The sequence below is a fragment of the Triticum aestivum genome, chromosome 1A, assembly GCF_018294505.1.
Source record: "Triticum aestivum cultivar Chinese Spring chromosome 1A, IWGSC CS RefSeq v2.1, whole genome shotgun sequence".
Lineage (NCBI taxonomy): Eukaryota > Viridiplantae > Streptophyta > Magnoliopsida > Poales > Poaceae > Triticum > Triticum aestivum.
Window position 1 is genome coordinate 408,178,311 of NC_057794.1, and position 67,132 is coordinate 408,245,442.

Genomic DNA, 67,132 nt, shown 5'->3' on the forward strand with positions numbered 1-67,132 from the left:
TCTCCCTGAGTATGCACCGTTGCGAAAGTTCTTCGTGCTGAGACACCACGTGATGATCGGGTGGCTCTACGTTCAAATACAACGGGTGCAAAACAGTTGCACACGCGGAATACTCAGGTTAAACTTAACGAGCCTAGCATATAACAGATATGGCCTCGGAACACAGAGACTGAAAGGTCGAGCGTGAATCATATAGTAGATATGATCAACATAGTGATGTTCACCATTGAAACAACTCCATCTCACGTGATGATCGGACATGGTTTAGTTGATATGGATCACGTGATCACTTAGAAGATTAGAGGGATGTCTGTCTAAGTGGGAGTTATTAAGTAATATGATTAATTCAACTTTAATTTATCATGAACTTAGTCCTGGTAGTATTAGCATATCTATGTTGTAGATCAATAGCTCGCGATGTTGCTCCCAGTTTATTGTGTTCCAAGAGAAAAATTATGTTGAAAAATGTTAGTAGCAATGATGCGGATTGGATCCATGATCTAAGGATTATCCTCATTGCTGCACAGAAGAATTATGTCTTTGATGCACCGCTAGGTGACAGACCTATTGTAGGAGTAGATGCAGACGTTATGAATGTTTGGCTAGCTCAATATGATGACTACTTGATAGTTTAGTGCACCATGCTTAACGGCTTAGAATCGGGACTTCAAAGACGTTTTGAATGTCATGGACCATGTGAGATGTTCCAGGAGTTGAAGTTAATATTTCAAGCAGATACCCGAGTTGAGAGATATGAAGTCTCCAACAAGTTCTATAGCTAAAAGATGGAGGAGAATAGCTCAAGCAGTGAGCATGTACTCAGATTGTCTGGGTACTACAATCACTTGAATCAAGTGGGAATTAATCTTCCAGACAAGATAGTGATTGATAGAATTCTCTAGTCACCATCACCAAGTTAGTAGAACTTCGTGATGAACTATGATATGCAAGGGATAACGGAAACAATTCCCAAGCTCTTCGTAATGCTGAAATCAACGAAGGTAGAAATCAAGAAAAATATCAAGTGTTGATGGTAGACAAGACCACTAGTTTCAAGAAAAGGGCAAAGGGAAGAAGGGGAACTTCAATAAGAACGGCAAGCAAGTTGTTGCTCAAGTGAAGAAGCCCAAGTATGGTCCTAAGCCTGAGATTAAGTGCTTCTACTGCAAAGGGACTGGTCACTGGAAGCGGAACTGCCCCAAGTATTTGGCGGATAAGAAGGATGGCAAAGTGAACAAAGGTATATTTGATATACAGGTTATTGATGTGTATTTTACTAGTGTTCGTAGCAACCCCTCGGTATTTGATACTGGTTCAGTTGCTAAGAGTAGTAACTTGAAACGGGAGTTGCAGAATGAACAGAGACTAGTTAAGGGTGAAGTGACGATGTGTGTTGGAAGTGGTTCCAAGATTGATATGATCATCATCGCACACTCCCTATACTTTCGGGATTAGTGTTGAACCTAAATAAGTGTTATTTGGTGTTTGCGTTGAGCATGAATATGATTTGATCATGTTTATTGCAATACGGTTATTCATTTAAGTAAGAGAATAAATTGTTGTTCTGTTTACATGAATAAAACCTTATATGGTTACACACCCAATGAAAATGGTTCGTTGGATCTCGATCGTAGTGATACACATATTCATAATATTGAAACCAAAAGATGCAAAATTAATAATGATAGTGCAACTTATTTGTGGCACTGCCGTTTAGGTCATATTGGTGTAAAGCGCATGAAGAAACTCCATGCTGATGGACTTTTGGAATCACTTGATTATGAATCACTTGATGCTTGCGAACCATGCCTCATGGGCAAGATGACTAAGACTCCGTTCTCCGGAACAATGGAGCGAGCAACTGACTTATTGGAAACAATACATACTGATGTATGTGGTCCGATGAGTGTTAAGGCTCACGGCAAGTATCGTTATTTTCTGACCTTCACAGATGATTTGAGCAGATATGGGTATATCTACTTAACGAAACACAAGTCTGAAACAGTTGAAAAGTTCAAAGAATTTCAGAGTGAAGTGGAGAATCATCGTAAAAAAATTAAAAGTTTCTACGATATGATCGCAGAAGTAAAATATTTGAGTTACGAGTTTGGCCTTCAGTTAAAACAATGTGAAATAGTTTCACTACTCACGCCACCTGGAACACCACAGTGTAATGGTGTGTCCGAACATCGTAACCGTACTTTATTAGATATGGTGCGATCTATGATGTCTCTTACCAATTTACCACTATCATTTTGGGGTTATGCATTAGAGACAGCTACATTCACGTTAAATAGGGCACCGTCTAAATCCATTGAGACGACACCGTATGAACTATGGTTTGGCAAGAAACCTAAGCTGTCGTTTCTTAAAGTTTGAGGTTGCAATGCTTATGTGAAAAAGTTTCAACCTGATAAGCTCAAACCCAAATCGGAGAAGTGCGTCTTCATAGGATACCCAAAAGAAAATGTTGGGTACACCTTCTATCACAGATCCGAAGGCAAGATATTCGTTGCTGAGAATGGATCCTTTCTAGAGAAGGAGTTTCTCTCGAAAGAAGTGAGTGGGAGGAAAGTAGAACTTGATGAGGTAACTGTACCTGCTCCCTTATTGGAAAGTAGTTCATCACAGAAATCTGTTCCTGTGACTACTACACCAATTAGTGAGGAAGCTAATGATGATGATCATGTAACTTCAGATCAAGTTACTACCGAACCTCGTAGGTAAACCAGAGTGAGATCCGCACCAGAGTGGTACGGTAATCCTATTCTGGAGGTCATGTTACTTGACCATGACGAACCTACGAACTATGAGGAAGCGATGATGAGCCCAGATTCCGCGAAATGGCTTGAGGCCATGAAATCTGAGATGGGATCCATGTATGAGAACAAAGTGTGGACTTTGGTTGACTTGCCCGTTGATTGGCAAGCAATTGAGATTAAATGGATCTTCAAGAGGAAGACGGACGCTGATAGTAGTGTTACTATCTACAAAGCTAGAATTGTCGCAAAAGGTTTTCGACAAGTTCAAGGTGTTGACTACGATGAGAGTTTCTCACTTGTATCTATGCTTAAGTCTATCCGAATCATGTTAGCAATTGCCACATTTTATGAAATCTGGCAAATGGATAAACAAAACTACATTCCTTAATGGATTTATTAAAGAAGAGTTGTATATGATGCAACAAGAAAGTTTTGTCAATCCTAAAGGTGCTAACAAAATATGCAAGCTCCAGCGATCCATCTATGGACTGGTGCAAGCATCTCGGAGTTGGAATATACGCTTTGATAAGTTGATCAAAGCATATAGTTTTATACAGACTTGTGGTGAAGCCTGTATTTACAAGAAAGTGAGTGGGAGCACTACAGCATTTCTGATAAGTATATGTGAATGACATATTGTTGATCGGAGATAATGTAGAATTATTCTGCAAAGCATAAAGGAGTGTTTGAAAGGAGTTTTTCAAAGAAAGACCTCGGTGAAGCTGCTTACATATTGAGCATCAAGATCTATAGAGATAGATCAAGACGCTTGATAAGTTTTTCAATGAGTACATACCTTGACAAGATTTTGAAGTAGTTCAAAATGGAATAGTCAAAGAAAGAGTTCTTGCATGTGTTACAAGGTGTGAAACTGAGTAAGACTCAAAGCCCGACCACAGCAGAAGATAGAAAGAGAATGAAAGTCATTCCCTATGCCTTGGCCATAGGTTCTATAAAATATGCCATGCTGTGTACCAGATCTATTGTATACCCTACACTGTTTTTGGCAAGGGGTACAATAGTGATCTAGGAGTAGATCACTGGACAACGGTCAAAATTATCCTTAGTGGAATAAGGATATGTTTCTCGATTATGGAGGTGACAAAAAGGTTCATCGTAAAGGGTTACGTCGATGCAAATTTTGACACTGATCCAGATGACTCTAAATCTCAATCTGGATACATATTGAAAGTGGGAGCAATTAGCTAGAGTAGCTCCGTGCAGAGCATTGTTGACATAGAAATTTGCAAAATACTTACGGATCTGAATGTGGCAGACCCGTTGACTAAACTTCTCTCACAAGCAAAACATGATCACACCTTAGTACTCTTTGGGTGTTAATCACATAGCGATGTGAACTAGATTATTGACTCTAGTAAACCCTTTGGGTGTTGGTCACATGTCGATGTGAACTATGGGTGTTAATCACATGGTGATGTGAACTATTGGTATTAAATCACATGGCGATGTGAACTAGATTATTGACTCTAGTGCAAGTGGGAGACTGAAGGAAATATGCCCTAGAGGCAATAATAAAGTTATTATTTATTTCCTTATATCATGATAAATGTTTATTATTCATGCTAGAATTGTATTAACCGGAAACATAATACATGTGTGAATACATAGACAAACAGTAGTGTCACTAGTATGCCTCTACTTGACTAGCTCGTTGATCAAAGATGGTTATGTTTCCTAACCATAGACATGAGTTGTCATTTGATTAACGGGATCACATCATTAGGAGAATGATGTGATTGACTTGACCCATTCCGTTAGCTTAGCACTTGATCGTTTAGTTTGTTGCTATTGCTTTCTTCATGACTTATACATGTTCCTATGACTATGAGATTATGCAACTCCCGTTTACCGGAGGAACACTTTGTGTGCTACCAAACGTCACAACGTAACTGGGTGATTATAAAGGTGCTCTACAGGTGTCTCCGAAGGTACTTGTTGGGTTGGCGTATTTCGAGATTAGGATTTGTCACTCCGATTGTCGGAGAGGTATCTCTGGGCCCTCTCGGTAATGCACATCACTCAAGCCTTGCAAGCATTGCAACTAATAAGTTAGTTGCGGGATGATGTATTACGGAACAAGTAAAGAGACTTGCCGGTAACGAGATTGAACTAGGTATTGAGATACCGACGATCGAATCTCGGGCAAGTAACATACCGATGACAAAGGGAACAACGTATGTTGTTATGCGGTCTGACCGATAAAGATCTTCGTAGAATATGTAGGAGCCAATATGAGCATCCAGGTTCCGCTATTGGTTATTGACCGGAGACGTGTCTCGGTCATGTCTACATAGTTCTTGAACTCGTAGGGTCCGCACGCTTAAAAGTTCGGTGACGATCGTAATTAGGGTTTTTGTGTTTTTATGTACCGAAGGTTGTTCGGTGTCCCGGATGTGATCACGGACATGACGAGGAGTCTCGAAATGGTCGAGACATAAAGATTGATATATTGGAAGCCTATATTTGGATATTAGAAACGTTCCGGGTGAAATCGGGATTTTACCGGAGTACCGGGGGCTTACCGGAACACCCCTCCCCCCCGGGGGGTTATTGGGCCTATATGGGCCCTAAGGGAGAAGAGGAGGGCCGGCCAGGGTAGGCCGCGCGCCCCCTCCCCCTAGTCCGAATAGGACAAGGAAGGGGGGCAGCGCCCCCCTTTCCTCTTTCTCCCTTCCCCCTTCCTTTTCCAACAAGGCAAGAGGGGGAGTCCTACTCCCGGTGGGAGTAGGACTCCTCCAAGCGCACCCCTTGGGCCGGCCGCACGTCTCCCTCTCCCTCCTTTATATACGGGGGCAAGGGGGCACCCCATGACACACAAGTTGATCTTCGTGATCGTTCCTTAGCCGTGTGCGGTGCCCCCTTCCACCATATTCCACCTCGGTCATATCGTAGCAGTGCTTAGGCGAAGCCCTGCGTCGGTAGAACATCATCACCGTCATCACGCCATCGTGCTGACGAAACTCTCCCTCAACACTTTGCTGGATCGGAGCTCGAGGGACGTCACCGAGTTGAACGTGTGCAGAACTCGGAGGTGCCGTACGTTCGGTACTTGGATCGGTCGGATCGGGAAGACGTACGACTACTTCCTCTATGTTGTGTCAACGCTTCCGTTGCCGGTCTACGAGGGTACGTAGACAACACTCTCCCCTATCGTTGCTATGCATCACCATGATCTTGCGTGTGCGTAGGAATTTTTTTGAAATTACTATGTTCCCCAACATCAAGATCGTATCACCTCAAGAACACGAGAGAGAGAGAGATAGAGATCAAACACATAGCTACTGGTACATACCCTCGGCCCCGAGGGAGAACTACTCCCTCCTCATCATGGAGAGCGCCGGGATGATGAAGATGGCCACCGAAGAGGGATTTCCCCCTCCTGCAAGGTGCCGGAACGGGTCTAGATTGGTTTTCGGTGGCTACGGAGGCTTCTGGCGGCGGAACTCCTGATCTATTGTGCTCCTCGAAGTTTTTAGGGTATATGGGTATATATAGGAGGAAGAAGTATGTCGGTGGATCTCCGGGCTGTCCATGAGGCAGGGGGGCGCGCCCAGGGGGTGGGCGCGCCCCCACCCTCATGGGCAGCCTGGGCCTCTCCTGGTCCATCTCCGATACTCCGTGGGCTTCTTCTGGTCCAAAAATAAGTTCCATGAAGTTTCGGGTCAATTGGACTCCGTTTGGTTTTCCTTTTCTGCGATACTCTAAAACAAGGAAAAACAGAAACTGGCACTGGGCTCTAGGTTAATAGGTTAGTCCCAAAAATCATATAAAATAGCATATAAATGCATATAAAACATCCAAGGTTGATAATATAATAGCATGGAACAATCAAAAATTATAGATACATTGGAGACGTATCAGCATCCCCAAGCTTAATTCCTGCTCGTCCTCGAGTAGGTAAATGGTAAAAACAGAATTTTTGATGTGGAATGCTACCTAACATATTTATCCATGTAATTATTTATTGTGGCAAGAATATTCAGATCCATAAGATTCAAGACAAAAGTTAAATATTGACATGAAAATAATAATACTTCAAGCATACTAACAAAGCAATCATGTTTTCTCAAAATAACATGGCCAACGAAAGTTATCCCTACAGAATCATATAGTCTGGCTAAGCTCCATCTTCACCACACAAAATATTTAAATCATGCACAACCCCGATGACAAGCCAAGAAATTGTTTCATACTTTTGATGTTCTCAAACTTTTTCAATCTTCACGCAATACATGAGCGTGAGTCATGGACATAGCACTATAGGTGGAAGAGAATGGTGGTTGTGCAGAAGACAAAAAGGGAGAAGATAGTCTCACACCAACTAGGCGTGTCAACGATCTATGGAGATGCCCATCAATAGATATCAATGTGAGTGAGTAGGGATTGCCATGCAACGGATGCACTAGAGATATAAGTGTATGAAAGCTCAAAAAGAAACTAAGTGGGTGTGCATCCAACTCACTTGCTCATGAAGACCTAGGGCATTTTGAGGAAGCCCATCATTGGGATATACAAGCCAAGTTCTATAATGAAAGATTCCCACTAGTATATGAAAGTGACCACATAGGAGACTTTCCATCATGAACATTATGGTGCTACTTTGAAGCACAAGTGTGGTAAAAGGATAGTAGCATTGTCCCTTCTCTCTTTTTCTCTCATTTTTTTATTTTTTTTTATCTGGGCCTTTTCTCTTCTTCTTTTTATGGCCTCGTTTTTTTAGTCCGGAGTCTCATCCCGACTTGTGGGGTAATCATAGTATCCATCATCCTTTCCTCATTGGGACAATGCTCTAATAATGATGATCATCACACTTTTTTTTACTTACAATTCAAGAATTACAACTCGATACTTAGAACAAAATATGACTCTATATGAATGCCTCCGGCGGTGTACCGGGATGTGCAATGACTCAAGAGTGACATGTATGGAAGAATTATGAACGGTGGCTTTGCCACAAATACGATGTCAACTACATGATCATGCAAAGCAATATGACAATGATGAAGCGTGTCATAATAACGGAACGGTGGAAAGTTGCATGGCAATATATCTCGGAATGGCTATGGAAATGCCATAATAGGTAGGTATGGTGGTTGTTTTGAGAAATATATATGGTGGGTTTATGCTACCAGCGAAAGTTGTGCGGTACTAGAGAGGCTAGCAATGGTGGAAGGGTGAGAGTGTGTATAATCCATGGACTCAACATTAGTCATAAAGAACTCACATACTTATTGCAAAAATCTATTAGTTATCAAAACAAAGTACTACGCGCATGCTCCTAGGGGGATAGATTTGTAGGAAAAGACCATCACTCATCCCCGACCGCCACTCATAAGGAAGACAATTAATAAATAAATCATGCTCCGACTTCATCACATAACGGTTCACCATACGTGCATGCTACGGGAATCACAAACTTTAACACAAGTATCTCTCAAATTCACAACTACTCACTAGCATGACTCTAATATTACCATCCTCATATCTCAAAACAATCATCAATTATCAAACTTCTCATAGTATTCAATGCACTTTATATGAAAGTTTTTATTATATCCCTCTTGGATGCCCATCATATTAGGACTAGTTTCGTAACCAAAGCAAACTACCATGCTGTTCTAAAGACTCTCAAAATGATATAAGTGAAGCATGAGAGTTCATTAATTTTTATAAAATAAAACCACCACCATGCTCTAAAAAGATATAAGTGAAGCACTAGAGCAACAACAAACTACTCCGAAAGATATAAGTGAAGATCAATGAGTAGTCGAATAATTATGCAACTATATGAAGACTCTCTAACATTTAAGAATTTAAGATCTTGGTATTTTATTCAAGCAGCAAGAAAAAACTAAATAAAATGACTCTCCAAGCAAAACACATATCATGTGGTAAATAAAAATATAGCTCCAAGTAAAGTTACCGATGAACGAAGACGAAAGAGGGGATGCCTTCCGGGGCATCCCCAAGCTTAGGATTTTGGTTGTCCTTGAATATTACCTTGGGGTGCCTTGGGCATCCCCAATCTTAGGCTCTTTCCACTCCTTATTCCATAGTCCATCAAAACTTGACCCAAAACTTGAAAACTTCACAACACAAAACTCAAAATAGAAAATCTCGTGAGCTCCGTTAGCGAAAGAAAACAAAACACCACTTCAAGGTAATGCAATGAACTCATTATTTATTTATATTGGTGTTAAACCTACTGTATTCCAACTTCTCTATGGTTTATAAACTCTTTTACTAGCCATAGATTCATCAAAATAAGTAAACAACACATGAGAAACAGAATCTGTCAAAAACAGAACAGTCTGTAGTAATATGGATCTAACGCAAACTTATGTAACCCAAAAAATTCTAAACTAAATTTCTGGACGTGAGGAATTTATCTATTAATCATATGCAAAAAGAATTAACTAAATATCACTCTCCAATAAAAAATGGCAGCAAATCTCGTGAGCGCTAAAGTTTCTGTTTTTTACAGCAAGATCAACAAGACTTTCGCCCAGTCTTCCCAACGGTTCTACTTGGCATAAACACTAATTAAAACATAAAAAACACAATCATAACAGAGGATAGATGATTAATTTATTAATAAACAGGAACAAAAAGCAAGGAGCTAAAATAAAATTGGGTTGCCTCCCAACAAGTGCTATCGTTTAACGCCCCTAGCTAGGCATGATGATTTCAATGATGCTCACATAAAAGATAAGAATTGAAACATAAAGAGAGCATCATGAAGAATATGACTAGCACATTTAAGTATAACTCACTTCCTATGCATAGTGATTTTGTGGGCAAACAACTTGTGGGAACAAGAATCAACTTGCATAGGAAGGTAAAACAAGGATAACTTCAAGATTTTCAACACATAGAGAGGAAACTTGATATTATTGAAACTCCTACAAGCATATATTCCTCCCTCATAATAATTTTCAGTAGCATCATGAATGAATTCAAAAATATAACTATCACATAAAGCATTCTTTTCATGATCTACAAGTATAGAATTTTTATTACTCTCCACATAAGCAAATTTCTTCTCATGAATAGTAGTGGGAGCAAACTCAACAAAATAACTATCATGTGAGGCATAATCCAATTGAAAGTTAAAATCGTGATGACAAGTTTCATGGATATCATTAATATTTATAGCATACAAGTCATCACAATAATCATGATAAATAGGGGGCATGCTCTCATCATAATAAATTTGCTCATCAAAACTTGGGGGACAAAAAATATCATCTTCATCAAACATAGCATCCCCAAGCTTGTGGCTTTGCATATCATTAGCACCATAGATATCCAAGGAATTCATACTAACAACATTGCAATCATGCTCATCATACAAAGATTTAGTGCCAAACATTTTATAGACTTCTTCCTCTAGCATTTGAGCACAATTTTCCTTTCCATCATTCTCATGAAAGATATTAAAAAGATGAAGCGTATGAGGCAAACTTAATTCTGTATTTTTTTTGTAGTTTTCTTTTATAAACTAAACTAGTGCTAAAACAAGAAACAAAAATATTTGATTGCAAGATCTAAAGATATACCTTCAAGCGCTAACCTCCCCGGCAACGGCGCCAGAAAAGAGCTTGATGTCTACTACACAACCTTCTTCTTGTAGACGTTGTTGGGCCTCCAAGTGCAGAGGTTTGTAGGACAGTAGCAAATTTCCCTCAAGTGGATGACCTAAGGTTTATCAATCTGTAGGAGGCATAGGATGAAGATGGCTCTCTCAAGCAACCCTGCAACCAAATAACAAAGAGTCTCTTGTGTCCCCAACACACCCAATACAATGGTAAATTGTATAGGTGCACTAGTTCGGCGAAGAGATGGTGATACAAGTGGTATATGGATGGTAGATAAAGGTTTTTGTAATCTGAAAATACAAAAACAGCAAGGTAACTAATGATAAAAGTGAGCACAAACGGTATTGCAATGCGTTGAAACAAGGCCTAGGGTTCATACTTTCACTAGTGCAAATTCTCTCAACAATAATAACATAACTGGATCATATAATTATCCCTCAACATGCAACAAAGAGTCACTCCAAAGTCACTAATAGCGGAGAACAAACGAAGAGATTATGGTAGGGTACAAAACCACCTCAAATTTATTCTTTCTGATCGATCAATTCAAGAGTCCGTAGTAAAATAACACGGAGCTATTCTTTCCGTTCAATCTATCATAGAGTTCGTACTAGAATAACACCTTAAGACACAAATCAACCAAAACCCTAATGTCACCTAGATACTCCAATGTTACCTCAAGTATCCGTGGGTATGATTATACGATATGCATCACACAATCTCAGATTCATCTATTCAAACCAACACAAAGTACTTCAAAGAGTTCCCCAAAGTTTCTACCGGAGAGTCAAGACGAAAACATGTGCCAACCCCTATGCATAGGTTCATGGGCGGAACCCGCAAGTTGATCACCAAAACATACATCAAGTGGATCAATAGAATACCCCATTGTCACCACGGGTATCCCACGCAAGACATACATCAAGTGTTCTCAAATCCTTAAAGACTCAATCCGATAAGATAACTTCAAAGGGAAAACTCAATCCATTACAAGAGAGTAGAGGGGGAGAAACATCATAAGATCCAACTATAATAGCAAAGCTCGCGATACATCAAGATCATATCACCTCAAGAACACGAGAGAGAGAGAGAGAGATCAAACACATAGCTACTAGTACATACCCTCAGCCCCGAGGGAGAACTACTCTCTCCTCGTCATGGAGAGCGTCGGGATGATGAAGATGGCCACCGGAGAGGGATTTCCCCCTCCGGCAGGGTGCCGGAACGGGTCTAGATTGGTTTTTGATGGTTACGGAGGCTTCTGGCGGCGGAACTCCCGATCTATTGTGCTCCTCAAAGTGTTTAGGGTATATGGGTATATATAGGAGGAAGAAGTACGTCGGTGGATCTCCGGGCTTTCCACGAGGCAAGGGGCGCGCCCCCCACCCTCGTGGGCAGCCCGGGACTCTCCTGGTCCATCTTCGATACTCTATGGGCTTCTTCTAGTCCAAAAATAAGTTCCATGAAGTTTCAGGTCAATTGGACTCCGTTTGATTTTCCTTTTCTGTGATACTCAAAAACAAGGAAAAACAGAAACTGGCACTAGGCACTAGGTTAATAGGTTAGTCCCAAAAATCATATAAAATAGCATATAAATGCATATAAAACATCCAAGGTTGATAATATAATAGCATGGAACAATCAAACATTATAGATATGTTGGAGATGTATCACAAATCCTAATCTTGAAATACGCCAACTCAACAAGTACCTTCGGAGACAACTGTAGAGCACCTTTATAAACACCCAGTTACATTGTGACGTTTGGTAGCACACAAAGTGTTCCTTCGGTAAACGGGAGTTGCATAATCTCATAGTCATAGGAACATGTATAAGTCATAAAGAAAGCAATAGCAACATACTAAACGATCAAGTGCTAAGCTAACGGAATGGGTCAAGTCAATCACATCATTCTCCTAATGATGTGATCCCGTTAATCAAATGACAACTCATGTCTATGGCTAGGAAACATAACCATATTTGATCAACGAGCTAGTCAAGTAGAGGCATACTAGTGACACTCTATTTGTCTATGTATTCACACATGTATTATGTTTCCGGTTAATACAATTATGGCATGAATAATAAACATTTATCATGATATAAGGAAATAAATAATAACTTTATTATTTCCTCTAGGGCATATTTCCTTCAGTGTCCCACTTGCACTAGAGTGAATAATCTAGATTACACAGTAATGATTCTAACACCCATGGAGCCTTGGTGTTGATCATGTTTTGCTCGTGGAAGAGACTTAGTCAATGGGTCTGCAACATTCAGATCCGTATGTATCTTGCAAATCTCTATGTCTCCCACCTGGACTTGATCCCGGATGGAGTTGAAGCGTCTCTTGATGTGCTTGGTTCTCTTGTGAAATCTGGATTCCTTTGCCAATGCAATTGCACCAGTATTGTCACAAAAGATTTTCATTGGACCCGATGCACTAGGTATGACACCTAGATCGGATATGAACTCCTTCATTTGCTGCTTCCGAAGCAGCAATGTACTCCGCTTCACATGTAGATCCCGCCACGACGCTCTGTTTAGAACTGCTCCAACTAACAGCTCCACCGTTTAATATAAACACGTATCCGGTTTGCGATTTAGAATCGTCCGGATCAGTTCAAAGCTTGCATCAACGTAACCATTTACGATGAGCTCTTTGTCACCTCCATAAACGAGAAACATATCCTTAGTCCTCTTCAGGTACTTCAGGATGTTCTTGACCGCTGTCCAGTGATCCACTCCTGGATTACTTTGGTACCTCCCTACTAAACTAATAGCAAGGCACACATCAGGTCTGATACACAACATTGCATACATGATAAAGCCTATGGCTGAAGCATAGGGAACATCTTTCATTTTCTCTCTATCTTCTACAGTGGTTGGGCATTGAGTCTTACTCAACTTCACACCTTGTAATACAGGCAAGAACCCTTTCTTTGCCTAATCCATTTTGAACTTCTTCAAAACTTTGTCAAGGTATGTGCTTTGTGAAAGTCCAATTAAGCGTCTTGATCTATCTCTATAGATCTTGATGACCAATATGTAAGCAGCTTCACCGAGGTCCTTCATTGAAAAACTCTTATTCAAGTATCCTTTTATGCTATCCAAAAATTCTATATCATTTCCAATCAACAATATGTCATCCACATATAATATTAGAAATGCTACAGAGCTCCCACTCACTTTCTTGTAAATACAGGCTTCTCCAAAAGTCTGTATAAAACCATATGCTTTGATCATGCTATCAAAGCGTTTATTCCAACTCTGATAAGCTTGCACCATTCCATAAATGGATCACTGGAGCTTGCACACTTTGCTAGTACCTTTTGGATCGATAAAACCTTCAGGTTGCATCATATACAACTCTTCTTCCAGAAATCCATTCAGGAAAGCAGTCTTTACATCCATTTGCCAAATTTCATAATCATAAAATGCGGCAATAGCTAACATGATTCGGACGAACTTAAGCATCGCTACGGGTGAGAAGGTCTCATCGTAGTCAACTCCTTGAACTTGTCGAAAACCTTTTGCAACAAGTCGAGCTTTGTAGATAGTAACATTACCATCAGCGTCTGTCTTCTTCTTGAAGATCCATTTATTCTCGATGGCTTGCTGATCATCGGGCAAGTCAACCAAAGTCCACACTTTGTTCTCATACATGGATCCCATCTCAGATTTCATGGCCTCAAGCCATTTTGCGGAATCTGGGCTCATCATCACTTCCTCATAGTTCATAGGTTCGTTATGGTCTAGCAACATGACCTCCAGAACAGGATTACCGTACCACTCTGGTGTGGATCTTACTCTGGTTGACCTACGAGGTTCGGTAGTAACTTGATCTGAAGTTTCATGATCATTATCATTAGCTTCCTCACTAATTGGTGTAGGTGTCATAGGAACCGGTTTCTGTGATGAACTACTTTCCAATAAGGGAGCAGATACAGTTACCTCATCAAGTTCTACTTTCCTCCCACTCACTTCTTTCGAGAGAAACTCCTTCTCTAGAAAGGATCCATTCTTAGCAACGAATGTCTTGCCTTCGGATCTGTGATAGAAGGTGTACCCAAGAGTTTCCTTTGGGTATCCTATGAAGACACATTTCTCCGATTTGGGTTCAAGCTTATTAGGTTGAAGCTTTTTCACATAAGCATCGCAGCCCCAAACTTTAAGAAATGACAACTTTGGTTTCTTGCCAAACCATAGTTCATAAGGTGTTGTCTCAACAGATTTTGATGGTGCCCTATTTAACGTGAATGCAGCCGTCTCAAAAGCATAACCCCAAAACGATAGCGGTAAATCAGTAAGAGACATCATAGATCGCACCATATCTAGTAAAGTACGATTACAACGTTCGGACACACCATTACACTATGGTGTTCCAGGTGGCGTGAGTTGCGAAACTATTCCGCATTGTTTCAAATGTAGACCAAACTCGTAACTCAAATATTCTCCTCCACGATCAGATCATAGAAACTTTATTTTCTTTTTACGATGATTTTCCACTTCACTCTGAAATTCTTTGAACTTTTCAAATGTTTCAGACTTATATTTCATTAAGTAGATACCCATATGTGCTCAAATCATCTGTGAAGGTGAGAAAATAACGATACCCATCGTGAGCCTCAATATTCATTGGACCACATACATCAGTATGTATGATCTCCAAAAAATCTATTGCTCGCTCCATTGTTCCCATAAGGCATGGTTCGCAAGTACCAAGTGATTCCAAAATTCCATCAGTATGGAGTTTCTTCATGCGCTTTACACCAATATGACCCAAACGGCAGTGCCACAAAAAAGTTGCACTATCATTATCAACTCTGCATCTTTTGGCTTCAACATTATGAATATGTGTATCACTAATATCGAGATTCAACAAAAATAGACCACTCTTCAAGGGTGCATGACCATAAAAGATATTACTCATATAAATAGAACAACCATTATTCTCAGATTTAAATGAATAACCATCTCGCATCAAACAAGATCCAGATATAATGTTCATGCTTAATGTTGGCACCAAATAACAATTATTTAGGTCTAAAACTAATCCTGAAGGTAGATGTGTAGGTAGCGTGCAGACGGCAATCACATCGACTTTGGAACCATTTCCCACGTGCATCGTCACCTCGTCCTTAGCCAGTCTTCGCTTAATCCGTGGTCCCTGTTTCGAGTTGCAAATATTAGCAACAGAACCAGTATCAAATATCCAGGTGCTACTGCGAGCTCTGGTAAGGTACACATCAATAACATGTATATCACATATACCTTTGTTCACCTTGCCATCCTTCTTATCCGCCAAATACTTGGGGCAGTTCCGCTTCTAGTGACCAGTTGTCACAGCCCTAGAATTTCACTGCAAATAGTTGCACAAGCATCCATGCATCATGTCCAAATTTCATTGAAAGTTGAAATGGGGATTGTTGAAACCCTAGCACCAAATGAATTCAACTAGGGTAAATAAAAATATTTTCAATGAACCCAAATGCCCTTTAGAAATGTTCATGATTTTTGTTAAAGGTGAAAACCTCTGCCAAAAATGATGCAAATATCTCTAGGCCATTCTGGATTTTTGAATTAAATCTTATTGTATTTGACTTTGGACATTTAAATACTATAAATAATTTAAATGTTCAAATAATGTTGGGACTATTTTTGGGCCACTGAAATAATTCAGCAAGTGTCCAGGAATATTTTCAGGATTCATAGAAGTGATTTGGTGTTGTTACTAAATAAAAAACAAATTTGCAAAATAGAAAACAGAACAAAGTAGAAATTAAAAGAGAGAGAGAGAGAGGACTTACCTGGCTTACCTGCAGCCCAGCTGTGCGGCCCAACACTGTAGCCAGCCCAGCCCAACTCCTCCCCTGTCTTCAACCTCGTGCCAGTAGGCACGAGGGCGTGTGCCCGCGGCACGCACGCACGCGCCCGGCCACCTCCTGCTTTCCCGGGGCGCCCTGAGCCTTCCGTCGCGCCACGCCACCCCCCCAGACCCGTATGGATCAATCTCTCCCTCCCTCGCTCTCCCCCTCTCCCGTTCCCCACCATGGCCGAAGCCTCCATGGACGCACCGCTACAGTTCGCCGCTGCCATCGACCTCCCCACGCCCATCCAGCTATGCCACAAGCTCCGCCTCGACCCCCGCGTCCTCTGCACCAATCCAGGCGCCGCCAGGAGCTCCGTGACGACGACCCCGAGCTCTTCTTCCTCCCTCGGACGCTGAGATCGCCGGCGACCTCCTGCCATCGCCAAGCCTTCCCCGAGCTCTTCGAGTCCACCGCTGCACTCGCCGTGAGCTCCTCTTCCTTCTCCCCCTAGCCGCGTCGCCCAAGCTGCCCCCTAACCCCGTTGGCCATCACGGCCGAGAGCTCGGCTCCGCCGGCCATGTTGTTGTCGTGGCTTTAGCCACTGGAGCTTCCACCTGAGTACACCACCGTGCTCAGAATGGCCTCATGTGCTTGTAAACACCAATACCTCCCCCTCCCGTGCACCGTAGCATTGCCCGCGTCAAGTCCACAGCTCCGGCCGCCGCATATCTGCTCGTCGGTGTCGTTTCCGGCCTCCCCGCGTCCAGCCACTTGCACCAACGGATACGACGCATGTCCAGCTGCACCTAGCGCATCTCCGCCGGCCGTTTGGTCGTCGGAGCAGAGAACCCGAAGCCTCCGCCGTCCCTGGCCTTGCTGGCGACATGCCGCGGGTCAACTCCGGCGGGGTTGACCTCGTTTGACCGAGGTTTGACCTCTTTGAGTCATTGACATGTCGGCTAACCCTCTGTTAATTAGTTTAGTTTTGGGTTAATTGAAGTGGTTTAGCCACTATGAGTTTGACACGCGGGACCCACTGGTCAGTTTGACCTGGGCTGCTCCTTTGACCTGCTGACGTCAGCATGCTATCATGCTGACGCAGTAAATCATTTTCTGGATTAAAAATAATCCAGGAAATTTCAGGAAATAGTTAAAACTTCCAAAATTCATAGAAATTAATCTATAGCTCCAAATGAAATAATTTATATATGAAAAATTATCAGAAAAATCCAAAGAATCTGTTTATGGCATTTTCATGCATGTTTGAACAAGTTAACCTTACTGAATAGGACAATTCATGATTATGGAATAAATGGTAATTAGTTTTGGAGTTGGAATTTGCTATAGGTTTGAATTCCACTTCAATGAATATGACTAACTGTTGCACTAGGTCAATTCAGTACTTTAATATGACATATCATTCATATGAATGTGCATTGCATTGATTGTGGTTCCTTTTGTGTTTGTCGGTGGTTGTTCCCTCTTAGTAGACGATGTTTCCGACGACGTGATCGATGACACCGATGAAGAGCTATACTATCTTCAGAAGTACCAGGCAAGCAAAACCCCCTTGTTCATTCCGATACAATCCCACTCTCTTGCTCCTGCTCTCTTTTACTGCATTAGGACAATAACGATTCAATTGTTACATGCTGCGGTAGTTGAACCCCTTTCCTTTGCATCACCTATCATTGCCACAGTAACTAGATGAAACCCACTAGCATGAGTAGGAGTTGTTTGAGCCCTGGTGTGCCTACTCATTCATGCTTGTTTGTCATGCCTGCTATTGCTTAGAGTTGAGTTAGGTCTGATTCATCGGGAATGAATTGGAATGGTGATGAACATGTCCTACTATGTGTGAGCTAAGTGTGTGAACACGATTTGGTAAAGGTAGCGGTGAGAGGCCATGTAGGAGTACATGGTGGGTTGTCTCATTGCAGCCGTCCTCAAGAACTGAGTTCTGTGTTTGTGATCCATGAACAGTTACTACCACACATTGGGTTCCGGTAACTCGACCCCTCTCGACTTATTAATCAACTCGATCTCTGTCCAGGAGTTGCAACTAGTTTCTGGTGTTTGTAGGTAGTGTTAGTAGTCTACCAAGTGGCACCCGGTACAGGTGGGCTTGGGACAGACTAGGCACAGTGGCACGGTGTACCAAGTGGCACCCGGATGGTGGGCTTGGGAACCCTGCACACATCGTTTGGGGCCCTGAGCGACACCCCGGCTGGATCTCCTTGCGGATGGAACCCGAATAGGCGATAAACCTGGACGAGAGACTTGTGTGATTAGTCAGGTCATGGCCGACTCCCTCGCCCGGCTTCCGCTTGAAGGTTGCCGAGGTACATGACGTGTACAGGGCGATAAGTGGCGAGAGCGTGTGTGAAGAATTACAACCCTGCAGGGTTATCATTATCTATTCGAATAGCCGAATTCCTCGGATATGGAAACTTGGACCCCTTGCATAGTTCATAGACAAGTGAAAGTGAATACTCTAAAATGCGCAAGATAAGCGTGAGTGCTATGGATGGCCTTCTCGTAGGGAGACGGGAGCGGATCCATAGTGGAGTATTGATATGGTGAATGGACTCGTGTGCGCCACCTCAAAAGAGTTACTTGCAGTCGTAGTTCAGGATAGCCACCGAGTCAAAGCTGGCTTGCTGCAGTTAAACTCCACCACCCCTTTATTGATTCTGATGCATATGTAGTTAGTTCTGATGTAAGTCTTGCTGGGTACATTCATACTCACGTTTGCTTAATTTATGTTTTTGCAGAGAGACTTCAGTCTCGCTAGTAGTTCCACGCGGACTTTGACGTTTAGCTTGTTACCTCAGCTACGATCTTGTACCCTTGGGAGGGTCTTGTAGATAGTCAGGCTTCTGAGCCTTCTTCATTTGTAGTTGTCTGTACTCAGACAAGTTAAGCTTCTGCATCTGCTTGTTGCTTGTATGCTCTGTATGTTGGGTCATGAGACCCATGTTTGTAATTCTTGGCTCCTCGGAGCCTAATGAATAAATACTCTGAGTCATAGAGTCTTGTTGTGATGCCATGTTGTATTGCACATATTGAGCATATTGTGTGTATGATTGATATGCTTGGTATGTGTGGGATCCGACAACCTAGTTGTTTATCCTTGGTAGCCTCTCTTATGGGGAAATGTAGTCTTGTGCTTCCATGAGCCATAGTAGTCCGCTACAGCCCAGTTCACCGGAGTCCTGCTAGCCCAGCACTACTGCTCCGGAACACTTAACTGGCCGGCATGTGATTCACTTCGTTCCTGTGTCTGTCCCTTCGGGGAAATGTCACGCGGTGACATTCGGAGTCCTGCCTAGCCTGCTACAGCCCGGTTTACCGGAGTCCTGTTAGCCCAGTGCTACAGCCCGGATTCGCACGCTGCTGACCGACATGCTCGATGTTGATTCATGTATGCCTGTCCCCGTAAGTTAGTGCCACTTTGGGTTCACGACTAGTCATGTCGACCCGGGTTCTCTGTCATATGGATGCTAGCGACACTATCATATACGTGAGCCAAAAGGCGCAAACGGTCCCGGCCATGGTAAGGCAACACCCGTGGGGATACCGTGCGTGAGGCCGCAAAGTGATATGAGGTGTTACAGGCTAGATCGTTGTGACTTAGAATCGGGGTCCTGACACCAGTATGTTTGCAGTAGAAGCACTCAGTCTCAGGCTTAGGTCCAGACTTGGGTTTCTTCTCCTGAGCAGCAACTTGTTTGTTGTTCTTCTTGAAGTTCCCCTTCTTCTTCCCTTTACCCTTTTTCTTGAAACTGGTGGTCTTGTTGACCATCAACACTTGATGCTCCTTCTCGATTTCTACCTCTGCTGCCTTTGGCATTGCAAAGAGCTCGGGAATTCTCTTATTCATCCCTTGCATATTATAGTTCATCACGAAGCTCTTGTAGCTTGGTGGCAGTGATTGAAGAACTCTATGAATGACACTATCAACAGGAAGATTAACTCCCAGTTGAGTCAAGTGATTATGATACCCAGACATTTTGAGTATATGTTCACTGACAGAACTATTCTCCTCCATCTTACAACTATAGAACTTATTGGAGACTTCATATCTCTCAATCCGGGCATTTGCTTGAAATATTAACTTCAACTCCTGGAACATCTCATATGCTCCATGATGTTCAAAACATCATTGAAGTCCCGGTTCTAAGCCGTAAAGCATGGCACACTGAACTATCGAGTAGTCATCAGCTTTACTCTGCCAGACGTTCTTAACGTCATCAGCAGCATCTGCAGCAGGCCTGGCACCCAGCGGTGCTTCCAGGACGTAATTCCTTGATAACCCACAAGTATAGGGATCGCAATAGCTTTCGAGGGTAGAGTATTCAACCCAAATTTATTAATTCGACACAAGGGGAGCCAAAGAATATTCTCAAGTATTAGCAGCTGAGTTGTCAATTCAACCACACCTGGAAACTTAGTATCTGTAGCAGACTATTTAGTAGCAAAGTAATATGATAGTGATGGTAACGGTAACAAAAGAGTAACGAAAGCAAAGTAATGTTCTTGGTATTTTGTAGTGATTGTATCAATAGCAACGAGAAAGTAAATAAGCGTAAACCAGTATATGGAAAGCTTGTAGGCATTGGATCAGTGATGGATAATTATGCCGAATGTGGTTCATCATGTAACAGTCATAACATAGGGTGACACAGAACTAGCTCCAATTCGTCAATGTAATGTAGGCGTGTATTCCGAATATAGTCATACGTGCTTATGGAAAAGAACTTGCATGACATCTTTTGTCCTACCCTCCCGTGGCAGCGGGGTCCAAATGGAAACTAAGGGATATTAAGGCCTCCTTTTAATAGAGAACCGGAACAAAATGTTAGCACATAGTGAAGACATGAACTCCTCAAACTACGGTCATCACCGGTAAGTATCCCGATTATTGTCACTTCGGGGTTAACGGATCATAACACATAATAGGTGACTATAGACTTGCAAGATAGGATCAAGAAATCTCATATATTGATGAAAACATAATAGGTTCAGATCTGAAATCATGGCACTCAGGCCCTAGTGACAAGCATTAAGCATAGCAAAGTCATAGCAACATCAATCTCAGAACATAGTGGATACTAGGGATCAAACCCTAACAAAACTAACTCGATTACATGATAAATCTCATCCAACCCATCACCATCCAGCAAGCCTACGATGGAATTACTCACGCACGGCGGTGAGCATCATGAAATTGGTGATGGGGGATGGTTGATGATGACGACGGTGACGAATCCCCCTCTCCGGAGCCCCGAACGGACTCCAGATCAGCCCTCCCAAGAGGTTTTAGGGCTTGGCGGTGGCTCCGTATCGTAAAACACGATGATTTCTTCTCTCTGATTTTTTTCTCCTCGAAACTCAATATATGGAGGTGGAGTTGGAGTCGGAGAGGCAACAGGGGGCCGACGAGGTAGGGGCACGCCCTAGGGGGGCTGGCGCGCCCCCCTCCCTCGTGGAGAGACGGTGGGCCCCCTGGCCTTCATATTTGGCAGGTATTTTTCTTATTTTCTGAAAAGTGTCTCTGTGAAGTTTCAGGTCATTTCAAGATCGTTTGCTCCTGCACATAAATAACACCATGGTAATTCTGCTGAAAACAGCGTTAGTCCGGGTTAGTTCGATTCAAATCATGCAAGTTAGAGTCCAAAACAAGGGCAAAAGTGTTTGGAAGAGTAGATACGTTGGAGACATATCAACTCCCCCAAGCTTAAACCTTTGCTTGTCCTCAAGCAATTTAGTTGACAAACTAAAAGTGATTAAAAAAACTTTTACAAACTCTGTTTGCTCTTCTTGTTGTAAATATGTAAAGCCATCATTCAAGTTTTCAGCAAAGATTATAACTAACCACATTTGCAATAACGCATAGGTCTCAAGTTTACTCATATCAATAGCATAATCAACTAGCGAGCCATAATAATAAAACTCGGATGACAACACTTTCTCAAAACAATCATAATATGATATAACAGGATGGTACCTCGCTAGCCCTTTCTGAGACCGCAAACATAAATGTAGAGCACCTTTAGAGACCAAGGACTGACTAGACATTGTAATTCATGGTAAAAGAGATCCAGTCAAGTCATACTCAATGTAAACTAACATTAATGAATGCAAATGACAGCAGTACTCTCCAACTGGTGCTTTTTAATAAGAGGATGATGACTCAGCATAAAAGTAAATAGATAGGCCCTTCGCAGAGGGAAGCAGGGATTTGTAGAGGTGCCAGAGCTCGGTTTTGAAACAGAGTTGAATAATATTTTGAGCGGTATACTTTCATTGTCAACATAACAACCAAGAGATGGTGATATCTTCCATGCTACACACATTATAGGCGGTTCCCAAACAGAATGGTAAAGTTTATACTCCCCCTTCCACCAACAAGCATCAATCCATGGCTTTCTCGAAACAATGAGTGCCTCCAACTAACAAGAGTCCCAGGGGGAGTTTTGTTTGCAATTATTTTGATTTAGTTTGCATAAAGCATGGAACTGGGCATCCCCGTGACCAGCCATTTATCTCGTGAGTGAGGAGCGGAGTCCACTCCTCTTGAGAATAACCCGCCTAACATGGAAGATACAGATAGCCCTAGTTGATACATGAGCTATTCGAGCATACAAAACAGGATATTTATTTGAAGGTTTAGAGTTTGGCACATACAAATTTACTTGGAACGGCAGGTAGATACCATATATAGGAAGGTATAGTGGACTCATGTGGAATAACTTTGGGGTTTAAGGAGTTTGGATGCACAAGCAGTATTCCCGCTTAGTACAGGTGAAGGCTAGCAAAAGACTGGGAAGCGACCAACTAGAGAGCGACAACAGTCATGTACATGCATTAAAATTAATAAACATTGGATGCAAGCATGAGTAGGATATAATCCACCATGAACATAAATATCGTGAAGGCTATGTTGATTTGTTTCAACTACATGCATGAACATGTGCCAAGTCAAGTCACTTAAATCATTCAGAGGAGGATACCACCCTATCATACCACATCATAACCATTTTAATAGCATGTTGGCACGCAAGGTAAACCATTATAACTCATAGCTAATCAAGCATGGCATAAGAAACTATGATCTCTAGTTGTCATTGCAAACATGTTTATTCATAATAGGCTGAATCAGGAACGATGAACTAATCATATTTACAAAAACAAAAGAGGCCGAGTTCATACCAGCTTTTCTCACCTCAGCCAGTCCATCATATATCATCATAATTGCCTTTCACTTGCACGACCGAATAGTGTGAATAGTAATAATAGTGCACGTGCATTGGACTAAGCTGGAATCTGCAGGCATTCAATAAACAGGAGAAGACAAGGCAATATGGGCTCTTTTATCAGATCAACAATAATGCATATAAGAGCCACTTCAACAATTTAATCATGGTCTTCTCCTATCGACCCCCAAAGAAAAGAAATAAAACTATTTACACGGGAAAGCTCCCAACAAGCAAAAGAAGAACAGGAAATATTTTTGAGTTTTCTTTTTAATTACTACTACAAGCATGGAAAGTAAATTAATTAAAATCTACAACTAATTTTTTGGGGATTTTTTTCTTAAGGTTTATTAAACACACAAGAAGAAAGCATAAAAGGAAATAAACTAGCATGGATGATACAATGAAAAAGTATAAACACCGACATCTAACAATGAGTGTGTGAACATAAATGTAATGTCGGTGAGAAATACGTACTCCCCCAAGCTTAGGCTTTTGGCCTAAGTTGGTTTATGGCCACAGCTGGCCTGACTGATATCCATAATAATAGTTGGGGTCGTACTGCGATGAGGAAGAAGAAGGCTTCGATTGCCACTGGCTGGCAATCATCTCCGGATCCCACTGATAGTTAGACTGTCGTGAAGGATCAAATTGTGGTTCCGGTTCTGGCTCCTCGGCTGGTGCAGGGTTCCGGTAGGCGTGGATAGCCGTCAACGGAACAAGGTACGTGCCTACAGTCAAATCAAACAAAGAAGGAGCAGGCAAGGTAATAGTCTCAGGATGATGTTTATTAAAGAACAATTGATATTTAAGCTCTCCTGCCCTATTCTTAATAATAAAATCATGTGCCACCATACTTTTATAATCTAGATAAACACGAGGCAACACTTTTTCTTCCTTCTCAGCATGCCTAATAGGTATGTTAAAATGTGCAGCTAGGCGTGTAGCATAGATGCCTCCAAAGATGGGGCCCTTTGTACGGTTCAGACTTAACCGTTTAGCAATAATAGCGCCCATACTAAAAGTGTTATCACTGTATAAACTGTGGAGCAGAATAATTATATCAGGGATACTAAGGTTTCCATAGTTTCTGCGACCAATTAAGCAACGACTAGCAAATGATGCAAAGTAACGTAAGATAGGAAAATGTATGCTAGTGATTCGTGCATCGAAAACCTTCCTAGTTACCCCTACAGTGATAGTATCAATAAATCCCTCCACATCATCATGATGTGGTTCTTCTGTCTTGCCCCCAAAAGGGACTAACAAATCTGACAGAAATCATAAAGTGATATCTCCTTATGCTCATCATATAAATGAAACTCCACCGAAGGTGGTGAGTTCCTAGAATGAAAATGAAAGTTTTGCACAAAGGTATTTGTGAGTAAGAGATACTGATCGCATTGGTCGTGGAGTAAAGCGGTGAGGCCTGCATTTTGAGCCAATTCATGAAAATCTTCATAAATCCCAGCTGCTCTAAAGAGATTCTCGGAAGGCCATTCACACGCCCGAACCTCCGCAGTGCGCGGCAAATTATACTTAGGCTTCGGTGCCTTTTCCTTCGAGCTTTGGCTCGATGAGCCCCTCAATAATCTCCTCATCATTTTTTGAAAAATTCTGAAATTTTTAGTAACTTCAAAATAAAAGTAAACCAAACTCAATAATATTGATAGCAACCACTCCTACAAGTTCCTAGGGCCTATATCATGCATCAAAACTACTTTTGACCATATAAATTTGACATGCAAGCTCAAGAACAGGGTCACCTAAGCAGCAAAAATTTGCAATGAATAAAGCACTAGAACAAAAACTAATTGGACCAATGGAGGAGTCACATACCAAGGAACAATCTCCCCAAGCAGTTTTGTGAGAGGTGCTTTGAGCAAGGAGATCGAAAATGGCAGCAAAGAGGGCTGGAACTCGTGCTTGAGTTGGTTTTTCGTGTTTGTGGGAGGAAGAAGAAGAGGATGGGTGCAGGAATAAGTGGAGGAGGGCCACCGTGGGCCCACGAGGCAGGGGGGCACGCCCTAGGGGGTGGGCGCGCCCTCCACCCTCGTGGCAAGGTGGTTGGCCCCCCTGGTGTGTTCTTTGTTCCATAAATCCTCAAATATTCTAGAAAAAATCATATTTAATTTTCAGGGCATTTGGAGAACTTTTATTTTCGAGGTATTTTTATATTGCACGGATAATCAGATAACAGACAGAAAATTATTTATTTTTACTTTATTTCAACTAAATAACAGAAAGTATAGAGAGGGTACAGAAGGTTGTGCTTCTAGTTTCATCCATCTCATGCTCATCAAAAGGAATCCACTAACAAGGTTGATCAAGTCTTGTTAACAAACTCATTCCGATTAACATGAAACCGGAGAAATTTCGAATAACACTAGGTTACCTCAACGGGGATATGCACATCCCCAATAATAAGTATATCATATTTCTTCTTGACAGTAGGAAGAGGAAATTCAAAACCTCCAAATATAATCGATGGAATTTTTCCGATAGAATTGATACTATGAACTTGAGGTTGTTTCCTCGGAAAGTGTACCGTATGCTCATTACCATTAACATGAAAAGTGACATTGCCTTTGTTGCAATCAATAACAGCCCCTGCAGTATTAAGAAAAGGTCTTCCAAGAATAATAGACATACTATCGTCCTCGGGAATATCAAGAATAACAAAGTCCGTTAAAATAGTAACGTTTGCAACCACAACAGGCACATCCTCACAAATACCGACAGGTATAGCAGTTGATTTATCAGCCATTTGCAAAGATATTTCAGTAGGTGTCAACTTATTCAAATCAAGTCTACGATATAAAGAGAGAGGCATAACACTAACACCGGCTCCAAGATCACATAAAGCAGTTTTAACATAGTTTCTTTTAATGGAGCATGGTATAGTAGGTACTCCTGGATCTCCAAGTTTCTTTGGTATTCCACCCTTAAAAGTATAATTAGCAAGCATGGTGGAAATTTCAGCTTCTGGTATCTTTCTTTTATTTGTAACAATATCTTTCATGTACTTAGCATAAGGATTCATTTTGAGCATATCAGTCAATCGCATACGCAAAAAGATAGGTCTAATCATTTCAGCAAAGCGCTCAAAATCCTCATCATCCTTTTTCTTGGATGGTTTGGGAGGAAAAGGCATGGGTTTCTGAACCCAAGGTTCTCTTTCTTTACCATGTTTCCTAGCAACAAAGTCTTTCTTATCATAACGTTGATTCTTTGATTGTGGGTTATCAAGATCAACAGCAGGTTCAATTTCTACATCATTATCATTACTAGGTTGAGCATTATTATGAACATCATCATTAACATTTTCATTAGGTTCATGTTCATTGCCAGATTGTGTTTCAGCATCAGACATAGAGATATCATTTGGATTATCAGGTGGTTCAGCAATAGGTTCACTAGAAGTTTGCACAGTTCTATCATTTTTCTTTTTCTTCTTTTTAGAAGAACTAGGTGCATCAATATTATTTCTCTGAGAATCTTGCTCAATTCTCTTAGGGTGGCCTTCAGGATATAAAGGTTCCTGACTCATTCTACCAGTTCTAGTAGCCACTTTAACAGCATAATTATTTTTCTTACTATTCATCTCATTGAGCAATTCCTTTTGAGCTTTAAGTACTTGTTCTACTTGAGTGGTAACCATAGAAGCATGTTTGCTAACAAGTTTAAGTTCACCTCTAATATTAGCCATATAATCACCCAAGTATTTAATCATATCAGCATCTTGTTTTAATTGTCTACCGAAATAAGCATTGAAGTCTTCCTGCTTAAACATAAAATTATCAAACTCACCCAAGCATTGACTAGCAATTTTAGTAGGAGGGATTTCAGCTTTATCATATCTATAGAGAGAATTTACCTTTACTACCTGTGTCGGGTTATCGGGGTCTGGAGGTTCTTTAATAAATAAAGGATCAAGATCATATGTTTCTTCAATAGGCGGTAAATTAAGACCATGTATTTCTTCAATAGGAGGTAAATTCTTAACATCTTCTGCTTTAATACCTTTTTCTTTCATAGATTTCTTTGCCTCTTGCATATCTTCGGGACTGAGAAATAGGACACCTCTCTTCTTTGGAGTTGGTTTAGGAATAGGATCATTAATTGGAGCAGGAGCTGGCTCAGGAGGTGCCCAATTATTTTCATTTGTCAACATATTATTCAATAAGATTTCAGCTTCATCCGGTGTTCTTTCCCTGAAAAGAGAACCAGCACAACTATCCAGGTAATCTCTGGAAGCATCGGTTAGTCCATTGTAAAAGATATCAAGTATTTCATTTTTCTTAAGAGGATGATCAGGCAAAGCATTAAGTAACTTGAGAAGCCTCCCCCAAGCTTGTGGGAGACTCTCTTCTTTAATTTGCACAAAGTTGTATATTTCCTTTAAAGCAGCTTGTTTCTTATGAGCAGGGAAATATTTAGCAGAGAAGTAGTAAATCATATCCTGGGGACTACGCACACAACCAGGATCAAGAGAATTAAACCATATCTTAGCATCACCCTTTAATGAGAACGGAAATATTTTAAGGATATAAAAGTAGCGAGATCTCTCATCATTAGTGAACAGGGTGGCTATATCATTTAATTTAGTAAGATGTGCCACAACAGTTTCAGATTCATAGCCATGAAAAGGATCAGATTCAACCAAAGTAATTATATCAGGATCAACAGAGAATTCATAATCCTTATCAGTAACACAGATAGGTGAAGTAGCAAAAGCAGGGTCAGGTCTCATCCTAGCATTTAGAGATTGCTTATTCCATTTAGCTAATAACCTTTTGAGTTCATATCTATCTTTGCAAGCTAAAATAGCTAAAGAAGCTTCTTGATCAAATAAATAACCCTCAGGAATAACAAGTGATTCTTCATCATCACTTTCATCATCATAATCAGATTCAATATTTTCAATCTCTCTAGCCCTAGCAAGTCGTTCCTCGAGAAAATCACCAAGTGGCACAGTAGTATCAAGCATAGAAGTAGTTTCATCATAAGTATCATGTATAGCAGAAGTAGCATCATCAATAACATGCGACATATCAGAACGAATAGCAGAAGCAGGTTTAGGTGTCGCAAGCTTACTCATAACAGAAGGTGAATCAAGTGCAGAGCTAGATGGCAGTTCCTTACCTCCCCTCGTAGTTGAGGGATAAATTGTTGTCTTAGCGTCTTTCAAATTCTTCATAGTGTCCAGCAGATATAAATCCCAAGTGACTCAAAGAATAGAGCTATGCTCCCCGGCAACGGCGCCAGAAATTAGTCTTGATAACCCACAAGTATAGGGGATCGCAACAGCTTTCGAGGGTAGAGTATTCAACCCAAATTTATTGATTCGACACAAGGGGAGCCAAAGAATATTCTCAAGTATTAGCAGCTGAGTTGTCAATTCAACCACACCTGGAAACTTAGTATCTGCAGCAAAGTGTTTAGTAGCAAAGTAATATGATAGTGATGGTAACGGTAACAAAAGAGTAACGAAAGCAAAGTAATGTTTTTGGTATTTTGTAGTGATTGTAACAATAGCAACGGGAAAGTAAATAAGCGTAAACCAGTATATGGAAAGCTCGTAGGCATCGGATCAGTGATGGATAATTATGCCGGATGTGGTTCATCATGTAACAGTCATAACATAGGGTGACACAGAACTAGCTCCAATTCGTCAATGTAATGTAGGCATGTATTCCGAATATAGTCATACGTGCTTATGGAAAAGAACTTGCATGACATCTTTTGTCCTACCCTCCCGTGGCAGCGGGGTCCTAATGGAAACTAAGGGATATTAAGGCCTCCTTTTAATAGAGAACCGGAACAAAGCATTAGCACATAGTGAATACATGAACTCCTCAAACTACGGTCATCACCGGTAAGTATCCCGATTATTGTCACTTCGGGGTTAACGGTTCATAACACATAATAGGTGACTATAGACTTGCAAGATAGGATCAAGAACTCTCATATATTGATGAAAACATCATAGGTTCAGATCTGAAATCATGGCACTTGGGCCCTAGTGACAAGCATTAAGCAGAGCAAAGTCATAGCAACATCAATCTCAGAACATAGTGGATACTAGGGGTCAAACCCTAACAAAACTAACTCGATTACATGATAAATCTCATCCAACCCATCACCATCCAGCAAGCCTATGATGGAATTACTCACGCACGGCGGTGAGCATCATGAAATTGGTGATGGGGGATGGTTGATGATGACGACGGTGATGAATCCCCCTCTCTGGAGCCCCGAACGGACTCCAGATCAGCCCTCCTGAGAGGTTTTAGGGCTTGGCGGTGGCTCCGTATCGTAAAACGTGATGATTTCTTCTCTCTGATTTTTTCTCCCCGAAACTCAATATATGGAGGTGGAGTTGGAGTCGGAGAGGCAACAGGGGGCCCACGAGGTAGGGGGGCGCGCCCCCCACCCTCGTGGGGAGACGGTGGGCCCCCTGGCCTTCATATTTGGCAGGTATTTTTCTTATTTTCTGAAAAGTGTCTCCGTGAAGTTTCAGGTCATTCCGAGAATGTTTGCTCCTGCACATAAATAACACCATGGTAATTCTGCTGAAAACAACATCAGTCCGGGTTAGTTCCATTCAAATCATGCAAGTTAGAGTCCAAAACAAGGGCAAAAGTGTTTGGAAAAGTAGATACGTTGGAGACATATCATTCCTCTGTGCAGCAATGAGGATAATCCTCAAGTTACGGACCCAATCCGTGTAATTGCTACCATCATCTTTCAACTTTGCTTACTCAAGGAACGCATTAAAATTCAACGGAACAACAACACGGGTCATCTATCTACAATCAACATAGACAAGCAAAATACTATCAGGTACTAAGTTCATGATAAATTTAGGTTCAATTAATCATATTACTTAAGAACTCCCACTTAGATAGACATCCCTCTAATCATCTAAGTGATCACGTGATCCAAATCAACTAAACCATGTCCGATCATCACGTGAGATGGAGTAGTTTTCAATGGTGAACATCACTATGTTGATCATATCTACTATATGATTCACACTCGACCTTTCGGTCTCAGTGTTCCGAGGCCATATCTGTTATATGCTAGGCTCGTCAAGTTTAACACTACTGGAATCAGCTACTTTGCCATCTGCCAGTTCTTTGCCGTCCGCTAGCGGACGGCAAAGAAGCTCTTTGCCATCAGCTTCCAAAAAGCGGACGGCAAAGAACTGGCTGATGGCAAAGACCAAGTTTGCCATCAGCCAGTTCTTTGCCGTCTGCTAGCGGACGGCAAAGATTCTTTGCCGTCGGCTAGCGGATGGCAAAGAGGGAGGGGCCCCACTGACGAGCTGCAAAAAAAACCTAACGGGTCCCCTCTTTGTCGTCCGCTAGCGGACGGCAAAGGGTGGCGGACGGCAAAGAGGGAGGGCCCCACGTAACGTTAACGGGGCCGCGCCCCATCCCCCCTCTCTCTCTCTTTCTCTCCCACCTCTCGCCAGCCCCGTCGCACCACCCCGCCGCCGCCGCCCCAGCGCCCCCCGCCCTGTCGCCCCACCACCCCACCGCCGCCCCGGCGCCCCCCCGCCCCGCCGCCCCCGCTGCCCTGCCGTCTGGGCGCCGCCATGCCCCGGTGCCCTGGAACCTCCGCGCCCCGCCACCCCGGCCGGGCCCGGCGCCGCCGCCCCAGGCCGCCCCGCCCCCCTCCTCCGCCGCCCCAGGCCGCCCCGCCCCGCTCCTCCGCCGCCCCAGGCCGCACCGCCCCCCTCCTCCAACCTGCAGGTGAGTCTCTTCTTCCTTTTTTTTCCTTTTTTCTGTTTTTTAGTTTTAGGTTTATGTTTAGTTTTAGGTTTATAGGTTTAGTTTTAGGTTTAGATTTAGTTTTTTTCTTTTTCTGTTTTTTTAGTTTTAGGTTTAGGTTTAGTTTAGTTTTAGGAAAGAAGAAAAAGAGAAAAAGAGGAGATCAGGAGAAGAAGAAGAAGAGGAGGAGGAGGAGAAGAAAAAAGAAGAAGAGGAAGAAGAAGAAGAAGAAAGAGGAGAGGAGGAGAAGAAGAAGAGGAAAAAGGAAAGGAGGAGGAGGAAGAAGAAGAAGAAGAAGAAGAAGAAGAAGGAAAAAAGGAAGAAAAGGAAAAGGAGGAAGAAGAAGAAAAGGAAAAAAACCCGACCCGACACGGTACCCGGCACCCCGACACGACATCCCGACCCCGAGACCCCGACCCCGACCCCGAGACCCCGACCCCGACCCCGACACCCCGACCCCGACCCCGACACCCCGACCCCACAAGCCTGACCCGACACCCCGACCCCGACCCCGACACCCCGACCCCGACCCGACACGGTACCCAAACCCCGACCCGGCACCCCGACACGACACCCCGACCCCGAGACCTCGACCCCGACCCCGAGACCCCGACCCTGACACCCCGACCCCGACCCCGACCCCGACCCCGACCCCGACACCCCGACCCCGACACCCCGACCCCGACCCCGACACCCCGACCCCCCAAGCCTGACCCGACACCCCGACCCCTCGAGCCTGACCCGACACCCCAACCCCGAGCCTGACCCGACACCCTGACCCCGACACCACACCCCGACCCCGAAACAACACCCCGACACCGACACGGCACTACCCCGACATCGACACGACACCCCGACCCCCCGACCCCGAAACAGCATCCCGACCCCGACACGGCACCCCGACACCGACAGGACACCCCGACCACCGACACCTCCTGAAAAGGTGTTCTTTGGCCTTCCAGAGGCCGACGGGGTCATATATTTGTGAATTATTAGTTAGGTCATATATTTTTTGATTTTGTTATGAAAAACATCATATATAATTGTGTTGATCGTGTAGTTTTAAATGTGCAGTTGTTTCATCGCTGCGAGGTTTGGTGTTCGACGACCTCGCCGTGCGTTTGACTAGCTCTGCCCCTTCGTTCGTGGCTGAGCACAAATGACAAGTCCTCCTCCCCCATTAATTATTTGATCTATTCCGATGAAACTTGATAGCTAGCTATATATGTGTCTTGAATCATCAGTATGCGTAACCAATATGTGTCTCCCGTTCGAAAGCGTCATAGTTATAAATATGCATGCATTTGCATATTTATAACCTTGATTCTTTCGAATTGTCCAACGCTATCCATGGACAGCCCGAGTATGTGTAGATTGGGTTCGTTTTCCCATATGCTTTGCTCCGGATCCGACGCATATATTTCGTCAGTGCCTCCCCTGTTGTTCTCCGGGTACACATCCTCTCTGTTTATTGCAAAGACGTGTATCAGGAGAACAGCGGGGAGGTGCTGCCGAAATTTTGCGTTGGATCCGGAGCATAGCATGGGAAAATGAACCCAATCTACACATACACAGGTGGGATTAGGACCTATCATTACCTATTAGAGTGTAGGTTGCATGGACGTAATAAAATTGACAAAGTAGATCAACTGATGAATATATACATGGTGAATTACATATATAATTGTTGTGTGTCCAGTAGCTCTGAAAGTCAAGATGAGTGACCGTGCTTGGATGTATACCGGTCACACTGGTCAGAACAAATGGAGCACTGAATGGTTCACAAAAACTAAGGGGTTTGTGCAAGCCGCATTTGCAAATGGCCAAAAGAAAACCTGGTGCCCCTGTTTCCGGTGCGGCAATTGGGAAAAGAAGACAGAGGCTGAAATGGGCAAACACATGCAGAAGAGTGGTTTTACGCCCGATTATACGGTGTGGACATTTCATGGTGAGTCTGCCCAATGTGACCGAGCTGAGGTGGATCGTCGTCGCACCGACGAGCATGGTACCGGGATGGAAAACATGGTGCAAGGCTATGATGATGCTCGGGATTCGGACGAGGAGATGGAGGAATCTGCAAAGGCCTTCAATGAAATGTTGGAGTCTTCGAAACATCCGCTCCACGAGCACACTGAGCTTTGTCAGTTGGATGCCATCTCACAAGTAATGGCTCTGAAGGCTCAGTTCAACTTGGGCAGAGAATGCTATGACGCAATTATGACAGTATTTGGACGCTTTCTACCCAAAGCACTCTCCCGGAGATCAAGGCGCGCCAGTCGAGCTCCGCTCCTGAGATAAGGCCTCGTGAACGGCCAGTGCAACTCGCCATCAAGGTTAGTGATACGTACTCAGTTATCTTTCTCCATTACATTGTGTGCGCTTCCATCAATGATTACAAATGGTCATGTGAGTGGTGTTGCAGGCTGCTATATAGAGTGAGAGAGATAGAACGGAGAAACTTCTGGCGGAGGCGGCGGAGAGGCAGCGGGAGTTGGAGGAGAGGACGACAAAGATGATGGAGGAGGAGAGGGCACGGAATGGCATGCAGGCAAGGGCCATGTACGAGCTCCTTGTGGTAAGTTTCTTCTGCAGATTAGCCAAAACATTCATGTAGTGTTTGTCTCATTACTAACTAGTATGACTGAGTCGTCAAAACCAAATGTGCAGTCTGTGTGCGAGAAGACAGGTCAGACCGCTCCGATGATGCCAGTGATTGCTCTTGGGACCACGGTGATTTTTATTTGAATGGACATTACTTGCTAGTCTTAACATTTGAGTGTCATCATGCTAACAAGACATTGGAAATGATCTTTGGTGCAGCGTAACTCCAGACAAGCATCGCACGATCCTTCTCCAGCTACCGACACGAGCCACCCCGCTCCTACACCTCCTGGATCTTGGTAAGTTTATCTAGTGTTTTGCTTAACACATGCATAAAGACCTAGACTTAGCTTTATTTCCTCCAATGCTTACCATAATGACCTAGACTTAGCTTCTTCTCCTCCAAAATGACTTAATAAGCTTACTGACCTCCAAAACCATCCATTTTACCTAAGTTAGCTCTAAAACGATCTGTACTTAGCTTACTTATGTCAAAAATTGCATAATTAGCTTAGTTAGCTCATAGACTATCCATTTTACCTAAGTTAGCTCTAAAATGACCCATTTTACCTAGGTTAGCTTATAAATGATCCAGTTCATCCAAGTTAGCTCAAAAATGACCCATTTTACCTAGATTAGCTCCTAAATGATCCATTTTACCTACGTTAGCTTTAAAATGACCCATTTCACCTAGGTTAACTCCAAAATGACCCATCTTACCTAGGTTATCTCATAAACGATCCATTTCAACTAATTTAGCTCATAAACGATCCATTTCACCAAGTTAGCTAAAAAACGATCCATTTCACCTAAATTAGCTCTTAAATGATCCATTTCACCTAAGTTAGCTCAAAAAGATCCATTTCAACTAAATTAGCTCATAAATGATCCATTTCACCTAAGTTAGCTCAAAAACGATCCATTTCAACTAAGTTAGCTCATAAATGATCCATTTCACCTAAGTTAGCTAAAAAACGATCCATTTCACCTTAGTTACCTCAAACACGATCCATTTGACCTTAGTTAGCTCATAAACGACCCATTTCAACTAAGTTAGCTCATAAATGATCCATTTCACCTTAGCTAGCTCATAAACGACCCATTTCAACTTAGTTAGCTCATATATGATCCATTTCACGTAAGTTAGCTCATAAATGATATACTCTTCTTGTTCTAGTCTTCTTCTTGTTCTACTCTTCTTGTTCTAGTCTTCTTCTTGTTCTACTCTTCTTCTTGTTCTACTCTTCTTGTTCTAACTTTCTTATTTTTCATTTTGCAGATTTCATTCACTTGACGAAAGCTTGCATAGATGGAGTGCTCCTTATCCCTTTCTCTGTTTCTTTTGTATCGTTGAACTATGCATGTATCGTTGGATGAAACTGTTGTAATATATATGGTTGGATGCCTCTATGTTGAACTTGTTATGTATGATGGAACTATGCATGTAATATATATGGTTGGATGATGAAGTTATGTGTTGGATATCTTATATGTTTGCTCTGTAATGGCCTTTTGAAATATATCTATATATGTCATATATATTTGTGATGAAAATTGTTGGATTTAATAAAAAACAGATAAAAGAGCCAATATGCAGGCTCTTTGCCGTCTGCCACCGACGGCAACGGGCTCTTTGCCGTCTGCCGCGGACGGCAAAGAAGACACGTGGCATCTAGCTGTGCTTCCTGGGAGCTGACCCATTTGGTCAGTTTGCCTACAGTGGCAGACGGCAAAGACTTTGCCATCAGTGGCGGACGGCAAAGAACCTGCACTTTGCCATCAGTGGCAGACGGCACAGAACCTGCCATGTAGTGATGTGTAGATGACATCATACGGCGGACGGCAAAGACACTAGAAATTTTGCCGTCAGCGGCGGACGGCAAAGGCCTGCCGTTAGCCACTTAACGGACTGACAGCGCAATTATTGCCGTCCGCTCTCTTTGCCGTCCGCCGCAGACGGCAAAGAGCCTTTGCCGTCAGCCGCCAGGAAGCAGACGGCAAAGTAGTTGTTTACCGTAGCCTACTTTGCCGGAGCCTTTTGCCGTCCGCGGTTGACGGCAAAGGCCTTTGCCGTCCGCCGTTCATGCCTTTGCCGTCCGCCGTGGCAGACGACAAAGTAGCTGATTCCTGTAGTGTAACCCGAGTATTCTGCGTGTGCAAAACTGGCTTGCACCCGTTGTAGATGAACGTAGAGCTTATCACACCCGATCATCACGTGGTGTCTCGGCACGACGAACTTTGGCAACGTTGCATACTTAGGGAGAACACTTTTATCTTGAAATTTAGTGAGAGATCATCTTATAATAATACCGTCAATCAAAGCAAAATAAGATGCATAAAAGATAAACATCACATGCAATCAATATAAGTGATATGATATGGCCATCATCATCTTGTGCTTGTGATCTACATCTCTGAAGCACCGTCATGATCACCATTGTCACCGGCACGACACATTGATCTCCATCATAGCATCATTGTCGTCTCGCCAACTATTGCTTCTACGACTATCGCTACCGCTTAGTGATAAATTAAAGCAATTACAGGGTGATTGCTTTGCATACAATAAAGCGACAACCATACGGCTCCTGCTAGTTGCCGATAACTCGGTTACAAAACATGATCATCTCATACAATATAGCATCATGCCTTGACCATATCACATCACAACATGCCCTGCAAAAACAAGTTAGACGTCCTCTACTTTGTTGTTGCAAGTTTTACGTGGCCGCTACTGGCTTAGCAAGAACCGTTCTTACCTACGCATCAAAAACACAACGATAGTTCGTCAAGTTAGTGTTGTTTTAACCTTCTCAAGGACCGGGCGTAGCCACACTCGGTTCAACTAAAGTTGGAGAAACTGACACTCGCCAGCCACCTATGTGCAAAGCATGTCGGTAGAACTAGTCTCGCGTAAGCGTACGCGTAATGTCGGTCCGGGCCGCTTCATCCAACAATACTGCCGAACCAAAGTGTGACATGCTGGTAAGCAGTATGACTTGTATCGCCCACAACTCACTTGTGTTCTACTCGCGCATATAACATCTACGCATAAAACCTGGCTCGGATGCCACTGTTGGGGAACGTAGTAATTTCAAAAAAATTCCTACACACACACAGGATCATGGTGATGCAAAGCAACGAGAGGGGAGAGTGTGTCCATGTACCCTCGTAGACCGAAAGCGGAAGCGTTAGCACAACGCGGTTGATGTAGTCGTACGTCTTCACGATCCAACCGATCCAAGTACCGAACGTACGGCACCTCCGAGTTCAGCACACGTTCAGCTCGATGACGTCCCACGAATTTCGATCCAGCAGAGCTTCACGAGAGAGTTCCATCAGCACGACAGCGTGATGACGGTGATGATGTTGCTACCGACACAGGGCTTCGCCTAAGCACCGCTACGATATAACCAAGGTGGAATATGGTGGAGGGGGGCACCGCACACGGCTGGAATAGATCAACAGATCAACTTGTGTGTTCTAGGGTGCCCCCTGCCCCCGTATATAAAGGAGCAAGGTGGGAGGCGGCCGGCCAGGAGGAGGGCGCGCCAAGGGGAGAGTCCTACTCCCACCGGGAGTAGGACTCCTCCTTTTCCTTGTTGGAGTAGGAGAGGGAAGGAAGGGAGAAAGGGGGAGAAGGAAAGGGGGGGCACTGCCCCCTCCTTGTCCAATTCAAACTAGAGGGGGAGGGGGCGCGCAGCTGCCCTGGGCCGCCCCTCCTCTTCTCCCACTAAGGCCCATGAGGCCCAATTAACTCCCCGGGGGATTCCACTAACCCCCCACCCCCACCCCCCGGTACTCCGGTTTTTATCCGAAACCACTTGGAACACTTCCGGTGTCCGAATATAGTCATCCAATATATCGATCTTTACGTCTCGACCATTTCGAGACTCCTCGTCATGTCTGTGATCATATCCGGGACTCTGAACTACCTTCGGTACATCAAAACACAAAAACTCATAATACCTATCGTCACCAAACTTTAAGCGTGCGGACCCTACGGGTTCGAGAACTATGTAGACATGACCGAGACATGTCTTCGGTCAATAACAATAGCGGAACCTGGATGCTCATATTGGCTCCTACATATTCTACGAAGATATTTATCGGTCAAACCGCATAACAACATACGTTGTTCCCTTTGTCATCAGTATGTTACTTGCCCGAGATTCGATCGTCGGTATCTCTATACCTAGTTCAATCTTGTTACCGGCAAGTCTCTTTACTCGTTCCGTAATGCATCATCCCGCAACTAACTCATTAGTCACATTGCTTGCAAGGCTTATAGTGATGTGCATTATCGAGAGGGCCCAGAGATACCTCTCCGACAATCGGAGTGACAAATCCTAATCTCGAAATACGCCAACTCAACAAGTACCTTCGGAGACACCTGTAGAGCACCTTTATAATCACCCAGTTACGTTGTGACGTTTGGTAGCACACATAGTATTCCTCCGTTAAATGGAAGTTGCATAATCTCATAGTCATAGGAACATGTATAAGTAATGAAGAAAGCAATAGCAACATACTAAACGATCAAGTGCTAAGCTAACAGAATGGGTCAAGTCAAACTCATGTCTATGGCTAGGAAACATAAGCATCTCTGATCAACGAGCTAGTCAAGTAGAGGCATACTAATGACACTCTGTTTGTCTATGTATTCACACATGTATTATGTTTCCGGTTAATACAATTCTAGCATGAATAATAAACATTTATCATGATATAAGGAAATAAATAATAACTTTATTATTGCCTCTAGGGCATATTTCCTTAACGTCCCTCATACTCTTGATCCAGTTGAGGCAGAGGGTGAGTTCTGTCAGCACACGGCGTGTTGATGGTGATGATGAAGTTATCTACGCAGGGCTTCGCCTAAGCACAACGACGATATGACCGAGGTGGAAAACTGTGGTGGGGGGCACCACACACGGCTAAAGATCAACTTGTGTGCCTATGGCGTGCCCCCCTCGCCCGTATATAAAGGAGGGGAGGAGGAGGCCGGCCGGCCACAAGTGGCGCGCTAAGGGGGGAGGAATCCTACTCCTAGTAGGAGTAGGTTTCCCCCTTTCCTAGTCCAAGAAGGAGAAGAAAGGAAAGAGGAGAGAAGAGAAGGAAGGAGGGGGCGCGCACCCCTTCCCTTGTCCAATTCAGACTGGGCAAGGGGGGGGGGGTGCGCCACCTCTGGCAGGCCCTCTCTCTTCTCCATTAAGGCCCATTGTAGCCCATTAATCCTCCGGGGGGTTCCGGTAACCTCCCGGTACTCCGGAAAATACCCGATACACTTCGGAACCATTCCGGTCTCCGAATATAACCTTCCAATATATCAATCTTTATATCTCGACCATTTAGAGACTCCTCGTCATGTCCGTGATCTCATCCGGGACTCCGAACAATCTTCGGTACATCAAATCACATAACTCATAATACATATCGTCATCGAACGTTAAGCGTGCGGACCCTACGGGTTCGAGAACTATGTAGACATGACCGAGACACATCTCCGGTTAATAACCAATAGCGGAAGCTGGATGCTCATATTGGTTCCTACATATTCTACAAAGATCTTTATCGGTCAAACCGCACAACAACATACGTTGTTCCCTTTGTCATCGGTATGTTACTTGCCCGAGATTCGATCGTCGGTATCATCATACCTAGTTCAATCTCGTCACCGGCAAGTCTATTTACTCGTTCCGTAATGCATCATCCCGTGACTAACTCATTAGTCACATTGCTTGCAAGGCTCATAGTGATGTGCATTACCGAGAGGGTCTAGAGATACCTCTCCGATACACGAAGTGAAAAATCCTAATCTCGATCTATGCCAACTCAACAAACACCATCAGAGACACCTGTAGAGCATCTTTATAATCACCCAGTTACGTTGTGACGTTTGATAGCATACAAGGTGTTCCCCCGGTATTCGGGAGTTGCATAATTTCATAGTCATAGGAACATGTATAAGTCATGAAGAAAGCAATAGCAATAAACTAAACGATCATAGTGCTAAGCTAACGGATGGGTCTAGTCAATCACATAATTCTCTAATGATGTGATCTCGTTCATCAAATGACAACACATGTCCATGGCTAGGAAACTTAACCATCTTTGATTAACGAGCTAGTCAAGTAGAGGCATACTAGTGACACTCGGTTTGTCTATATATTCACGCATGTACTAAGTTTCCGGTTAATACAATTCTAGCATGAATAATAAACATTTATCATGATATAAGGAAATATAAATAACAACTTTATTATTGCCTCTAGGGCATATTTCCTTCACCATGGTCAGTTCGACCATGGTCAGAATTGAACGCGACAGAGATCATTGGCTTCTCGCAGGGATGCGATGCTTGGAGACTCACCCGGGTGATCGAGAATGAGATATTAGCATTGTTCTGGCCCTGTTTCTTAGGTCGGTATTTTTGTTTTAACTCGTCTAACTCCCATGTTGTCGTGATCACTTGATCGTAGCAATCTCATTCTCTCCGCTTCTCACATGAAAGGTAGAAGATTTCTGGATCTCTCTCTCTCAAAAATTTAGCCTCCATGCCTTTAAATGAGTCGACCTGAACCTGCAAGTTATCTGAAAATTTTGGGTGTGTTTGAGTTCAAACCGACACACCCACTAGCTCCTCAATAGCGAGGTGAAGATATGAAGATGAGAGCATTATGATTGGACTCACCAGTGTCTTAGGATAAAATCATGTTTAGTATCATATCTTTGTGAAAACTGACTGGCATAAGAATAAGAATGATTGGAAGTACAATACAAAATAGTCGTAAATCTCTAATAATTGACTAGCGTGCGTGAAATACATAGTGTATGGTTTGCTTGCTTGAGAGTTAAGTAAAAAAATGCAATATTTTATTTTTTACAGGGTAATTGCAATATTTAATTTAGTTTTGAGAAAACGGCAGCCCATCATTTTGTTTGAATGGCCTGAGCTGAGGCAGAACTTTGTTAGGGCCTTAGGGGGGAGGTCAGCTCCACAGAAAACAGACCTGGACAACTCAAATCAAAAAAAGGAAAAGAAAAAAAGAAAACAGAGCTGGAATGTGGCACAGGACATGAGAAAGCGCCCAGGCAAAAGTACGCTACAGCTGACAGGAAAGCAACGCGATTGCAGGGAACACGCACGCACCAGCTGCCCCTATGACTGTAAGCGGGCATTTCTCGGGTTCTCTCTCTAGCCAATTAGTACCACTCCATCCACTTTTCCCCTTCTTTCTCCCTCCGGTCCGGTGGATCTCCAGCCACCCAGGCCCGAGCCATGGGCGGAGACGGCGACTTCAACGCCGCAGGCGGCGGAAGGGGGGTTGCGGGTCGGAGGCGTGGGCGGCAAGTGCGAGGCAGCCGCGGGCGGGAGACGCAGGGCGGCGCCCCGGCCCGAAGGCCGCGGCAGGAGTTCGTCGCCGAGGGCCCGAGGCGGCAAGTGCGAGGCAGCCGCGGGCGGAAGACGCAGAGCGCCGCCCCGGCCCGGAGAGGTCGCGGCAGGATTTCGTCGCCGAGGGCCCGAGGCGGAGCGCACGGGGTCGGCAGGCGCAGCGCCGGCGAGTTGCTGGAGTAAGGATTGTGCAGCGGCGAGGAGGCGCTGGCTGCTTCCGCTTCCGCAACACGAAGGCGACGATGCGCGAGTCCCGGCCTCGTCCAGATCATCCATCGCCAATTCGCCAGGCAAGCTGAGCTCCTCCCTCCTCTCTTTTCCAAATCCGGATGCTTTGATTTACTACTGAATTTTCCATCAAAAAGCGCTAATTGTGGTTTAACTCCGCTAAACATCTTGTCCCGCCCCGCTATTTTAATTTGCAATTCAACTGAAACTTAAATCAGGCTAGCGCAACACTCGACACGCAGCGTCGTCCTCTCGGCCACTTTCACCACCACCCACCAGCAGCATAGCTTCCTCTTTTTCCGTAGATGGAATCGTGGAAGCTCAGCCTCTCTCTCTCTCTCTCGCAGTGCACCCACCACCAGTCCACCACCGCCACTGTCCTCTCTCCCTTTGGGTCACTTCTCTGTTCCCTCCTCCACCATTTTCCCCATCAGCTCTGCAAGCTGCGTGCTGACGCGGTCGAACCTTTCTTTGTTTGGAGGCTTTCTCTCCACCAGCGCAAGCTCGACACACACCAGTGTCTATGAAGGATAGCCTTGCCCTTGTGTGCTTTGCAGGGACTAGTGCCCCGCTATTTTGATTTTAATTTAGCTGAAACTGAAACCACGCTAGCGCAACAGTCGACACGTAGCGTCGTCCTCTCCCCTTGGTCACTTCCTTCAGCCACCACCCACCAGGAGCGGAGCTTCCTCTTTTTCCATAGATGGAAGCTCAACTTTTCTCTCTTGCGGAGGCTTTCTCTCGACCAGCGCAAGCTCGACACGAGCGTCTCCCTACGTCATGTAGGGGTGTCAGGGCATCACTTGTGTGTCTCCCTGCCAAGAGGAACCGCACAGAACAATGTGATTTGACTCACATATAGGCACAGGAGCATCTAGGCGTGCGTGCAAGGTTCAGCACGCAGCATTTAACGTTGAGGCCCGAAGCCATTGCTGTGCTTGTGCTCTCCCCCCCTTTCTTTCTCTCCCAAAACCAACCGAGGTAGAGTGAGCGAAAGAGGAAAAAACATTTGCTGCTCTCCACCGTGCTTCCACCACCACCACCACCACCAAGAGAAAGAGGAAGAAGCATTTGCTCCTCTGCTCCGTGCTTCCACCACCACCACCACCACCAAGAGAAAGAGGAAGACGCATTTGCTCCTCTGCGCCGTGCTTCCACCACCAGCAGCCCCGTCGTCCTCTCTACCTCTCGCTTCTTCCATCACCACCACCTCAGCTCAAGCCATGGCATCCTTGGCCAACCAGTAGAACCTCATGATCCCACTTTTCTCGCTCACCCTCATGCTCCTGCATGCTCCTGCACCTGCGGTATGCGACGACCTAGGTGCAGGCCTCTCTCCAGGCCATCGCACATACATTGTGCTGCTGAGGCCACCCGTCGAAGCCGGCAGCGAGGACGACCACCGCTGGTGGCAGGATTCCTTCCTGCCAACGCCTCTCGCCGGCTCCGATGAGCCACGCCTCATCCATACCTACACTGAGGTCTTCACGGGGTTTGCCGTGAGGCTCACCGAAGACGACCTCGCCATGGTGTCCCAGAGGAAGGAGTTTCTGCGGGCGTTTCCAGACCATCTCTGGCACCCCAGCACCACTCACACTCCGAAGTTCCTCGGACTGGAGAAAGATGCCGGGCTGTGGAGGGACACCAACTATGGCCAAGGAGTCATAATCGGGGTTCTGGACACCGGCATATACGCAGAGCATCCTTCCTTTGATGACAGTGGCATCCCGCCACCCCCATCAAAGTGGAAGGGCTCATGCCATGGCGCTGCACGCTGCAACAACAAATTGATAGGTGCCAAATTCCGTAATCCCAGAGCATATGATTCCGGAGACGACACAGGGCATGGAACACATACCTCGTCCACCGCAGCTGGGAACTTCGTCAGTCATGCCTCAGCCCACGGCCTCGGCAGGGGCACAGCTGCCGGAATTGCTCCACATGCACACTTGGCCATGTACAGGGTGTGCATAATTCTTGGGTGTGCATCCTCGGACATAGTTGCCGGGTTAGATGAAGCTGTCAAGGATGGTGTTGATGTGCTTTCACTCTCCCTCGGCCCCTTTTTTGATGTCAATTTCACTGATGATCCGGTTGCCATTGGCACATTCAATGCGGTAGCAAAGGGTGTTGTTGTCGTGGCTGCAGCTGGTAACAACGGGCCAAGGTCCTTTATTGCCAACTCTGCACCATGGTTGCTCACAGTTGCAGCTGGCTCGGTGGACCGAAGCTTCCAGACCGTTGTGCAGCTTGGCAACGGCGAGCACATCAGTGGGGAAGCTTTCAATCAGACTGCGAACTCAAGCTCCAACTCTGCTCCTCTGTATTGGAACAAACACTGCAAGTCATCATTGGCTGGAAGAAATGTGTCTGGCAAAATTGTGATTTGCCATAACACAGGACCAATGAATGACACAGGGTCAGCAATCAACCAGTCTGACATCAGTGGCATCATGAGTGCCGGGGCGGCTGGCATAGTCCTGATCAACAGGAAAGATGCTGGCTTCACCACCCTTCTGGAGGATTATGGCAGTGATGTTGTGCAGGTGACCGTGGCTGATGGCAACAATATCATAGAGTATGCAAGGGCAACAAGCAAAGCCAGTGCCAAAGTCATATACAAGAACACTGTGCTTGGTGTCCGTCCATCTCCCACTGTCGCGGCATTCTCATCCCGCGGTCCCAGCACGTTCAGCCCCGGTGTGCTAAAGCCAGATATATTAGCACCCGGGCTCAACATCATTGCTGCATGGCCACCACTCACCATTCTTGGATCTGGGCCATTCAACATTAGATCAGGGACATCCATGTCGACTCCACATGTCAGTGGAATCGCTGCGCTTGTCAAGAGCTCCCATCCTGATTGGTCTGCTGCTGCTATCAAGTCAGCCATCCTCACCACAGCTGACATCACGGACAGCGCTGGTGGCCCAATCTTGGACGAGCAGCATCAGAGGGCAACCGCGTATGCCATGGGTGCTGGCCATGCCAATCCTATAAAAGCTATTGATCCGGGCCTTGTGTATGACCTTAGCATCACTGAATATGCTGGCTACATATGTGCTCTCCTCGGTGATCAAGGCTTGGCAACCATTGCGCGTGCCCCGACGCTGTCCTGCAAAATGCTTCCCAAGATACCAGAGGCACAGTTGAACTACCCATCCATAACAGTGCCACTCAGGACAAGGCCATTCACGGTGAACAGAACCGTTACAAATGTGGGGCCAATAAATTCAGTATACACACTGAAGATGGAGGTTCCCAAGTCTCTCACAGTGCGAGTCTATCCAGAGACGCTGGTGTTCTCCAAGGTTGGACAAAAGAAAACATTCAGCATTACGGTGAGCAGGCATCGCAATGTCGGGTCAAAGGCCTTGCAGGGAAGTTTGAGCTGGGTGTCCAAAAAACATGTTGTGCGTAGTCCGATCGTGGCTTCTCCTCTGTTGTAATCAGGAAAAGCATGTGTGACATATGATGTTGGAGAATCGCACATGTAATATTGTAATTAGGGAAATGACTGTCTTTTAATTAGAAGTGTATCCATGCCTGTAAAATAATTGATGTTTGGACGTTTAGCATCCATTGCTGTCACAATTCATTTCTGAATTACTTTTTCATTTCCCAACTTATCAACAGTGTTTGCTGCAGGTAGTAGATCACCATTGAGAGGTGCTGCTTCTAAGGTGTAAAATCCATCCAGGTACCTAAACCTACTGTAACGCCCCGAGACCGACGCTCCAGAAGACTTCCAGCTATTCCGAGTTTCGCCGTGCGAGTTTTTGCTTGTTGCTTTCTTCTTAGCTTCATTTGCATTGCATCATGTCATCATCCAACCCTTTTTAAAACTCATCTAATAAACCGTATGGATCTTCGGTCCATTTAAATCGAGGGATATTCACATGGTGATTTCTCTTTAAAACATATTCAAAGTCTCCTACTATTGTTAGGGAGCTATTATAAATATTCCACTAATTCGGAATCACCCATAAACACACTTGCAAAATAATTTCGTTCCTTTTCTGCTTCAAGTTTGGTCTCCAAACCTTGCCCATATATTCTTTCTTGTTTTTCCGAAGCTTCCCCAAAAATCACAACATTTTTGGACCTTCCCTTTACCTAGTCCTAGTTCAAACCTATTGAATTAAATTCAAATGATTTTGAATTTAATCTTGCAATCTTGCTCACTTCTATTTTCTTGGGACTAGCGCATTTTTGTGAGTCCAAGAATATTATTTGCATGTGCTAATTCTTTGCCTATCCTTCTCTTTCTTTTCTTTCTCTTTTTCTGTTTTGTTTTAAATGGGAAAATGAGAGAGAGAGAAGAGAGAGTGCAGCCTGTAGCCCAGCCGGCCTCTAAGCCCAAGGCCCAGCCGCCCCCACCTTTCCCCGTAACCCTAGCCCGAACCACTCTCCCTCCCATCGATCCCCATCTCTTCCTCTGGCCGCCGCACTCATCTCTCTCCCTCGATCCCCCTCCTCTTTTCTTCCTCGTCGCGCCGAACTAGGGAGACGCCGCCCCCGCGCCCTGTCTTCCTCCTCGCCCTGCGCGCCCGACGCCGCCCCGCGTCCTCAACTCCGGCGGCCACGTGCCCCTCCTCGACCTCGCCGCCGACAGCAGCAGCTGCTGCACCCTCGCGCCGAGCGCCGCCCCTTCGCGCCCCTCTGTCGTTCGCCTCGGGCTCCTCCGACCTTCCTCGCGCCCGATCTGCTCCAAACCGCGCCACCGGCCAAGTTCCTCGACCTCCGCGTCGTCCCGGAGTCCCTCGCCCACCGCTGCACGGTCCAGTCGTTGCTTCTCCGAGCTGCGTCTGTACGTCGACGCCAAGTTTCGTTGCCTACTCGCCGCCATCGCCTTAGCAGGAGCTCCGCCTCCCCTGCTTCATGCCAAGGCCAACACCGGCCACTTCTTCCAACCGCTGCTCCGCCTCCATCGAGCTCCATCCCCTGCTGTCACTGGATCGCCAAGATGCAACCCCGACCCCGTCGGCCCCTTCCTCGTACAACGCTCAAGCCTTCATGCCCGAGGCCTTCGTCATCTCTCTGTGTTGCGCTGCGTGCGACCCTGTCAGCCACATGGTCGCCACCTCTGCAGCCTCCTGCTGCTGTTTCGTGCACCTTCGCTGCCGGTTGGCGTTGACGCAAGACCAACGGCTTCATCGTCGTTCGCCTACATGCCCGAACCTCGAAGATCCCGTGGAACGCCAAGTACCACTATCCATCTCCGAGGATTTCTCCAAGTACCGCACCGAAACCGCCAAGTACCACTACGATTGCGGACGCCAAGACCGGACCAACAAGTACCCCGATGACCGTCGAGACCGCCAAGTTCCACTATCGCCGACATGTACGACTACACCACGGTCACACGTGAACGACTACATGGATACGACAAGTTCCTCTCCGAAACTTGTACCTCTACCGACGACCCTGGACATCTACGAAACGAACGTGTACAACTACCGTCGCCGTGTACAACGACTTCCACTACGCCGTGTACGACTACTTCCCACGACGACCCGCGAACGACTACCTCCACTACGGCCCGTGAACGACTACTTCCTTTACGAAACGCGTTCCGCCCCGAATGCACGCTTCGAAGGTATAACCGCCGGGAACGACCGCCGTGGAACGAATGCTTTGTTGTATGAGATGCTTATGTTTGCACCGTGTCCGAATTGTCATTGCAAGTTCCTCCTCGTTTCCATGCCACAATCCCGTGGGAACCCGGTAGCCGGGAGCACCCCACCATCTTGCATGACTCGCTCCCGCTCACTTCCTTTTGTACCGGTATCTCCGTGAGCTACCGGAACCGATATGTTGCCATGGCATCATTTTCGGATATGTTGCCGTGGCACCATTTTTGTTTCGCCGCCGTGGCACCTTTTTTTCCTTCCACCATGGCGACTAATGCTTCTTATCATGCTCATGTCAACATTTTCATAAAATTGCATAAAACTTGCATTTGTCATCCGCATCATGATAACAACAATTAAAATGTTTAAAATTGTTGTTTGCTTTAAATTGCTAAATGATATGGGGATTCTTCGGAATTGTTGTTTGTTGCTTCCGGCCTCATTTAACCTTGACTAGATAGGTAGTTTTCATTTGCTTCACCCTCTTGCCATGCTTAACAACATTTAATATTGTTGGGTACATAAACGGGATCAAACTAAATAACTTATCGTGGTGTTTCGTCAATATGCAACTCGTTGCATATTGAGCTCCATTTAATTTGTAGGATTGTTTGTGCACATTGCCATGCCATGCCTCATTAAACCGGACATGCATCATACTTGATTGTGCATCATGCCTTGACTATGCTTGTGTGTTTATCATGGTTGTTTGCTTCTTTCCGGTTTGCTTCTCTTGTTAGCTTCGGTTTCGTTCCGGAGTTGTGAGGATTCGTTCGACTACGTCCGTTTGTCTTCTTCATGGACTCGTTCTTCTTCCTTGCGGGATTTCAGGCAAGATGATCATACCCTCGAAATCACTACTATCTTTGCTATGCTAGTTTGCTCGCTCTTGCTATGCCAATGCTACGATGCCTACCATTTGCTTGTTAGCCTCCCAAATTGCCATGTCAAACTTCTAACCCACCATGTCCTAGCAAACCGTTGATTGGCTATGTTACCGCTTTGCTCAGCCCCTCTTATAGCGTTGTTAGTTGCAGGTGAAGATTGAAGTTTATTCCTTGTTGGAACATGGAGATGTTGTTCCTTGTTGGAACATGTTTACTTGTTGGGATATCACAATATATCTTACTTAATTAATGCATCTATATACTTGGTAAAGGGTGGAAGGCTCGGCCTTATGCCTGGTGTTTTGTTCCACTCTTGCCGCCCTAGTTTCCGTCATATCGGTGTTATGTTCCCGGATTTTGCGTTCCTTACACGGTTGGGCTATAATGGGAACCCCTTGACAGTTCGCCTTAAGTAAAGCTCCTCCAGCAATGTCCAACATTGGTTTTACCATTTGCACTAACAACCTACCACCTTCCCTTGGGTTCTGCAGACTCAAGGGTCATCTTTATTCTAACCCCCCCGGGCCAGTGCTCCTCTTAGTGTTGGTCCGAACTGAGCTGCCTGCGGGGCCACCTCGGGGAAACTTGAGGGTTGGTTTTACTCGTAGCTAGTCTCATCTGAGTGTGCCCTGAGAAAGAGATATGTGCAGCTCCTATCGGGATTTGTCGGCACATTCGGGCGGTGTTGCTGGTTTAGTTTTACCCTGTCGAAATGTCTTGTTGTACCGGGATATCGAGTCTGATCGGAACGTCTCGGGTGGAGGTCTATTCCTTCGTTGACCGTGAGAGCTTGTCCTGGGCTAAGTTGGGACACCCCTGCAGGGTATTATCTTTCGAAAGCCGTGCCCGCGGTTATGGGCAGATGGGAATTTGTTAACGTCCGGTTGTAGAAAACCCGAAGTTGACCTTAATTAAAATACATCAACTGCGTGTGTAACCGTGATGGTCTCTTTCCGGCGGAGTCCGGAGAGTGAACACGGTTGTTGGAGTTATGCTTGACGTAGGTAGTCCAGGATCACTTCTTGATCATACCTTTATCGACCGTGCTTTGCCTTCTATTCTCGCTCTCATTTGCGTATGTTAGCCACCATATATGCTAGTCGCTTGCTGCAGCTCCACCTCATACCTTTACCTTACCCATAAGCTTAAATAGTCTTGATCTCGCGGGTGCGAGATTGCTGAGTCCCTGTGGCTCATAGATACTTCCAAAACCAGTTTGCAGGTGCCTATGTTACCGTGCAGATGACGCAACCAAGCTCAAGGAGGAGCTCGATGAAGATCTTGCCCTTTGTGTTGTTTCGTTCTAGTTGATCAGTAGTGGAGCCCAGTTGGGATCGATCGGGGACCTTTGTCGCATTTGGGGTTCTTCTTTTATTTTGGTTCCGTAGTCGGACCTTGATTGTATCTGGATGATGTAATGCTTATTCATGTAATTGTGTGAAGTGGCGATTGTAAGCCAACTATGTATCTCTTTCCCTTATGTATTGCATGGGTTGTGTGAAGATTACCTCACTTGCGACATTGCTTTCAATGCGGTTATGCCTCTAAGTCGTGCTTCGACACGTGGGAGATATAGCCGCATCGAGGGCGTTACAAGTTGGTAATCAGAGCCTTCCCCGACCTTAGGAGCCCCATTGCTTGATCGTTTTTAGCGGCCGAGTTGTGTCTAGAAAAATGTTTTGAGTCATTTAGGAATTATATAGCGGAGAGTTTAGGAATTCTTTTTACTCCTCAGTCCCTTCGTCACTCTTGCGAGGCATCCTGACGTAGAGTTTTGACTCTTCTCTTCTCGAATTTCACTAAATTTTTTTAGGATCACGCGGGTATCTTGGAATCGTTCCGATGGTTTTATGATGAGAACATTGTCTTGGTGCCTCCTGTCAGGGGTTTAGTGGGAGTGTCCCGGGGAGTTGAGCTCTGAGGTGTTGTCGTCATAATTTTATCGTTGCAGTTCTGGAATACCTGAGTTTAGTACGCCGACATCGAAAATCTCTTTTATGCAGTTGTTGGTGAGATAACCCCGATAACCCAGTACTGAGGTGAGTACGGGAGTATTGCCATGACTTGTATAACGGATGCTTTTCGAAGGTTGAGGTAGACGATTTCCGAAGGTTTCTTGGTTATGTGTTGAAGGATGGATACAGCTGGATGTAGGATTTGTTAGTTTTGGGTGAGATATTATGCTTCCCCTGTATCCCCAACACCTGATTGCATAACCGGAAAATTTCGGGAGTTTCATAGGTGGGAATTCAAGTAGCTCTTAGGATATCTTTCCGACAGATGTATGATATGAAATTGGGGTTCGACGTCTAGTGGTCCGCCTATTCACGGTCGATTTTACAGTAGTCTCGTTGTGTCTTAAAGAGTCCTTGGCTATGCTGACTCGGGGACGCTTCGTATGTCATGTGCACTGCCTTGTACATGATGGTGCTGTACACTCGAGCCCGTGTAGGCCCCACCACGAAAACTTCGGACGAAATCTCTATCATATGTTTGTTCTGGCTTATTTTGCAAGCCAATCCTTTGTTTTGTTTTGAGTTGTGGTATTCGAGTTGCTTCGAAGTCAAATGTTGATTCCATACCTTTTCCAAATGGTGTTCTCATATTCATATGTGAATACTAATCCTTCTTGATCATCGAGTCTGTCTTGTCAATCCTTTTTTTAACCGGTGTGTCTCTCCTCAAGTGGATCCGATCACTTCAACATCAGCAAGACCAATTATCATTTCTTTTCAACGGTGTTTGTTTCATCCGTCTCCAAGTTGCCTTTGTTTTTTCCCGCCCACCCACCCTTTTTTCCTCATTTCAATGTCTTCTCATACCGGTGCACCTCTTAATCTTCCACTTCTCGCTATTCAATTATTCTGGAATGCTCAAGATATCTCGAAGATTCGTGTTTCCACTCTGCATTCGTTCAAGCTCTTTCGAGATTGGTATCTCATTCAAGTCATTTAATTCAACCGGTGCAACATCTCTTTTAAATCTTTTCAACGGTGTTCTTTTGAGTGGGCCCTAACCCACAGGTCTTTTCCCAGGATCTTACCTGACTCTTCTATTTTTCCAGAGCTATCCTAAATTCTTCTCCAAGTTTGACGTAAGAATGAGTTATCATTAGTCAAATGCTTTTCTCCAAGATCTTTCAAATTCTTTTCATAGTTGGCTTAACCTCTTCGCTTTTGATTCTTCCGGTGTGCCTCAATAATTCTTGGTGGTGTTTCTCGTTGTCATTCTCATCATTTGAAGACCGAAGAAGAGTTTCTCTTTAATCTTGCTCTATTCTCTTCAAGATTCATGGTGCTAGCTTGTTGCCATCCTCTCATAATTGTTTTCGATTATGAGAATCTTTTTCACCCATCAGGAGATATTCAAGAGTCTTCTCAGTTTGTCATCCGGAGTCCATCAATTCAGGTTTATTCATTCTCAGCCGTCAGTTATCATTCTCCTATCTTGCCGGTGCATCTATCGAATATCCTCTAATCAGTTCTTGATCTCTTTGTTCTCATGTATCTAGTTTGTCTCAAGCACCTTCGTTCATTTGCTAATTCTTACCGGTGATGCACCCCTACTTCGATCATTTTCAATTCTTACGGTGGTTCTTTCAAGATCTCTCTTCCTTGTTCATCATATCAATTCATTTGTTGTTCCAATCCTACCGGTGGTTCGTTGAAAACCTTCTCAAGTTTTGATATATCTCTTTTAATCCTTTCTACGAGAATAAGTAGTATGCCAAATCCATTGTGGGTCATCAATTTAATTGATGAGGGATAAGCATAATGTAATTCTTATTCTTGTTTCATCGAGTAAATTCAATTCCTTATTCCGGAGGTTCATCCAAAAAATTCTTGGTTTCAATTGCTCATCCTTCTTTTTCGAAGTTCCAAGTTCTCTCGGTTATATAATCGCGAAGCTCCATCTAAATCATTGCAAGGCTTCACCTTGTGTTTTCAACTTCTCTTTCTTTTCATCATCCTTCTATTACCGGATTTCTTCATGGAGGCTATACATGATGGTTCGTCAAGGATTCCTTTTAATCTTGAATTGTTCTTCAAGATTTCTCTTGAAGTTAAGATCTGTCAAGCCATACTCTAAAATAAACATGGTGCTCAACTCATGTTTTGTTTTGAGGAGTTCAAGCATTCTTCATCTTGCATTCCGAAGTGCAATTCTTTCTTCCTTATCTTCTGAGGTGGTGTTAGGTCATTCTTGATAATTTCTCCTCGTGTTTCATGATTGACAGGTTGTCAGGAATGAGATATTTAAATCCATCTTTTTCTCTTTGTTCAAGAGATCTTTTCTACCGTCAATCTCTTCATTGGAGTTATCTTGGTATAGATTTCACCTAAAGCCTTCCGTTGTGAATGTTGCTATTTGTGGTGCTTATTAATGACCCAAGTTATCTCTTTTCCATCTTGATGGAACAAGCTTTCATCTCTTCGTTAATCTCAAGCAATTGTTTCCGTTAGTGGCCGTTTGTCACCTCATAATTTTGAGATGTTTCCATAAGACCACTACAAGCTTATTCTTTTTGTTTCGTTGTTGGTTTTCCAACAACTCCGTTCAATCCTTCTTTTTAAGGAGGCTCTTCCAAATTCAATTGTGGTAGAAGTTGTCATTTTCTTCTCCGTCCCTTTATCCCAACGGTCTAACTTCTATTCTTTCGTTACGGAGGCATTGTGATGTTATGCTCTTCACACATCACCTCGTTTGGTGAGGATCGTCTTCTTTTCTTGCTTATCCAGTTAACCGGAGTGTTGTGTCATCTCTTCAAGTTCTTTTCATTTTTATCAAGTTTTCCTTCTTTCAGTCGGAGTGCTGCCCAAATTATATCAATCTTATTCCTTCTCTATCTAGTTTTAACCGGAGTGGTTTCAATATCTATCTTATCACTAAACCTCTTGGTTCTCGTCGTATCCCTTGTTCCTCTTTTCTAACGGAGTGTTTTCAACTTTGTTCATCTTCGTTGTTTTCTTTCATTCATCTTGCTCAACCTCTCAAGGTTCGTGGTTTCACTCGTTCGTCAAAGAAGCAACTTAGTTTACCTTCTTCTCTTCCTCTTCCGTTTCTCTCAGGTGCCATTCTAGATCTCGGGACGAGATCCTCTCGTAGTGGTGGAGTGTTGTAACGCCCCGAGACCGACGCTCCAGAAGACTTCCAGCTATTCCGAGTTTCGCCGTGCGAGTTTTTGCTTGTTGCTTTCTTCTTAGCTTCATTTGCATTGCATCATGTCATCATCCAACCCTTTTTAAAACTCATCTAATAAACCGTATGGATCTTCGGTCCATTTAAATCGAGGGATATTCACATGGTGATTTCTCTTTAAAACATATTCAAAGTCTCCTACTATTGTTAGGGAGCTATATTAAATATTCCACTAATTCGGAATCACCCATAAACACACTTGCAAAATAATTTCGTTCCTTTTCTGCTTCAAGTTTGGTCTCCAAACCTTGCCCATATATTCTTTCTTGTTTTTCCGAAGCTTCCCCAAAAATCACAACATTTTTGGACCTTCCCTTTACCTAGTCCTAGTTCAAACCTATTGAATTAAATTCAAATGATTTTGAATTTAATCTTGCAATCTTGCTCACTTCTATTTTCTTGGGACTAGCGCATTTTTGTGAGTCCAAGAATATTATTTGCATGTGCTAATTCTTTGCCTATCCTTCTCTTTCTTTTCTTTCTCTTTTTCTGTTTTGTTTTAAATGGGAAAATGAGAGAGAGAGAAGAGAGAGTGCAGCCTGTAGCCCAGCCGGCCTCTAAGCCCAAGGCCCAGCCGCCCCCACCTTTCCCCGTAACCCTAGCCCGAACCACTCTCCCTCCCATCGATCCCCATCTCTTCCTCTGGCCGCCGCACTCATCTCTCTCCCTCGATCCCCCTCCTCTTTTCTTCCTCGTCGCGCCGAACCAGGGAGACGCCGCCCCCGCGCCCTGTCTTCCTCCTCGCCCTGCGCGCCCGACGCCGCCCCGCGTCCTCAACTCCGGCGGCCACGTGCCCCTCCTCGACCTCGCCGCCGACAGCAGCAGCTGCTGCACCCTCGCGCCGAGCGCCGCCCCTTCGCGCCCCTCTGTCGTTCGCCTCGGGCTCCTCCGACCTTCCTCGCGCCCGATCTGCTCCAAACCGCGCCACCGGCCAAGTTCCTCGACCTCCGCGTCGTCCCGGAGTCCCTCGCCCACCGCTGCACGGTCCAGTCGTTGCTTCTCCGAGCTGCGTCTGTACGTCGACGCCAAGTTTCGTTGCCTACTCGCCGCCATCGCCTTAGCAGGAGCTCCGCCTCCCCTGCTTCATGCCAAGGCCAACACCGGCCACTTCTTCCAACCGCTGCTCCGCCTCCATCGAGCTCCATCCCCTGCTGTCACTGGATCGCCAAGATGCAACCCCGACCCCGTCGGCCCCTTCCTCGTACAACGCTCAAGCCTTCATGCCCGAGGCCTTCGTCATCTCTCTGTGTTGCGCTGCGTGCGACCCTGTCAGCCACATGGTCGCCACCTCTGCAGCCTCCTGCTGCTGTTTCGTGCACCTTCGCTGCCGGTTGGCGTTGACGCAAGACCAACGGCTTCATCGTCGTTCGCCTACATGCCCGAACCTCGAAGATCCCGTGGAACGCCAAGTACCACTATCCATCTCCGAGGATTTCTCCAAGTACCGCACCGAAACCGCCAAGTACCACTACGATTGCGGACGCCAAGACCGGACCAACAAGTACCCCGATGACCGTCGAGACCGCCAATTTCCACTATCGCCGACATGTACGACTACACCACGGTCACACGTGAACGACTACATGGATACGACAAGTTCCTCTCCGAAACTTGTACCTCTACCGACGACCCTGGACATCTACGAAACGAACGTGTACAACTACCGTCGCCGTGTACAACGACTTCCACTACGCCGTGTACGACTACTTCCCACGACGACCCGCGAACGACTACCTCCACTACGGCCCGTGAACGACTACTTCCTCTATGAAACGCGTTCCGCCCCGAATGCACGCTTCGAAGGTATAACCGCCGAGAACGACCGCCGTGGAACGAATGCTTTGTTGTATGAGATGCTTATGTTTGCACCGTGTCCGAATTGTCATTGCAAGTTCCTCCTCGTTTCCATGCCACAATCCCGTGGGAACCCGGTAGCCGGGAGCACCCCACCATCTTGCATGACTCGCTCCCGCTCACTTCCTTTTGTACCGGTATCTCCGTGAGCTACCGGAACCGATATGTTGCCATGGCATCATTTTCGGATATGTTGCCGTGGCACCATTTTTGTTTCGCCGCCGTGGCACCTTTTTTTCCTTCCGCCATGGCGACTAATGCTTCTTATCATGCTCATGTCAACATTTTCATAAAATTGCATAAAACTTGCATTTGTCATCCGCATCATGATAACAACAATTAAAATGTTTAAAATTGTTGTTTGCTTTAAATTGCTAAATGATATGGGGATTCTCCGGAATTGTTGTTTGTTGCTTCCGGCCTCATTTAACCTTGACTAGATAGGTAGTTTTCATTTGCTTCACCCTCTTGCCATGCTTAACAACATTTAATATTGTTGGATACATAAACGGGATCAAACTAAATAACTTATCGTGGTGTTTCGTCAATATGCAACTCGTTGCATATTGAGCTCCATTTAATTTGTAGGATTGTTTGTGCACATTGCCATGCCATGCCTCATTAAACCGGACATGCATCATACTTGATTATGCATCATGCCTTGACTATGCTTGTGTGTTTACCATGGTTGTTTGCTTCTTTCCGGTTTGCTTCTCTTGTTAGCTTCGGTTTCGTTCCGGAGTTGTGAGGATTCGTTCGACTACGTCCGTTTGTCTTCTTCATGGACTCGTTCTTCTTCCTTGCGGGATTTCAGGCAAGATGATCATACCCTCGAAATCACTACTATCTTTGCTATGCTAGTTTGCTCGCTCTTGCTATGCCAATGCTACGATGCCTACCATTTGCTTGTCAGCCTCCCAAATTGCCATGTCAAACCTCTAACCCACCATGTCCTAGCAAACCGTTGATTGGCTATGTTACCGCTTTGCTCAGCCCCTCTTATAGCGTTGTTAGTTGCAGGTGAAGATTGAAGTTTGTTCCTTGTTGGAACATGGAGATGTTGTTCCTTGTTGGAACATGTTTACTTGTTGGGATATCACAATATATCTTACTTAATTAATGCATCTATATACTTGGTAAAGGGTGGAAGGCTCGGCCTTATGCCTGGTGTTTTGTTCCACTCTTGCCGCCCTAGTTTCCGTCATATCGGTGTTATGTTCCCGGATTTTGCGTTCCTTACACGGTTGGGCTATAATGGGAACCCCTTGACAGTTCGCCTTAAGTAAAGCTCCTCCAGCAATGCCCAACATTGGTTTTACCATTTGCACTAACAACCTACCACCTTCCCTTGGGTTCTGCAGACTCAAGGGTCATCTTTATTCTAACCCCCCCGGGCCAGTGCTCCTTTGAGTGTTGGTCCGAACTGAGCTGCCTGCGGGGCCACCTCGGGGAAACTTGAGGGTTGGTTTTACTCGTAGCTAGTCTCATCTGAGTGTGCCCTGAGAAAGAGATATGTGCAGCTCCTATCGGGATTTGTCGGCACATTCGGGCGGTGTTGCTGGTTTAGTTTTACCCTGTCGAAATGTCTTGTTGTACCGGGATACCGAGTCTGATCGGAACGTCTCGGGTGGAGGTCTATTCCTTCGTTGACCGTGAGAGCTTGTCCTGGGCTAAGTTGGGACACCCCTGCAGGGTATTATCTTTCGAAAGCCGTGCCCGCGGTTATGGGCAGATGGGAATTTGTTAACGTCCGGTTGTAGAAAACCCGAAGTTGACCTTAATTAAAATACATCAACCGCGTGTGTAACCGTGATGGTCTCTTTCCGGCGGAGTCCGGAGAGTGAACACGGTTGTTGGAGTTATGCTTGACGTAGGTAGTCCAGGATCACTTCTTGATCATACCTTTATCGACCGTGCTTTGCCTTCTATTCTCGCTCTCATTTGCGTATGTTAGCCACCATATATGCTAGTCGCTTGCTGCAGCTCCACCTCATACCTTTACCTTACCCATAAGCTTAAATAGTCTTGACCTCGCGGGTGCGAGATTGCTGAGTCCCTGTGGCTCACAGATACTTCCAAAACCAGTTTGCAGGTGCCTATGTTATCGTGCAGATGACGCAACCAAGCTCAAGGAGGAGCTCGATGAAGATCTTGCCCTTTGTGTTGTTTCGTTCTAGTTGATCAGTAGTGGAGGCCAGTTGGGGTCGATCGGGGACCTTTGTCGCATTTGGGGTTCTTCTTTTATTTTGGTTCCGTAGTCGGACCTTGATTGTATCTGGATGATGTAATGCTTATTCATGTAATTGTGTGAAGTGGCGATTGTAAGCCAACTATGTATCTCTTTCCCTTATGTATTGCATGGGTTGTGTGAAGATTACCTCACTTGCGACATTGCTTTCAATGCGGTTATGCCTCTAAGTCGTGCTTCGACACGTGGGAGATATAGCCGCATCGAGGGCGTTACACCTACCCTTTCCCTCATATGGGTATATGCCATTGCTACCTCCAGATTTTTTATCCGCGCTATTGATGATATACTTTCTGCCGATATGAGCTATTGATGATAAACTTGCTCTTTTTTTGTTTCCTCTACATTAGTTCCTTTCAATGCTTAGGTTCAGTTGGGCACTAATGACTATTTCGGGTGCTTTGAAATTAGATTTTGATGATATTAAGGTCGTCATCAATCTACATGAACAAAGGAGAGGTTTGCCTGAATACTCGTAGCTAAATTGGTTTTTCTCCCTGTGTTTCTTTTCTGGTCTTTTTTGTCTTTTGCAGTTGGTGTATATATGTTCGGAAGCTAAATTGAGTCTTGACTTTTAAGAAGAAAAATACATCGTTGCAGTAATTGTACAGTTTAAACCTATTAGTTCGTGGTGTAAGCACATGTATTAGTGAGTCAGTTTAGAGCTTGTACTATTAGTTGTGCATGTTAGCTCACTCCCCTGTCTCAACCCGGAGCCAGGCACCGAGTTAGACCTTGCCAACACACGATCTCTTCTTCCTCAACTCCTCTGCTTTCTGCCTCCAGGTCCAGGTCGCTCTCCTCAGTGGTGCTACATGAGTGAAGATTTATGTTTGCTACTGGATCCGAAATCCTTCATCTTTGCTGATGCTATTCCCCTATTTTTTCCCATCACTTGACACTCTGATCTCCTGATTTTGGTCTCTGGTTTTTGAAATGCAGATAGTGGCCGCAGCGTTGCCGCTGGACGGCGCACACTGGAGCTCGAGTATGCAGCCACGACAGAGCTGCTCGGACATCACTGTAGGTTGATGTTCTTTATCACTCCTGAACACCTTGAACTCTCCTCTACTTGATCTAGAGGTTTCTGGGACCTAAAATGCTCTTGTGTGCTGAGACAAAATCCCCAACTCTCGCCTTTAAACCCAGCATTTATATTAGGCCTAAACCCATAATTTATACCGATGTTTAACTCAAATTCCCACCTCAATGGTTTCTGCTATAAAACTGAGGTGATGGTGTCGTTTAGTCCTAATTATTTACTTGCCTTAAAGCATTTCACTATTTTCTTCATGTCGCCAGCCTTTTCCGTTAATGAAACCGTTGTGGTGACATGGGATTTGTGCTTGTACGTGAGAAAAGAAAAATGATGGCATGAAGAAAAACACCTTTCTTTGATGCAATTGCTCCTTTTTGTTCTTGCTTGCTGGCTTTGTCTCTACTCTGGATGCAATTGCTTCTTTAGGCATGCTTCTCAGCTCCTCCCCCTCCCATGACAGCCAGCATTGGTGGTCTCTCAGGTTACCACCTCCTTTGGTACTTGTTTTTTCTTTCCCGAAAAGAGGGTAAAAGCCCCCGGTATCGATTGAAGCAAGTTATCCCATACCTTGGTCTAGATGATCCTTTCATTCATTGGTTGAGCTACTATGCTTACACTATTCGAGCCCCTTGTATGTTTACAAAGACAATTAGTGCAGCTGCACAGTATTTATGATGAAAATGCTGGTTCATGCACAGTATTAATGTTGGTGATCTATCTGTTTATAGGTGCACAGTGCGTTTTATTCTGCATATCATAATACAACATTGCGTGATGGAGTCATCAATGGCATCCAGAAGACCAGGGAAGCATATGACAATATTCCCATCATGGTGACTGGACATTCCATGGGAGGGACCATGGCTTCGTTTTGTGTCCTTGATCTTATTGTGAGTGCTAATATTTGTCTGAAGAAAATATGCTTTCATTTATTTAGAAGTTTCTCTACTTTTCATGAATTCATCCTCCTGCTAAATTCTACTACAAGCTATCCTTTTTTAATGGAATAGGGTGCATTGTTGGGGATTCCATTCCTCCTCTGTTCTTAGTTTTAATCGATTCTTTCATGTGTATAAAATGCATTGAAAGAACTTCTAACATGACTAAAATCATACTACATAATTACTGCACAGTTCTCAGACTGAACTCTCTTTACATTTGACAGACTAGTTATTGCTAATATTTTGTTGGGAATGACAGCAAGTGTGGGCGAATCAAGAACCTCAGTGATAGTATAATTTGATTTCTGTGCTGTTCTTCTGAATACAAAAATCTTAGACGAGGCAGATGTAACTATCTTTGTTCATGTGTGGACAGTACACCTTCTGTATATCTGAACAGTGGCATCAAGCATAAGTAGTACTAGCGTCTGTTTTTGTCTATCCTGAAAAGTACGACATGCTTCTGATTTTAGCCACCATATTGGGCTCGATAGCCTAGTATACCCGATCGAGCAAATCTGTGACGATTCTGGTGAAGACCCCACTTGCAGCAGGTCCTTTCCGCTCTCACGTTTTAACATTCTGTCCTTTGTGAACTCTTTGCCAGCTGATGTTCTTTCACCCTAACATTGCTCTTCTATTCAGGTCTGTCAGTGGAAATAGCGTGCAAGACCATATCCACTATCTTGGCATCAGCATGCATTCCGAGTCGCGGGGATCATGCAGGATCGTCACGGATGACAATATGCTCAGGTACAAAGTTGGCACTGTAGACGGTGCTATTGTCTTCTCGAAGCAGCCTGGTTTATCAGTTGATCAGCTACTCAGTGCACAGTAAACAAGCTGAAGATTACATGGATTTGTTTTTATGGTTCTTTTCTGCCAAAGTACAATATTCTTGTTGGCAATCAAAGCACTATCTCATGTATATATACGCGCGTTATCCTGGCTGGATTAAATTATCATAGCTGAGGGTGTATTTCTGAAATGTACAAACATATTTGTGCTGATTAACTTGTTCATATTCTTGTATATAATTTAATTTATTTAAGCATGGCGGTTGCTTTCATTATGTGCAGCATACCAGATGCATATGTTATATATGGTGAAGCGCACAAGTCAGTTTGTGGTATCAATTGTTCTTAAATGTTGAGGATGTTTATACACAATGGTTTTTGACATTCCTGCCGTCAAATGCTTTTTTTTACAATTGCCTGGTTTTGATATTCAAGTTAAACTATTAAACTTTACAAGGATGTGGTAAAATTTTAAAAATCTGCACGGCTATTGTACATGCATTTCATTGGATATGGAAATCAAGCTGTCTCTCTAAATAGATATTCTTATTTTTTTGGCTTCTCCTTTAAGACAGATTGAACACAAGGGGTCTACTAAACAGAAATAATTTCTATGTTGAGAATAACAAATGTGTTTATGTGTGATGATGAACCTAATGAAGATTACATCCACCTTTTCTTTTTATGCGACTTTAGTCAGAACTTCTGGATTGCACTTGTTTTTTAATGGAATGCCATAGTTGATATGTTGATGGAAGCCAAAGATAGAATGCCAATTCAATGTTTCAAAGAATGCCTGGTCATTGCATGTAAGAGCATATGGAAGCATAGAAATAGTATAATATTTGACCACAAGCAAAGAAATCTAGAATACTGTATCAATAGCTTCAAGGAACATTTTGCTATGATAATCAAGAAAACCAGGCCTAGTCTTAAGGAGGGTATGCAATCATGGTTGGACTATTTGTAGACAACATTTGTAATACTCATACATGCATGATACATTCATAAATGTTCATGTACTGCTACCATGTTCCACCATAGAAGTAGAGGTTTTTTAGGGTACCGTGGTACTCCACAGGCAGGGCTGGGAGTACAAACTAGATCTGACCGTTCCTTTGAGAGGGTACTTTGGTCTTTTTGTCTCTTTCATCTAAGCGTACTCTTGATGAATTCTCTGGGCCAACTACTTACTTCCGATTTCCCGATCAAGCACAAATCGTGGGCTCCCTGATCTTGCATAGCCGTGGCTGCCTTCTCTTCCCCCGGTCCGCGCCCTTACTTCCACACTCATGAAAACATGGCGCGCCGGCCGCCGGCGAGACCTTTGATCCTCCGTCGTATCCGAGTCTAGTTGTTCACTTCGCTAGCGAAGGCGATAAAATTACTAGCCTAGTTCTTCGGCGTCTTGTATAGAAAACTGGAATGTTGTAAATTGTTGAATATTGGCATCACGTTTCGTTTCTTTTGAGTGCTCATGTGTTGATTTACAAATCGCAAAGGAGCCATGGCTTTCGGATGATGCATCCATCTTTATTTCCTGACGGGTCCCTCACCGGCCGGTTCGCACTGCATGCTAGTCAAATCTTGTAATTACCGTAACTGCCGTCTAGAGGGAGTAGTTTCCACCTTGATTTCCATACATTGATTACCAATTTACCCTTTAAATCAAGGTACTCCTCAACTTTTGGCGGTGGTACTCCTAAACGCTAACGTTGGAGTACCAACCAATCCTATCCATTAGATTAAGATAAATGAAGAGCCTATATTCATTTAAGGGTACTGTAAAAGAACTCTAGAAGCAAGAGAGAATTATTTATTTAACATTGTCTTTAAATTTGTTTCCTATTTGACATTGGGAAAATTTTTGTTTCCTGTAACACACACACACAGGCTTGCTAGACTATGCCGGCGTGCATTCTGGCCTATGGCCTATCTTACGCTCTCGCCAGTTCAAGCCAACCGATCCGTACTCCCTCCGTTTTTATTTAGTTTGCATATTAAATTTGGTCAAAGTCAAGCTTTGTAAACTTTAACAAAGTTTTTAAATAAAAATATTAACATATATAATAACAAATCAATACCATTAGATTCATTATTAATTGTACTTTCACATCATATATATTTAATATGGTAAATATTTATATTGTTTTCTATAAACTTGGTCAAACTTTACGAAGTTTGACTTCAGTCAAATCTAATACGCGAACTAAATAAAAATGGATGGAGTACATGCTAAATAGCCTGACGCACTAACTAGGCAGAAGGGCGCGCGACGTGGAAAAAAAATCAACCTAAACATCTTAAGCTAGTCATAATGGGAGTAACATAGCGGACTCCAAGAAAATTTTACTTGTGTGGCAAGTAGTTAATGACTCCAAAATTATAACTCCACACATAGCGGACTCCAAGGTTTTACTACACTTTCAATTTATGAGCATGTAGTAATACGTTACTACATGTCTACACAAGGTTTTACTACACTTCCAATTTTTGAGCATGTAGTAATGCGTTACTACATGTCTCCGCAAGGTTTTAGTACGCATTAGGGATGAAACCATCGACAACTTACTGCCCGGTAAAAAACCTAGGTTAATTACCATACATGCTATACCTATTGCTGACAATGAATAGTGACCCCAAAATCAGGACGCAGCGGATCGACGCATGGTAACAGAAGTAAATGTATTACTTTTTCTTCCACACACTGTCACCCTTAACTTTTTTGCGGTGGAGAGCGACCTTCTCCGCCACGACCCGCGCGCTTAGGCCGGACCGGAGTGTAGGCTAAGCAAGAATGCGCGCACGCTCACAATAGCTTACGGTAGCGCTAAACTGAGCGAGAGCGCAAGATTCCTTATCCTGTGCACTGGTCCTAATTAGGCGCGATCGCTCCGTATGAATAGGCCTCCGCACTCGTTAATGAATGAGGGTAAAACCAACTGCAGAAATAGTAATGCAATTTATTTCGTTACCGTCCCACAGGTTCACCTACGTCTCGCAACTACCCTCCCTAATTGTTGGTAGTAAAACATGTCGGATATGGCAATAAAATAATTTACGTTACCAATTACTCTTCCGTAGTAATACGGGTTGAGGATATGGTAATAGAATAATTTGTGTTACCAACTACGCTCCATAATTATTGGTAGTAAAACAGGTCGGGATATGGCAATAAAATTACTTGTGTTACCAAATAAAGCATCATGTTCACGTAAATGCAGAACCCCATGATAGTAATGCGTCATGTGGGTGCGGCGTTTCGGTGCCTAGGCTCATCTGCACCCGCCCAGGAAAAAAATCACAAAAAATTCAAAATAAATTCAAAAAATTCCAATCTTTTTTTGCATTGTAGAAAATTTATCACGTGAGGTCCGCTCCAAATTTTAGATCATTTGGACTTCTGAGAAGCTCTCATCAAAAAAAGACAAATCGGGTCAAAACAGTGCATGAACAGTAAACATCTTTACAGACCACAAATTTATCTTTTTTGCCGAGAGCTGCTAAGATGTCCAAATGATTTGAAAATTGGAGCAAACCTCATGCATCAAATTATCTACCACACAATTTTTTTTGGATTTTTTTTGAATTTTTCTAGTATTTATTTTGATTTTTTTCATCAGGGCGGGTGCAGCTGAGCCTGGGCTCAGAAGTGGATTTACTGTGCTTCATGTTTGAATTACCATAACTAGACCTAATATTATCATTGATTTTTACATGGAGGGGGATACCTAATGCTAGTAATCAATTATTATAACTGGACATAATATTACCATTTATTTTTACATGGAGGAGAGAGACCTAATGCTAGTAATGAATTACTCTGACTGGACCAAATATTACCATTGATTCCTACATGGAGGGGAGAGACCACGTGCTAGTAATGTGCATCATTCACATGTATGAGTCAAAGTTCACACATATGTCATGAGATGAGCATCACAAAAGTGACTTTAATTGAAAGAAATTAGATGATGTTCACAAGCTGAGTCTTCTTTTGCTTCTTGTGCTAATTATAGGGCTGTCCAAGGTTTTCTTGACTTCTCGCGCCCATTGGAGGGTTGTCAAATAGCACCATAGGAATGTTTTCATCTTTTTTAGCAAGCGCTATCTTTTCTCTTTTGGTCCTTACCTTCACAACATAGTCTGCTTGCTTCATAGGAACACGATAGGCTCAAGAATGAGCTCGGGTTTGTTAGATCCGGTTCTTGATCTACATTTGTCCATATATGGTAGCAATAATTTTAGAGCAAACAACAACATTAACCATGCACACTATTCAAAACTTGCAAAGCTCACCTTTTACCCCTTCTCCTTTTTTCTTATTTGTAGTCTCTAACCTTTGGCTATGGATTAGGTCAATACATAGAAATCGAACTCAATTTTCATTTGGCACAAATCAATCTCGGTTTTCATTTGGCACAATGGTAGGTGTAGAATTGCTAACCTTGGTAGAAAACACATAGCGATTGTCGGTGCTTCATCCTCTCTTGACACAATGGATGACTTGGGTAGTGTTTCTCCTCTTCTTTGGTGGTTCTCTACACAAGCAATTTGCTAACATGTATGGTTGATTACAAAACACTAATGCCTGAAAAGTATAACAAATTAGAAAACAAGTTGATTAACTCACAACCATCATAGCAACAATGTCATCGGGGTTACCCTTCTTGCAATTGTGCAAATGGTGTCTCCTTACAATTGTGCCGAGGTCATGGGCCGAGACACATGATGTACATGCAGTCAATAGTAAATAACTATTTAAAAAAATATATGGTGGTGTCGTACATGAGTGAGGGGGCATATGTCCTCCCCGCCCCTAACATAATATGGGGGAGCGGGCAAGCTGCCATAATCCTAGATTAACTGTACATTCATGATTATTAGAGCTAGGTATCCATTAGCTTTCATGTGACCAGCAATACGCCAGCCACCCCGGCACTCATGATGCCACCGCGTCAACGTTTATTCCAATAAAGAGGAAAGGACTTGGAGCTTGAGTTTGAAATCTGGTTACAAGCTTCGCCGTTGATGTAATCACCGTTCCCAAACTGCACAACAACCTCAAAGCTTCGGTCCACTGAGCCAGTTGCGACTGTGAGAAAATCATGGTAAAGAATTGGCAAGAAATGACTCGTGTCCATTATTCCCAGCCGCAACCACGACAACGCTGGTGCGCCAATCGCGACCGGGTTACCACTAAAGTTGACATAGTAAACTTGGCGAGGGAGAGTTAGAGCACATCAACCCCATCCTTTATAGTAGCTTCATCTAACCCAGCTAATATGTCTAATATGTGTGATGATGCACACCCACGAAGGACACATATGTTGTACATGGTAGGTGTGCACCTGGAGCAATCTCGGCTATTGTGCCCCTATCATGGCCATGACCCGAGACACATGATGTAAATGCACTTAACGGTAAAAAACTATTGAAGAAATATATGGTGGTGTCGTGCATGAGGGAGGGGGCATACCCCCCATACAAAAACACCCTGCTTGGTGTTCGTCCATCTCCCACTGCCATGACATTCTCATCTGTAGTCCCAACATTTTCAGCCCACGCGTCCTCAACCAGATATATTAGCACTTGGGCTCAACATCCTTGTTGCAAGAAAACCACTCACCATATTTGGTTCTTGGCCATCAACAAAATAAGCTACGCGCAAAGGGTGAGCCCTTGCGCTAGCCACGCCATCAAGGCTTCTGTTTAGGTCGAGGGAAAAAAGACAAGAGAGAAACGCAATGATCGGTTGTTTCCTTCCCAACAAAGGCAGGCACACGTCTTCGTCTCCTCCTCTCCCCTCACACGCCTCCTCCTCCTCCTCCTCTTCCTAGTGTCGCCCGCCGCACCCGTCGCCTCCTCTTCCTCTCTCTGCTTCCTTGCCCTCGCGGCGCACATGATTGGTGGCAAACACGGATATGCGAGAAACATGGGAAGGCAGGAGGTGGGACGGAGCAGATTGGCAGTGGGAAGCTTCGAAAGGAGCACGAGGTGTTGGGAAACGTAGCATGCAATTTTAAAAAAAAATCTACGCTCACACAAGATCTATCTAGGAGATGTTGTAACAACCAGGATGCGGCTATATCTCCCACGTGTCGGGGCACGACTTAGAGGCATAACCGCATGTTAGGCATGTCGCAAGAGGGGTAATCTTTACACATCCCATGTACTGAATAAGAAAGGGATAAAGAGTCGGCTTACAATCGCCACTTCACACAATCATAAATATAGCATACATCATCCAGAATACAATCAAGGTCCGACTACGGAACCAAAATAAAGAAAGACAACCCCAAATACTAGATCCCCGATCGCCCCAACTGGGCTCCTCTACTGATCATCTGGAAAAGAAACATAGTAACGGCCCGAATCCTCGTCGAACTCCCACTTGAGTTCGGTAGCGTCCCCTGCGCTGGCATCATCGGCACTTGCATCTGTTTGGAAGTATCTGTGAGTCACGGGGACTTAGCAATCTCACACCCTCGCGATTAAGACTATTTAATCTTAAAGGTAGGCAAGGGGTAGTGAGGTGGAGCTGCAGCAAGAACTAGCATATATGGTGGCTAACTTACGCAAAAGAAAGCGAGAAGAGAAGCAAATCACGGTCGACAAGCTAAAAAAATGATCAAGAAGTGATCCTGAAACTACTTACGTTCAAGCATAACACGAGACTGTGTTCTCCTCCCGGACTCCACCGAAAAGAGACCATCACGGCTACACACGCGGTTGATTCATTTGAATTAAGTTAAGTGTCAAGTTCTCTACAATCGGACATTAACAAATTCCCATCTGCCCATAACCGTGGGCACGGCTTTCGAATGTTCAAAACCCTGCAGGGGTGTCCCTACTTACCCCATCACAAGCTCTCATGGTCAACGAAGGATATTCCTTCTCCCGAGAAGACCCGATCAGTCTCGGAATCCCGGTTACAAGACATTTCGACAATGGTAAAACAAGACCAGCAAAGCCACCCGATGTGCCGACAAATCCCGATAGGAGTCGCACGTATCTCGTTCTCAGGGCAACACCGGATGATACATGCTACGAGTAAAACCAACCCTCGAGTTTCCCC

General features: G+C 44.2%; 1 protein-coding gene and 1 long non-coding RNA gene across 6 annotated transcripts; both read left to right on the plus strand.

The window, feature by feature from the left end:
- The first annotated feature begins 41,528 nt into the window (after window positions 1–41,528).
- Window positions 41,529–45,092, plus strand: LOC123053358 (subtilisin-like protease 4). The gene has a single exon (XM_044476822.1). It carries the CDS (start codon window positions 42,710–42,712, stop codon window positions 44,903–44,905), a length of 2,196 nt encoding a protein of 731 aa, XP_044332757.1. The 5' UTR covers window positions 41,529–42,709; the 3' UTR covers window positions 44,906–45,092.
- A 37-nt stretch (window positions 45,093–45,129) lies between these two features.
- LOC123053368 (uncharacterized) lies at window positions 45,130–60,326 on the plus strand. 5 transcript variants are annotated; one of them, XR_006425550.1, is made up of 4 exons: window positions 45,130–45,156; window positions 57,689–58,304; window positions 59,045–59,811; window positions 59,903–60,326. It is a non-coding gene; the product is annotated as an uncharacterized lncRNA (long non-coding RNA). The 5 variants fall into 5 exon arrangements; XR_006425547.1 differs by lacking the exon at window positions 45,130–45,156 and having other exon boundaries at window positions 57,284–58,304; window positions 59,045–59,206; window positions 59,482–59,811; XR_006425553.1 differs by lacking the exon at window positions 45,130–45,156 and having other exon boundaries at window positions 57,284–58,300; window positions 59,045–59,206; window positions 59,482–59,811.
- Window positions 60,327–67,132: the final 6,806 nt, after the last annotated feature.

What these genes read in the sequence shown, in the direction of transcription:
- LOC123053358 (XM_044476822.1), top strand. Translation starts at nt 42,710, where the DNA reads ATGATCCCACTTTTCTCGCTCACCCTCATGCTCCTGCATGCTCCTGCA.